This window comes from Amborella trichopoda, chromosome 13 (genome assembly GCF_054954075.1).
Source record: "Amborella trichopoda isolate Santa Cruz 75 chromosome 13, AtrichopodaSantaCruz75HAP2 v2.0, whole genome shotgun sequence".
Classification (NCBI taxonomy): Eukaryota; Viridiplantae; Streptophyta; class Magnoliopsida; order Amborellales; family Amborellaceae; genus Amborella; species Amborella trichopoda.
The window spans coordinates 47,178,983-47,251,071 of NC_142348.1; the positions used below are offsets into that span (position 1 = coordinate 47,178,983).

At 35.7% G+C, this 72,089-nt stretch overlaps 3 protein-coding genes across 10 annotated transcripts; 2 read left to right on the forward strand and 1 right to left on the reverse strand.

Moving 5' to 3' along the window:
• The first annotated feature begins 8,615 nt into the window (after nucleotides 1-8,615).
• On the forward strand, nucleotides 8,616-31,967 carry LOC18438308 (serine/threonine protein phosphatase 2A 55 kDa regulatory subunit B beta isoform). Of its 5 annotated transcripts, none has more exons than XR_016048305.1 (14): nucleotides 8,616-9,327; nucleotides 9,991-10,094; nucleotides 10,367-10,462; nucleotides 10,562-10,681; nucleotides 13,143-13,343; nucleotides 13,729-13,820; nucleotides 14,437-14,555; nucleotides 19,623-19,746; nucleotides 20,109-20,283; nucleotides 27,713-27,781; nucleotides 27,927-28,018; nucleotides 28,328-28,405; nucleotides 29,100-29,167; nucleotides 31,386-31,967. XR_016048305.1 is itself a non-coding variant. In XM_011626683.3 (14 exons), exons 1-14 carry the CDS (start codon nucleotides 9,228-9,230, stop codon nucleotides 31,568-31,570), a joined length of 1,572 nt encoding a protein of 523 aa, XP_011624985.2. In that variant the 5' UTR covers nucleotides 8,616-9,227; the 3' UTR covers nucleotides 31,571-31,967. The 5 variants fall into 5 exon arrangements, 3 of the variants coding, with proteins under 3 accessions (XP_011624985.2, XP_006848557.2, XP_088712813.1); XR_016048306.1 differs by having other exon boundaries at nucleotides 13,143-13,340; XM_011626683.3 differs by having other exon boundaries at nucleotides 20,160-20,283.
• A 2,325-nt stretch (nucleotides 31,968-34,292) lies between these two features.
• Nucleotides 34,293-52,681, forward strand: LOC18438309 (Rrp15p protein). 4 transcript variants are annotated; one of them, XM_088856689.1, is made up of 11 exons: nucleotides 34,293-34,646; nucleotides 35,467-35,607; nucleotides 41,552-41,949; nucleotides 42,058-42,156; nucleotides 47,879-47,972; nucleotides 48,085-48,104; nucleotides 48,225-48,285; nucleotides 51,080-51,174; nucleotides 51,261-51,365; nucleotides 51,450-51,540; nucleotides 52,337-52,681. In XM_088856689.1, the coding sequence occupies exons 2-10, from the start codon at nucleotides 35,574-35,576 to the stop codon at nucleotides 51,510-51,512; spliced, it is 969 nt and encodes a 322-aa protein (XP_088712815.1). In that variant the 5' UTR covers nucleotides 34,293-34,646; nucleotides 35,467-35,573; the 3' UTR covers nucleotides 51,513-51,540; nucleotides 52,337-52,681. The 4 variants fall into 4 exon arrangements, with proteins under 4 accessions (XP_088712815.1, XP_088712817.1, XP_006848558.1 ...); XM_088856691.1 differs by lacking the exon at nucleotides 35,467-35,607 and having other exon boundaries at nucleotides 34,294-34,646; XM_006848495.4 differs by lacking the exons at nucleotides 34,293-34,646; nucleotides 35,467-35,607 and adding an exon at nucleotides 35,784-36,031.
• A 9,643-nt stretch (nucleotides 52,682-62,324) lies between these two features.
• LOC18438310 (uncharacterized) lies at nucleotides 62,325-64,446 on the reverse strand. Its single transcript, XM_006848496.3, has 2 exons — nucleotides 64,194-64,446; nucleotides 62,325-63,734 (listed from the first exon to the last, which is right to left on the reverse strand). The coding sequence occupies exon 2, from the start codon at nucleotides 63,504-63,506 to the stop codon at nucleotides 62,553-62,555; it is 954 nt and encodes a 317-aa protein (XP_006848559.3). The 5' UTR covers nucleotides 63,507-63,734; nucleotides 64,194-64,446; the 3' UTR covers nucleotides 62,325-62,552.
• Between the last annotated feature and the right edge of the window lie 7,643 nt (nucleotides 64,447-72,089).

The following is a 72,089-nucleotide window of genomic DNA, read 5'->3' on the forward strand; positions in this document are numbered from 1 at the left end:
CAAGATTAGATACCTATAGGTCTCAAATACATTACATTATGTGTGTAAATATACATTGACAGATAACCTGTCACACCCCAAGAATTTACAATACTGTTATTCCTGAGATGTGACAGGCAAAACATATATACATCTATTGAGAGGACAAATTTACAGTGGCGAGGTCTTACAAAGTAAATAAAGAAAGCTAGCACAACAACAGTATCTTCCAAGGTTGATCTTGACTAGCACTCAAAATGAATCCGCAGTTATCCTGAAAAATGTTTACCATAGTTTGATGAGTTTGGCTACTCAGTCAGTGATCATCATAATCCCAAAAATAATCATGTTTGAAAGATATCAATATTTTCCAAAATGAGATCTATTAACAGAAATGCATCAACAGTTTCACTTTCAATAAAAGCATAATTAAGTATAATCCGAGTAATTGAAATGCTTATAACACTTTTAACGGCAGTACATAATTCAAAGGATTTCACAAAATACCCTACTGGCGTCCCAAGTAGGTCACCTATATACCCCATCAGCGTCCTGATGGGTCCACTTAATCCCTATCGGCGTCCCAGATAAGTCCACTTAATCCCTGCAGGTCCACTTATACCTCACCGGCATACCGGATGAGTCCACTTAATCCCTACCGGCGTCCCAGATAGGTCCACTTTACCTCACCGGTGAACCGGATGAGTCCACTTGCATACTTAAATTATTTCTAAATCTCTTTAAACATTCGAAAGCAGCAATATCAGGTACTCAACATATCACTGAAATCATTAATATGAATTTCACTTAAACCATTAATAACAGTCACTCTCTATAACATTTCAAAAATAACCAATCAAATATTTTGGGCTCAAATTTAGAAAGGTAGCAGTTTGTAAAGGCATTCTAGCATATTTGCCAATTTAATATGTATAGAAAAACTCTTATAAAAATTCAAAAATACGGAATTATCACAATTCATGGGATATCAATCCACAAATAAACATTTCACAACAATACTATAATCAATTGCAAAAATGTCAATTTTTTTAAATAATAAGGCAATCATTTGCACATGAATTTTACAATGTCTAAATATTCAAAACAGTAGAAAGAAATATCACAATTTTACTAAAAGCAGAAATATCACATTTATTTCTAACAATAAACAAGAAAAATAAATAAATTTATTTTTCTAATTTACAGCATTCAAAATTTCTAACATAGATAAAATATCACAATTTTTATTAAAAAGATTATTTTTCAAGATAATGAGGTCACGTGTGCATAAAATTTATCGCGCCTAAAATTCATGATAATAAGCAGAAATAATTATTTCATTTCATTTTTAAAAAAAATAGATTATTTTTCGAGACAATGGGGTCACTTACACACAAAACTTATAAAATAAAGATCCTGGACGGAAATATCACTATTTATTAAAAACAGACTATTTTTCAGGAAGACGATGTCACTTACCCACAAATATTTGCAAGGGAACTTTGATAAAATTTGGCTAGAGAGAGAGAGATCTCAAAATTTTCTAGGGTAGGAGTGCTCACCTCCCCTATTTAAATTCTTAGAACGTATTATTATAATATTTTATTACGCTCTACCTCATACCTGAGGTGTCGCGTTAAGCGTCTGCTTTTAACATACGAAAACCACGTCCGCTAAAGGACGTTGCCCGCTGCAAGCAGCAAGCAAAAGCAAGCAAGCAAAAGCAGGCAAGCAAAAGTTAAACCAAGTAAAACTTTTTGAAAATAGTGATGGTCCCCAAGGACCATTATACTCAAACAGACCATCACCTATTTAAAAACATCTTTTCTCTTCTTTTTTTTTTTCTTTTTTTTTTTTTGAAATTTTAGGATTGTTACATTCTTCCCCCCTTAAAGAAATTTAGTCCTCTAAATTTGTGTACCTGATTACTGAAAAAGATAGGGGTATTTTTCTCGGATTTCGTCTTCTCGTTCCCAAGTCGACTCTTCTCTTAAATGGTACTGCCATAATACACGGACCAAAAGAATCTCCTTGTTACGCAACACTTGCACCCTTCTATCCAGTATCAAAATTGGCTGCTCAATGAAGGATAAGTCCTTCCTGATCGGTAAAGGTTCATATTTTAAGATATGGGACGGGTCGGGCTGATATTTTCGTAGTGAAGATACATGAAAGACATTATGGACATTTGCCAATTCGGGTGGTAAGGCAAGTCTATAAGCGACACCTCCGATTCTTTCCAGGATTTCAAATGGTCCAATGTAACGTGGGTTCAACTTTCCTTTCTTGCTGAATCTCATAATACCCTTTATTGGTGAGATTTTTAGGAAAACTCGATCACCTTCCTCAAATTCAAGATCTCTCCTTCGGTTATCGGCATAACTCTTTTACCGACACTGAGCTGTCCTGAGCCTTTCACGAATTAATGTTATTTTATCTGTGGTTATCTGGACAATTTCGGGCCCCAAAAGCTTTCTTTCACCAACCTCGTCCCAACATATGGGTGACCTGCATTTCCTTCCATACAGGGCTTCATATGGTGCCATCTGAATACTGGCTTGGCAGCTATTATTATAAGCAAACTCAATCAGGGGTAAATGGTCATCCCAGCTTCCTGTAAGGTCAATAACACAGGCCCTCAGCATATCTTCCAAGGTTTGGATGGTCCTCTCCGATTGTCCATCAGTTTGGGGGTGAAAGGCAGTACTAAAGGTGAGTCTCGTCCTCATGGCTGACTGTAGTCTAGCCCAAAATTTAGAAGTAAACCGAGTATCCCTATCCGATACAATACTGACAGGAACTCCATGCAACCGTACTATTTCCTTAATGTACAACTGAGCCAGTCGATCCAAAGTGTACGTCGTACGAATCGGTAGAAAGTGGGCAACTTTGGTTAACAGGTCCACAATGACCCAAATGCTATCATGTCCTGAATTTGTTCTAGGCAAGCCAGAGACAAAATCCATAGAGATGTGCTCCCACTTCCATTCTGGCACCGGTAAAGGCTGCAACAACCCAGCGGGCCTTTGATGTTCAGCTTTTACTGCTGGCATGTTAGGCATTTAGACACAAATAGTGCTACCTCTTTTTTCATATTATTCCACCAAAAGGTTTTCTTCAGGTCCTGATACATTTTAATACTTCCGGGATGTATTGTATAACGAGAATGATGTGCTTCTTCTTAGATAGCTTTCTTTACACTCTCATCATTTGGGACACAAACCCGACCTTTGAATCTTAGCAAATCCTCACTATATATAGAGAATTCATCTCTCTTTCCTTGCTTCTCCTCTTCTATAATTGTTATAAGCTGAGGGTCTTTCTTTTATGCCAATCGAATCTGTTGGATTAATTGGGGTTCCGCCTTAAAATTGGCAATCATACTTACCACACCATTAATGGACGGAGTTGGATGCCAATCCACTATTTCCTCTAACAATCGCATTTCTTGGATCATTAGATGAGCTAAGACTCCCGTAGATTTTCTACTTAGAGCGTCGGCCACAACGTTAGCTTTTCCTGAACGATATTGGATTGTACAATCATAATCTTTTAAGAAATCCATCCATCTTATCTGCCGCATATTTAAATCCTTATGAGAGAAAAGGTATTTCAAACTCTTATGATCCGTGTATATTACGAATTGCTCACCATATAGATAATGCCTCCATATTTTCAAAGCGAATATTATTGCAGCTAGCTCCAAATCATGAATTGGATATTTTTTCTCATATTCTTTCAACTGTCTGGATGCATATGGCACTACTTTCCCATATTGCATTAATACACAGCCCAAACCTTTACGTGAAGCATCACTATAAATCACAAATCCCCCACTCCCCTCAGGAATAGTTAAAATAGGTGCTGAAGTTAATCGAACTTTTAGTTCTTGAAAACTCTCCTCACATTCACTTGTCCACTCAAATTTGACATTTTTCTGTGTCAATCGAATCAATGGGATTGCGATTCGAGAAAATCCTTCTACAAATTTTCTGTAATATCCTGCCAATCCCAAAAAGCTTCGAACTTCAGTCACATTACTTGGTTGTTTCCAATTAACAACAGCTTCAACCTTTGAAGGATCAACTGATAGACCTTCCTTTGATATGACATGTCCTAAAAATGTCACTTGTTCAAGCCAAAATTCACATTTACTAAGTTTGGCATACAATTTCTTTTCTCTTAATATTTGCAATACCATTCTTACATGCTGCTCATGTTCCTTCTGATTCTTGGAATAAATTAAAATATCATCGATGAATACCACAATAAATTTATCCAAAAAGGGCCTAAAGATTCGATTCATCAAATCCATAAATGCAGCCGGTGCATTAGTTAATCCAAAAGGCATAACTAAAAATTCATAATGGCCATACCTTGTTCTGAAAGCTGTCTTGAGTATATCTTCACTTTTAATCTTAAGCTGATGGTATCCAGATCTAAGATCAATTTTTGAAAACACTTGTGATCCTTGTAATTGATCAAATAAATCATCAATTCTAGGTAATGGATACTTATTTTTCACTGTCACTTGGTTCAACTGTCTATAATCAATACACAATCTCATAGTCCCATCTCTCTTTTTGACAAACAGTACTGGAGCACCCCAAGGTGACACACTGGGCCTGATAAAAGCTTTATTTAATAATTCTTCCAATTGTTGTTTCAGTTCTTTAAGTTTTGCAGGAGCCATTCTGTAAGGTGCCTTAGAAATTGGTGCTACCCCTGGCAATAATTCAATGGAGAATTCAATTTCCCTGTCAGGCGGTAATCCTGGCAATTCTTCAGGAAAAATGTCGGGAAATTCTCGGATAACCGGAGTGGTATCCAAATTTATTTCTTCCTTCCTATCTTCTTTGATATAGGCAAGAAAGCCTTGAAACCCTTTTCGAAGGAGGCGATTAGCTCGAATACAAGAGATTAAATATGATGGGGAGTCTTCTTTGACACCATTGAAGTAAAATACTGGTTAATTCGGAATACTAAAGGTAACAATTTTCTTATAACAATCAATACTTGCATGGTATGCAGAGATCCAATCCATGCCTAAGATTACATCAAAATCTTGAATTTTCAGGAGTATTAAATCAATCAACAGTTCCTTTTCTTCTATCTTTATTACACATGATTTGTACATTATATTGGTGTTAATTGAATCTCCCATTGGTATGGCTACCTCTAGAATGTATTCTAATTGTTCTGGTTCTACTTTTAAGTGGCATGCAAAGTGTTGTGACACAATCAAAACATGAGCTACTTTTTGGAAGATAGTAAAAGTACCTTGGATCACTGATTTTGAGGCCTGAGCGTCTTGCTCGATAATCGTAAATACTCTTTCCTTCATCTGAGGCTTTGGAACTATCTCTTCCTGCTTTGGAAGCTGTTGTGTCTGTAAGCTAGGACATTGTTTAATCTGGTGTCCCAATTTTCCACATTTAAAACAGGCTCTGGTATTCCAATAACAATGGCTTGATCCATGATTTTTCCCACATTTTCTACATGGTTCTATTGGGTTTTGAAATGGTGAGGGCCTTGGCTTCTTGTTTGGCCTTTCAAACTGTTGTCGATTAGATGATGTAGGTCTAACATGACTGTTCTGATTTTTCGTCTTTTGGTAATCTTCAAAATCTTTTTCGACAATTTGGGCTTGATCAACTATTTCAGCATAAGTTCTTAATTTCAAGACTGATATTCTGCTTCTAATAGCTGGCCTGAGACCCCTTTCGAATTTCTTCACCTTTCTTGCCTCATTGTTAATCATATATGATGCAAACCTGGCCAATTCAGTAAACTTGGCCTCGTACTGTGCTACTGTCCTATTTTCTTGGATTAATTCTAGAAATTCCATTTCTTTTTGGTCTCGAATAAAATCTGGGAAATATTTTTCATTAAATGCCTCTAGAAATACTTCCCAAGTCAAGGTTTTATTTTCTTTGACCAATACTCCTTTTGCCATTCGCCACTAGTGTTGTGCCTCACCTTCTAACATAAAAACTGCCAAGGCCACCTTCCTATCATTAGAACATTCCATAACCTCGAATATTTTTTTCAATTGCATAATCCATCCCTCGGCTTCCAATGGGTTTATAACACCCTTAAAAGAAGGTGGGTTTAATTTCTTAAATTGTTCGATATTGCTCCCACCATTTCCTGTAACTGACTGCCTGGGTGGATTGTTATTTTCCATCTGATGTTGCATTAGAGCAACCATATTTTCCAAGGCTTTGTGAATTCCTTCCATATTGGCTTCAGCTATTCTGAATCTTGACTTTATCCCGGTCTGTACACACAATAAATGTGATTTTTAAGTACATTCTTTTTAAATTTCTTAAGGATCTTAAACCTATTGCTCTGATACCATAATTGTCACACCCCCAGAATTTACAATACTGTTATTCCTGAGATGTAACAGGTAAAACATATATACATCTATTGATAGGACAAATTACAGTGGCGATGTCTTACAAAGTAAATAAAGAAAGCTAGCACAACAAAAGTATCTTCCAAGGTTGATTTTGACTAGCACTCAAAATGAATCCGCAGTTATCCTGAAAAATGTTTAACATAGTTTGATGAGTTTGGCTACTCAGTAAGTGATCATCATAATCCTAAAAATAATCATGTTTGAAAGATATCAATATTTTCCAAAATGAGATCTATTAACAGAAATGCATCAACAGTTTCACTTTCAATAAAAGCATAATTAAGTATATCCGAGTAATTGAAATGCTTATAACACTTTTAACGGCAGTACATAATTCAAAGGATTTCACAAAATACCCTACTGGCTTCCCAAGTAGGTCACCTATATATCCCATCAGCGTCCTGATGGATCCACTTAATCCCTATCGGCGTCCCAGATAGGTCCACTTAATCCCTGCAGATCCACTTATACCTCACCGGCATACCGGATGAGTCCACTTAATCCCTATCGGCGTCCCAGATAGGTCCACTTTACCTCACCGGCGAACCGGATGAGTCCACTTGCATACTTAAATTATTTCTAAATCTCTTTAAACATTCGAAAGCAGCAATATCATATACTCAACATATCACTTAAATCATTAATATGAATTTCACTTAAACCATTAATAACAGTCACTCTCTATAACATTTCAAAAATAACCAATCAAATATTTTGGGCTCAAATTTAGAAAGGTAGCAGTTTGTAAAGGCATTCTAGCATATTTGCCAATTTAATATGTATAGAAAAACTCTTATAAAAATTCAAAAAAACGGAATTATCACAATTTATGGGATATCAATCCACAAATAAACATTTCACAACAATACTATAATCAATTGCAAAAATGTCAATTTTTTTAAATAATAAGGCAGTCATTTGCACATGAATTTTACAATGTCTAAATATTCAAAACAGTAGAAAGAAATATCACAATTTTACTAAAAGCAGAAATATCACATTTATTTCTAACAATGAACAAGAAAAATAAATAAATTTATTTTTCTAATTTACAGCATTCAAAATTTCTAACATAGATAAAATATCACAATTTTTATTAAAAAGATTATTTTTCAAGATAATGAGGTCAAGTGCGCATAAAATTTATCGCGCCTAAAATTCATGATAATAAGCAGAAATAATTATTTCATTTTATTTTTAAAAAGAATGGATTATTTTTTGAGACAATGGGGTCACTTACACACAAACTTTATAAAATAAATATCCTGGACGGAAATATCACTATTTATTAAAAACAGATTATTTTTCAGGAAGACGATGTCACTTACCTACAAATATTTGAGAGGGAACTTTGATAAAATTCGGCTAGAGAGAGAGAGATCTCAAAATTTTCTAGGGTAGGAGTGCTCACCTCCCCTATTTAAATTCTTAGAACGTATTATTATAATATTTTATTACGTTCTACCTCATACCTGAGGTGTCGCGTTAAGCGTCTGCTTTTAACATACGAAAACCACGTCCGCTAAAAGACGTTGCCAGCTGCAAGCAGCAAGCAAAAGCAAGCAAGCAAAAGCAGGCAAGCAAAAGTTAAACCAAGTAAAACTTTTTGAAAATAGTGATGATCCCCAAGGACCATTATACTCAAACAGACCATCACCTATTTAAAAGCATCTTTTCTCTTCTTTTTTTTTTTTTTTGAAATTTTAGGATTGTTACATAACCCCATAAACATTTGATCCGTTCAAGATCAGATACCTATAAGTCTCAATACATGATCAAAATTGCCCTCAATTTGGAAGTCCTTGCTCAAGAGTCTTGGACTTTTTTTTTTTGGGTAATTAAGTGGAGATGATGGGCCCCTACCTGTTTTTGTACAAATAGTGCTGACGCCACTGCGACCCTAAATAAGTCAGTGGGGATTTGGGCCCCCCCCTTTGGTGAGAATGTAGTTAAATATTTCTATAATGAGACTCAACAATACTACCGTCAAAGCCCAAGCCATTATTGTTTGGGGCTTCTTCTTATAAAAGTTAAACCCCATAGAGATATGAGCTTTTTAGGAGAATTAGGCATGGAATTGAATACTCAGCCATTAGCACTGCTATGTCTTGAGTTCGATTCCTACTGTTAAATTATGCAAAAAAAAAAAAAAAAACAAAAAGAAATTATGCAAGATGCAATTATCAAACTAATATTAGAAAGAAACACAAATGTTTGGGAATATTTCATGAAATGTAATGGTTAAGCCAAAGTTAGATTAAATTATTACTTCAGGGCATAATAACAATCATAAGCGAAATTTTCTCTACTACTGTTTTCCCAGGAGCTTAATTTTTTCATGGATACATTTTCCCTTTCTTTTAATACTCTAGTAATCATCAATTTCATTTTAAATTTGACTGTAAAATAATCTGCTTTAAGAGGGAGAGAGACAGAACCCTCTAAAAGTTAAAGGTGGGACTTCAATCCAAACGCTCCAAAAATGAGTTTCAGAAGCTTCAAGAGAGAGAGAGAGAAAGAACCCTCTTAAAGTGAAAGGTGGGACTTCAATCCAAACCCTCCAAAAAAGAGTTTCAGAAGCTTCAAGGATTCACCTGCATTTATATCTCTGCATTCTCCTTGTCAATATGACGCTCACTGTAAACGAGCACCTTCTACGATCCCTCAAACCCATGCTCAATCGTTAATGTTTCTCTGCTTCCATTCTATTTAATTATTTGGGTTCTCCCTTTGTTTTTCGCTGTGTCCTTACCTGATGGGTCCTGATATTGGGTTGACGAAGAAGTGATAGAAAAGCTCAGAAGGAGGGAAAAAAGCAAAAAAAATGATACCAGTTGGAGAAGAAGTTGGTGTTCCCCCTTCTCTGGAATGGAGATTCTCTCAGGTATTTGGGGAACGTGCAGCAGGAGAGGAAGTTCAGGAAGGTATACCCCCCCCCCTCCCCCCCCCCCCCTCCTCTCTCTCTCTCTCCCTCTATAATTGTGTATTTCACTCTGTAATTTCTTCACCTTTTATGCTTTTTGGATACTTTTGATTTGGGTTTTTAAGAAGGTGATTTTGGGGAAATTTTCTTGCGTTTGCATGTGTTATGTTAATACTCTGCGGGTAATTTGTTGATCTATAGTGTTTGTCCCAGCTCATTCGTTTAATTATTGCAAATTCTGGGATCGATTGCAAAGGAAAAAGATGTTTTTCCCCCACTAGAGAATTGTCCTTTGCATTCGGTTTCATTTTTGTTTTAAATTTGGTATTTCCTCTTTTCTTTTAATCTGTTTCTTTGGAATCTTGGGTGGTGCAAAAATGTTGTAGGATCATAATTTCCATGTTAATTTAGGATTGTAATCTTTTACAGAAAAGTTGTATGCACATGCTGGTTATTCTGGATGGTGGCGTACTTTAATCCAGTCTTTTTCGACTCAGTTTTCGTTTTGAAATTTATTCCCCTGGTATGTAATTGAAGATTTGAACCCAATGAAGAGCCTGGAATTGAAGTTTTCTTGAGTTTATTTTTAATTTACCTTTATGGCTGCAAGTTGATTTTTTAATTGAGTTGATGCTCCATGTAAGCATTTCTTTTGTATCTGCAGTGGATATTATCTCGGCAATTGAATTTGATAAAACGGGTGAGCATCTTGCAACTGGAGATCGTGGGGGTCGTGTGGTTCTATTTGAAAGGGCAGATGGAAGAGATGTAAGATATATAATTATTCTTCTTTGGATAATCATTTCATGTGCTGTAATTTGGTTCATAATGGGGTTGGACTTAAATTCTTAAAAATGTGAATTTTGATATATGATGGGCCTTAACTTAGTCAACTTTTGTTCAGAAACAAAAAAAACAATGGGGTTTAACTTAAATTGTTAATAAAATGACTTCATACAATGGGCTCTTACTGAAGTTTCTGAAGAAATTGGTAATTTTTTATCATCTCCCTCATTCCTGGGCATTATTGTGCAACATAGCGTACATGTAGGAAGGAGCTCGAGAGATTGGATTATCCCATCACAAAACATCCTGAATTTCGCTACAAGACGGAGTTTCAAAGCCATGAGCCTGAGGTATATTGTTTTGAGTAGCCGTTGTTAGTCTGCACTACAGTTCAACTTACAGGAAATATGGGGTCTATTTCTAGTGAGCTTGTTTGTTTTACCTTGTAGTTTGATTATCTCAAGAGCTTGGAAATAGAGGAGAAAATTAACAAGGTGCAGTGGTGTGAAATGGCAAATGGGACCCTTTTCCTTCTGTCCACAAATGACAAGACAATAAAATATTGGAAGGTGAGAAAGTTCCCATTACTTCTTTTGGAATTCAATGAGTAGTATTAATCCTTTTTTATTTCGTTTCTTTTTCATTTTGAATATTTCAGATGAAGTGATAATGCATGTCTTATATTCGAAGCCTTTCTAGATTAGTGTGAGTGCGTCTGTGTGATGTATTCATTGTCTATTATTTTCTTTCATAGTTGAATATAATGTTTAGTTATGATGATAGTCAGGGCCCTCTAATTTGATTCTTCAGTTTTCTTTGTAGGTATTTGGGACTTGGGATTATATTATTTTTGCTTTGGCTGCTTGTGCTTTGGGATTTTAGGCGCGTGGCTTTCATAATTGATAAAACTTAAGGCAGTTAACAATGTGAGAGTGACAGCCACAAATCATGAAGATTTTCATGTTGACTTATATTGCTTCATGACCGTCTATAGTTAGATCAAACCCCTGCTAAAGTCCCACAGTTGTATGCATGAGGTCAGGCTTTCCTGTTTCTTGGGATGACCATACGAAGCTTCTGTTCGAGTCTTTGCATTCAAATATTCAGGCAAGTGTCCACGTCTTTCTTTGTAGCCAGGGCCTTCCTTCAGAATTTAACCCCCCACCTATGGCTTGTCACTAATTAAGGTCGTGCAAGGGTAGTAATGTTTATGCCATTGTCCCTGGGGAGGTTCATTGCCTTTGGAGCTGTGCTAGGTCTGTGTTGACACTTTTATGTGTTTACTCTTGTGCTTGAGCTCTCTGGGAATCACAGTTGGAGCTTGATGTGGTAAGGGAGGATTGTGAGGACCTGAATTTCTAACAAATCAAGTTTTATCTTGTGATTGATTGTTCTTACATGGGGTGCTACAGCTAGAAATTTTCTAGTCACACAAAATTGTCCCCTGCTTTCTAGCTGAAGCCAAGGGGTCAAAAGGATTTTGGTCTAAAATGTGTATAATTAGAATTGAATTGGAATCAAATGCCGAGAATGACTGCGGTACTTGGATGGAATTTGTTGAGCGTGGTTCTAAAGAGGGAATGCAGAAATTGTTGACCTTCAAGGTGATCCAGGATTATATTTTCTTGGAAATTTTGTGTCCTGATTGACTGAATACTGACATGTTTGCCATTTATGGTTTCATTCGGATTAGTTGAATATTTTTCTCTACATGATTAAGATCTTTAATTGAGGTCGGGTAGCTTTTTTATTCCGTTGGTCATGGTTGGGTGAACCAATCATGTATTAGGTCCATCGGAGTGTATATGGGTGTGGAGAACTCACATGTTATCTGTGGTCACTTGGTCTGCATGGTATAGCCAAGCTGCATGTTTCAAATCTTCACTTCTAAAGGAAAATACCTATGACCCCCCAGAAACTGCAAGCTTGGGGTTCCTTAGGGTTAAAGGTATCAAGTTCTAACACTAGCTTTTGTGATACATCATATTGGAATGATTGAGATAATTGTTAATTTCATTGATTTAGATTGAGGGATTACACACACACACACACACATATATATATTTTAACATGTTAATGGGTATAGTAGGTGGGAATGGAACCTGTGACATCACATTGTGGCTCTGTCACCCTGACCAGCCGGACTTGGGCCCATCCCTAGATTGTATCCCTATATTTACATGTGCATGAATACAAAATAACTAAAATTACCCCCTGTACCTAAATACAAATAAGAAGGTGATAGAATGCCCCATGTCCGATGTACTAATATGTACAAAGCCTTATAAACATAATTTCTCTGTGGAATGTCCTTGAAAGCACATTCTAATTCATTTTTTAGGGCTGATGTTAGATATTGGGAATGTGGTGTTGTGTTTTTTTCAAGTGCACTGATTTTGTCGTTCGCTATAATATATATTGATACGTGCTCGACTCTCCATCAGGCATAACGGTAAAAAGAAGAATTTGTCAATGTTTTTATAGTTTGGCTCATTGACTTCTGTTGCTATTCTTTTCTTAAGGAGCCAGTAACTTATTTTGTCATTTGCTCTATAGATATGTAAATCCATAGTTATTTGTATTGCAGTGAAGAGCATACGGATAATGATAATGAAAAGTATATAATAATCCAACAGAATATGGTATAATTAGGCATCTGCAACCATTTTTGATGATGGATGATGGCGATTAGCTGTACTTGGGTGAACGTTGCAGTGAGCCCATTACATACAATCTCCACTATCTGTTAGGAGGGATGGGCGGTAGATGCCACTGTGGAATACCTTACCATAAACCATTGGGTTATGATACAATATCCCTTAAGATTGTATTTGCAAGTCGTAGACTACTCTGATCACATGGAGTTCTGTATAATGAAATTTCACTGATTTTGTTGATTATTAGACAATTTGTTACTTTTTTGGTACTTAAGTTTCATATGACTTGTTTGGTTAAGTTTGATAAGTATGTGGTTATTAGCACCCCCTGTAACTTCGCGTAACATACATTGCTTGTTAAATAATTAAATAGGTTCAAGAAAAGAAGGTAAAGAAGATTTGTGAGATGAATTTGGAATCAGCACCCGTAAGAAATGGATACGTAGCTGGCACGGCTGGAGCATTGAACCCAAAAATATGTGCAGCCAATGGTGGATCTCCACAAAGGCACCATAATTATCCTGACTTTGTGTTTCCTCCAGGAGGAATCCCATCACTTCATCTACCGGTGGTAGTTGTACTTAGCCTTGACTATTCTTTCTGTCCCAGATTGTTTGAGGCTCTTTTGCTCTTCATTGGCTTATGATATAACTCTGCACGACCTGTGATGATCTACATTTGTGGAGAGTATTCGATAATCTGATGGGCTATGGTGATATGTGGCCCATTGGGGTCATCACCATCTAATGAATTGATGGACAGCAATGGAGAGAGTGGGACCCACCGGAACAAGGCACGACCATAAAGGTCGGTCCCTCTATCTTGTCATCACAGTCCTTATTCATTGGATGCTGATGGGCCTGATAGTCTATGGTTTTCTGTAGTCTATTGAGTTGTATTTGCCATGAGATTTATACACAAGAGCAAAAATGTGACTTGCATGGGTTGTGGTATTGCAGGTAGTTAGCCATGAAAAGAACGTTGTACCGAGGTGTCGGCGAGTATATGCTCATGCTCATGACTATCACATCAACTCCATTTCAAATAACAGGTTTTCAGTTATATCCTCTCTATAACCTTTCACTCTTTTTTTTTCTCCTTTTTCTTTTGCATTGAACTACCGCTTGTTTCCATACTTCGCTATTCCCATGTTCCATTTCTATTAAGGCATAACGTGGTTTATCTATTTGTTGCTGATAAGTCATTTTGTATATTTATTTGTGAACTAAGATTATGAGTAGTTCTTGATTTTGCAGTTTATGATTGCTTTCTGATTTGCCAAAGAACTACAGTCATATTTGTTGTTGCAGTATTTATATTTGTCTTGTTTATGCTAATTCTTGATGAATCAAATCACAATGGCTGAAAGTCAGCTGTATTTTGAGCTTAAACTGCCTGTTACAATGTCATTTAGTGTGAGATTTTATGCTGAAATCATAAAGTTCATTGAATGAGTCCATTGTTTTTCTTTAAAGAATGTCAATATCTAGTTTCATTCTTTTTTGTTGATAGAATTATACCTTGAGAATCATCCTTTGGTCCAAGGCTCGAGTCAGAGCAATGGTGCAACTATGCTCACAACTCAAAATCAAGAGAAAAAAAGTTATATGTGATATTCTGTAAACTGACTGATGTCACTTACAATTTATTTTTCTTGTCATCTTCAGTGATGGGGAGACATTTATATCAGCAGATGATCTGAGAATAAATTTATGGAACTTGGAAATAAGTGATCAAAGTTTCAATATCGTAGATGTGAAGCCTGCAAACATGGAGGACCTCACCGGTACGTTTCTTTTAATTTTTTGTAGGTTTTCACCTTATTGCTGTTATTATACTTGAGAGATCTTGTTGACTGATGATGTTATGGACATTTGTGAACTGTCCCTTGAATTTGTAGAATAGTGTTGTATGTTCGTCAATGATTGTCTGAATATGAAGAAGGTGCACACTGCACAAGTACTTGAGTTGATTATATTTTCTTGGAATGGCGGTATGTTTAGCTAGACATCTATCTGTCAAGGTAGTTATTTATATCTAAAAGAAAAACGCAGTTATTTAGATCAGATATTGCTAATGTGTCTCTTCTTTAGATCAGATATTGCTAATGACTGAGGGGGTTGGTGCAAAACCTGGGGCAGGGACCTAGAAGATCCGAAACGCGTTCAGCAAGAACTTGAACTTGTTGATCACTCAAAGGATTAGCTGGTCAAACATGAGGAGGGAAACCACCTCTACTTCTCAGATCACCATCAAAGAAGGTCAAAGGGGGAAGAAGCTATCTCAGCCTAGTTTGACCACAAACATCATAGGGTCTTTGAGCTTCCTTAATCACTGTGAAGGGAGGGAAAGGAACGAGGGTCTTTCCAGCCCCAACCCGCCACTACTCCAATTAGGGCTGTACCTCTACTCCAACTAGGGGTCTTGTCTACCACACAAATGTAGGAGGGACTTTTGAATTTCATTATTCAAAATATAATCAATAACTACCAAATTGCAGCAAATAAGAGTTTATATGGAGTCCCAAATGTCCAAATCCTAGTTGAGACAAAGATCAAACTGCTCTCTTAATCAAAATAGAAATGACTAGAAGACCCTAGCTCTCCAATTCACACATGCCAACTTACCATGCATGCAGCCTTCATGGAACCAATTCCCATGTTCCAAATCTCCATGCATGCAGCCAGATTCCCATGCATTGGAACCTTCCAACTTTGACCTAGAGTTCCCGCACATTTATCTAATTTGAACTCTACGCCATTATCCCTTTTGACTCATGGGAATTTCACCATATCTTCTCTACCCACTTTATTACATGAAAACACCTAATGAAAATAATCTCAACCAGTGTTTTAAAATGCGGCCGCATCATGCGCTATGCACTGGGCAAGCATAAAAAATCACCGTATATGCGGTTAGGAGAGATGTGCCCTCATATGCGCGGCATCTCTCCGCATCAGAGCCGCATCCCGCATCTCACCGCATTGGGCGCATAATTTTCTGCCATTTTTTTCAAACTTGTACCCCTAGGGCAGGGGTAATAAGGTCATTTTGACCTTCGAAAATTGGGGGAAAGGGTTTGGGAGGGTACCCCAAACAACAATTTTCAGCCACATCCGTGGCTTTTATGTGATCGATTGGATCCAAAATAAAATTTGGGCGGAAATGTTTTTTGTTGAAGTTATTTGATTTGTGTATTTGTTGTTGCTTGATTGTTGATTTATTTCTTTTGAGTGTTGATTTGAGGAAGTTTAGGCGAACTTGGGACGACAAATCGAGAAACGATGATTGTATTAACTCTACTTGAGCTTGACTTTAAAACTCTTTAATCTTCATGGACTTTTAGTTTATAGTATTTTGTAACTTTAAAGTTTGTGGTTGCAGATTTGTGCTTATAGTTGTTGATTGTTGAATGTTTTATGAAGCTAGGGGATAGTGGATACATAATCTCTGACATCTAGTACTTTTGGAGTTAATGAATAAACTAAATGCCTATTATCACATATATCACCTCAAATTTTTTTTTTATGCATTAACCTATTTTTTTAGATTTTTTAATTTTTTTAATATTTATCAACCGCATCTCCCCCCCCCGCCCCACCGCTTTCAGCCTCATCCCGCATTTTAAAACATTGATCTCAACATGTCTAACTTATCGCATAACACAATTCCATGATCCTTAGTTTAAACTCACATGAAATTTGGTCCCTGCATCCTAGTTCGATTTGCATTAATGTCATAATGAATTTGGTGGCAGTTCTTCCTATGATATTACTTTTTCATCCGCTGCTGAGTTTTGTATTGTCTTCAAGACATGGTTACCTATCAAGAAAAAAGAAAAAAAGTCTTGAGACATGTTTGATTCATTGCCAAGAGAGAAATGCAATAGACCTTGATAAAAAATATTCAAAAAATAAAACTAAGTTATCTTTGGACACATTTGTAGGATATCTGAAATGAAAGAAACTTTGAGAGTGGAAAAGGCCTTAAGACTAGATGGTATCCCAAGTCCCAATAGAGGTTTGGAAGTACATGGAAGAGATTGGCATATCATGGTTGACCAAGCTAGCTGTTCAACAAGCTTTTGAGAATAAAGAAAATGCTAGACAAATTGAGAAAAAGTATTGTGGTACAAATTTATAAGAACAAAGGAGACATACATAATTGTGTGAATTATCGAGGGATCAAACTTATGAGCCATACTATGAAGCTGTGGGAGACAGTGATTGAGCTATGACTACGACACGAAACGACTGTATTAGAAAATCAGTTCGGTTTTATGTCAAGGAGGTCAACAACTGATGCTATTTCCCACGTAGGCAATTGATTGAGAAGTTTAGGAAGAAGAGAAATACCATCCAAAATGGTCTTTATTGATCTAGAGAAAGCAAATGATATGCACATAGAGAGCTAATTTGGTAGGTGTTGGAAAAGAAAGGAGTGTCTAGATGATATATAGACATGGTGAGAAATATGTACAAGGGAGAGCGTTAAATAGTATGAGAACAGCTAGTGGAGAGAAAGTTCTTAGTGAAAATAGATCTGCATTAGGGGTCAACGTTGAGCCTATATCTCTTTGTTTTGGTTATAGATGAGTTAAAATAAGCATCTACAGGATGAGATAAAGTAGTGTATATTTTTTCTGGATGATAAAGCTTTGAATGATGAGACTAGAGACGACATCAATGCAAAGTTAGTAATAATAGGACTAGAAACAAGGAATTAGTTGAGATTGATGGCCAAGAAGTGCTTTAAAATAAATTATTTTCGATATCTTGGGTTGGGTCAATATTGCATGAGAATGGAGAGATTGAGGAAGATGTCGCACATAGAATTATAGTGGGTTGACGAAGTGAGATATGCATTCGGAGTCTTATTTGATTGTCCAAAATCCAATGAAATTGAAGGGGAAGTTCTATAGGACGGCTGTAAACTGTAAAGCTAGCTAGGCTTTCTGGGAGAGAATGTTGGGCGGTGAATAAACAACATAATCATAGAACGAGTGTAGGTAAGATGAGGATGTTGAGATGGATGAGTGATGAGACAAGAAATGATAGAATTTGGAATGAGTACATCCGAGAGAATTTAAGGGCGATTAGGTAATGGTAAGTGGACTAGGTGGTTTGGCTATGTATAGCGTTGACCTAGAACAATAGCAGTTAGGAGGGACGATTTGGTTCAAGTGGAGGGCTCTAATAGGCAAGAAGAAGGCCCTAAAGGATATCGATAGAAGTAGTGAGAAGAGATATGGTGACGTATGGTGTGAATGAGGGTATGATGATAGATATATGGCGATGTATGGTATGAATGAGGGTATATATATATATATATATATATATATATATATATATATATAATGTGTGTGCGCGCGCGCTTGCGTGATGTCCGTAAAGAGCCTTGCCATTGCCTAGGCGGTCGCCTCACCCCGCCTAGCGGGCACGAGAGCCCCACCTAGGCATGAACAGGAAAAAAAAAAAAAAAAAACAGACCTCCTTGGGCACTTGAGGTGTCACCTTGTGTCTAAGCCAAGATGTCCTCATGGGGAGTGTTTATTGTGATGCCCCCAAACTTATTTTTAGGGTGTCGAAAGCAAAAAAAATTTAAAATTCAAGTAGATTGAGGGATCATTTCAAACCTAACTTTTTTTTTTTATAAGATTTAAGATATGTCAAATGAGGAATTTTTCGGTGATTTAGACTTAAATCTTTATCTAAAACATTGAGGATTGTAGATCACTAAGTTTAATAAAATATATCCGTATGTAGATATGATCAATTATCATGACCAGAATATAGATATTTGAATTCTGGTTATCCATTATTTCAATTATAAAACTTATAAATGTTGGAGCACCCCGAAACCGTGGCACTCGCCTAGCTCTAAGGCAGCCAAACTCCCCGGGCCACCTAGCTCCTGCACAATGATTTTTGGAACCTTGACTATATATATAAATATTTGTGGCCCAGACTTGGCCCGAGGCCTGCCGGATTCGGCTTTTCGGGCCTGGCCGGAAACCAAAGTTTCAGGTGCAGGCTTATCCAAAACGATATCTGACTGGGCTCAGATCAGGTCTTTTCCAATCCTAGCCCAGCCCATTGGCAGCCCTAATTAACTGTGTCCCATAAAGTTATTAACAAATTTCTGTCTTCAGGACAGAACAAGGCACATTGAAATTTCCTGTCATTTCATTAGAGAAAGAAAAAGATAGAGGGAGAATAGTGGAGTTTGTTCAGAGCAGATGGTAGACATGTTCACAAAATGTCTATTCGGAAACACCATGTGTGTACTGACAAGATTTCAGAGCTCCAGAGGAGAACTTCAGCTTGAAGGGGAATTCTGGAGATATTGTTGAGAGTGAAATAAGCACTTGATCATTGCTGTTAACATGTTTGTTTGCATCATCTGTTGTATTTTACATGAGTAATTCTGTACATACTGATGCATGTACAGTGCAGATCAGTTCAGTTTCTTCCTTGAAAACTTTCATGGGGACCTCACCATCTTGTGGTCAACCCATTCCAACTTAGATTCCTGTAACATAATGGTCACCACTATTTGGCACATGCTCATGCAGGTATTTGTAAGATGAGAACTACTTGATAGTTGATGTGATATTGCTCTTTGCTTCCAATTATCTCCAATTTTGTTTGTTTTGCTGAACCGGCCTTTACATCTGCCTTGTATCATGCTTTTTTATTTTTGTTTTTTTTGATGTATTCTTGCATTTGTTCGTCCTATTGTCAGTTAGAACGAAAAGTTTTCGGGCATACACTTGACTACAAATTCTTGTTAATTTATTTTTTGTTCTTTTTGTTTTTCATAAAAGTTGGTTTAATGCATTTTGCATTTGCAGAGGTGATAACATCTGCGGAGTTCCATCCTACTCACTGTAATACACTCGCATACAGTAGTTCAAAGGGCACAATTCGACTTATTGACTTACGGCAATCAGCTCTTTGTGATACTCATGCAAAACTGTTAGTGTTTTCTTTTTCTTTTCACTCTTGTACAAATTAATTTATCCCAAGATATCTTTTACATAATCAAACATTTTGCAAAACGCAAGGTTAGGGATGAAAATCATTTTAGTGAAAGTGTACTATAGTCCAATGGATTGTGGAAACCATAATAATAAGGCAGCTGCCTGATGAATTGATGGGTGGTGATGGGGAGAGACTGGGAATTGGGGTCATGATCTATTCTGGTAGGTCCCACTCAACGTCACCCTTCACCATTTCAGCAGATGATGATAAACACTATAAGTTTGTTTTTCCGTAGGCCCATTAAGTTATACTCTATCCTTTGTTCAAGTTTGTGCGTTCTGCATTTATCGTTGAAGGTCTCTACTCTTTGATGAATAACCATGGAGACATTCTTCAAATCCATTCAGATTTGAGGAGCAGGAAGCACCAGGGTCAAGGTCATTTTTCACCGACATAATTGCTTCAATATCAGATATTAAGTTTGCAAAAGATGGAAGATATATTCTGAGTCGTGATTACATGACACTTAAGGTTTGTTCCAATACTTACTATATTTATTTCTTTACTTCACAGACTGTTAAGAGTTGCTGTTCCTTAGCATTGGTCTTATAAACTATTGAGGATATGACCTTTAATAGAGCAGAATGGAGAAGCATGGTTCATGTAGCCAACCCCAATTAATTGGGAAAAGGCTAAAATAATGATGATGATGATATTAAAAAGTAACCTGCTACTACTACTTGGCTAGAACTGCACAACATGCCTAAGTTTAATAAACATGGCAACTATACTATAATTTAATGATCCTTGGAATAATCATGGTCCATCAGGTCATCAATGTCCTATGAAGTGGATGGTTACAGAGAGTGGGATCCACCATTGGATTCATGCCCATGCCCTCTCCCATTCTCCATCACCGTCTATGTTTTCAATGGAGGGTGATGATCCCCTGGAATGTAAATTTTCCCTAAATATATTGCGACAGTTTCTGGTACATCATGCATATTTGTAGTCCACCACTCATCATGGAAGACAAATGCTCTTCAAAATTTGAAATTGGACTCCATGTTACCTCAAAAGAGGGAGTAGAAATGTATTTTTAGATTTATAAAATGATATTGGGGTATTTATCAGTTAAAATAATATCATCATCACCGGAGCCATATCCCAACAAGAAGTTTCTTTTAATATCTCACACTTTTATTAGTGTTGTTTTATTATTATGTAACAAACCATGGTGGTCTCTTCTGACATTCCTATTGAGATGAGGTAAAATATATGGAGCTTAATCAGATGCCTTGTCATTATGGAGAAACTTCCTTCAAGTGGGTGCTACACTTGTTGAATAGAGAGATCCTGATATATAAGGGTGATGCATTGTTGTAGTCTTAGAGTTTTTGCTTTGAATGCAGAGCATGGATATTAGACTTAGACGCACATACGTCAGTGAAGAGATCAAGTCTTTATGGGTGCAAAGCCAGAGTCTGTCAGTGAGTATTTAATGAAGAATGTAGCGTGGAGAGGTGAATTAGGATAGTGGAGTTTCATATAAAAATGATCAAAGTGCCTTTGATGAAGAGTGATGAAAATAAGGGCAAATAAGATAATGGAATTTAATTTTTCTCAGGAAGGCTAATCTTGGAACTGGAGAAGCTTCAAATAAATTAATAAATACCTCTTGCTTTTGTTTTGCTCTGTTTGGCCATTTGGAAATTGTTTAAGGTTTCTTGAACAAAGATTACTCTTAAATAGACAAAACTTACGAGAAAATAGTGATTGTCTTCTGATTTTCTTTAGGTGTGATAAGTAGTTTATGCAATTATTTTCAAGGCTTCTTGATAGAAGTTTATTCTTCGTGTTGTGTAATATAATAATGCCCAAGTGAGAAATTTTGGGATCTATTTGTAAAAGAGAGAATGGCTTGAGCTCAGACAAGCCTCACAGCTTCAGAGATGTGGGATTGGATAAGAGTGGAACACATAGGTTGCTTCATAGAGGTTTTGAGGATAAAGACAAGTATGGTAATGGAAAATTATGAGAGAATTGAACATGTTAATTATAGGAAACTTTCCTATAACTCCCCACATATAGGAAATTTATATATGTCCCCAACCTCTCATCAGTCTGTTCTTAATGGATGATTGGGAGGGTTTCCCTGCGAATGTCACAAAAAGTGACTGAGTTTGGGGCAACCAGGCTCTGGCAGTAGCCCATTTAGATTAGAAATGTGAGAAATCCCAAGTCCCTCACCTTTGGAATTCCTTGAACCCCTGAAACTGTTCCGACATCTCTCTCTCTCTCTCTCACACACACATTATAACAGTGCACCTCTGAAATCCCCAAAATCATTCGGGCATCTCTCTCTCTCTCTCTCTCCTTTCCTCTCCCCCCCCCCCCCCCCAAAAACAAAACACACAAAAGAACCCTCAATTCTTATCTTCTTTAGACTAACCACACAAAGAAGCTCCATAAAAGCCCTTATCTTGTTTTTTCGTTTTTCTCTGAGGGACTATTCGACTTATGTTTTGGATGATTCTTCAATTTTTTTGGAATTTTCTCGATTCTCCATACATGCCTTATCATCCTTAATTCCCGTTGTTTTTTCTTCAAAACCCAATTCTCCATTCTGAAAACTCTTATCTAAAAGCCCTAATTTTTCAGTTAAAAGAAAAAACCTAACTCTTCAGTGCCCAATTCATGCTTCTTTCCATGTCATATAACCCCTATTTGCCTACTCCCTCAGTTCTCTGTCTAGAACTATTAGTTATCTCTAGATTCATTGGTTTCATCTACAGGTGAACTTGAAATTTTTGAATTTTGGAGAGAAAATTCCGTATCTTCAAAATTTGGAATATAATCAGAAAGATCAACTGTCTCCACTAATGGATAAACCGCCACGTATGTTCTTTAAGCAATAACCCTCAAGAAACATGGACTGAACTGAAACCTCCATTCCTATACCTTGATTGTGACTAAGGTTTTGATTATCAAACTCCAAGGATTGCAACAACAACGAAGAATTAGAAGATGAAAAGCGCTTTTTCTTTATGGTTTCGTTAGCCTCAAGCTAGTTCTTATCAGGCATAACTCTCCTATTTTTGAAGCCTGGGCTTTGACCTCACACCTATCGGATGAGGTTATAGATGAGCGATGTTCAATAAGTTGGAGGCGGCCACCTAGGCGGTGGGGGGAACTGGGCCGCCTAGGTGCTAAGCGGCCACCTAGGCAGGCACCCAGACCCAAAAAAGCCGATGACTTTTTTTTAAAAAAAATTTGGATCCCCCACACCTCCCCCAATTTTATTATATCTAAATTTGTCTGTTTTATTTTTTAATAAGTAAGTTTTGTATGTATTGGATTCTTATTACGAATAAGAAGTGACATTGACCTTTAATGTATTGGCTTCTTATTAAGCCCAAAAAAAAATCTTGGTAAAAAATACACATCAAAATTGTAATGATATAACACCAAATTGAAAAAGAATATCACACATGCAATTATTTAATAAGCATTAAGCAAATATTAAACTAACTAATAAAATAATTATGCTTTATGAATCATACATCGAGAAAACACATCACACATACAATTATTTAATAAGCAATTAAGAATTAAGCAATTATTAAACTAACTAATTAAATAATAATCCAAATAGACAATATTATATCAAATATATATCACAAAATATCAAAAAACATACAAATAGCAAAAGATAACATCATTAGACAATAGACATTAAAGGAAAAAAATACAAACCTAATGAAAACTATTGAAATATACCAACCTTATTGAAGTGGACTCGATTTTGAGTCAAATAGAAATGTTTGGGATTCCAAATCTCCTCTTTTACAACCCCTATAAGCCTAAAAAAGATTGGCGTTGAATATCTTTCAATATCGTGACCATTCGAGGATTTTGAAAAAAGAATTGATCTCTCAAAAAATCTTCAAATCTAGTTTTTTTCAAGTTGTTTCTCACCTTAATGTTAACAGAAATTGTTTTTGGGGGCAAGAATAACCCCCCAAACCCTTATTCCCTCTTTTAAGGGAGAAAACTGACTTTGTTTGCCCTTCCCGAAATGTTGTTGCGCCATACTCCTACAAGCCGCATAGGTGGGTGCCTTTTACCACCTTTTTGACCGCCTAATTGGCCGCCCGTCCGCCTAGGCGGGCACCTAGTACTGGTGCCTAAGAGTGACCGCCTTAAGAATGCTTAGGCGTTTTCTCCAGAAAGCCACCTAGGCGGTCAGGTGGCCGACTTTTTGAACATTGTAGATGAGTTTAGTAGGCAACTACAAAATGAGGTCCCATCAAAAAGCGCTAGGCAGGTCCTAGGTGGCCTGGTCCAGGCCGCCTAGCATCTAGGCGAGCGCTTAGGCGGCCTTGACCCCCCACGCCGTCGAGGCGCCTGCCTAGTGAAAAAAATGAAAAAATCCCAATATACCATTTTCCAAGTTGAAAAAAAAAAAAAAAAAAAAAGATAGAAGTTGAGAAGCGAATTTTGATAATCTATATTGTTAAAACAGTAAACTGTAAAACCATACAAGTGTAAGATATAAAAGTCAACACTCAACACAACAGAAATTTAGAAAATATACAGTCTAACAAAAGTCAACACTCATGACTCAACACAATAGTCAATAGAATGAACACTTAATACTCAGCAGTCAGCACCAAGAGGCAAGAGTCTTCAGTCGTCATCATCATCAGAAGGAATATCAATAGGGCAAGCCTCATCATATGCATCAGAGTTGAGGCCATCATCATTAGAGTCATCTCCCTCTTCAATATAATGCTCGTCCTCTGTTTCTTCTGAATCTGCTTCTTTCTCCTCCTCCTCTTCGTCTACCTTCCTCTTAATAGTATGTGTAGTCTGTGCAGATGAGGCCCTAGGAGTCTTGGCTGCTTTACCTTTTTTTTTATGCTTCTCTAAATTCAAATATTGTATAATTTCCTCCTTGGTAGCTTCAGGAACTTTTTTACACGGGGCAACATCTCCCGTAATACTGGCAAGGTGTTTTTTAAATCGTTAAATGCCCCCATTAGTATCCTTTCTACAATATTTACATTTAATACGATTTTTATCACTTGGATTCGGGTTATAACCATAGTTCCAATCCGGATCACCACTTCGACTAGAAACTGGAGAGGATACTTCCATAGAACAAGACTTATTTTCATATTTTTTTGGTTCTTCAAAATTTAGAAGATTTCTAGTCCCATCTCGAATTGCTTCAGGAACTTTTGTACAGGAAGCAACATTACCTCTAACACCAGCAAGGTGTTTTTTGAATCGGTTCATACCCCCATTGGTAACTTTTTCACAAAAATTATACCTTATACAATTTTTATTATTTGGTTTTTGGTTGTACCTATACTTTCAACCCGGATCACTTTTTCTAGGAGTAGCAGAAATAGATCTATGACAAGGATTTTGTTCTTGTTTTTGTTTTCCATAACTTAAAAATCGCTTAATCTCCTCCTGGATAGCTTCAGGAATATTTTTACAAGGGGCAACATCCCCTTTAATACCAGCAAGATGTTTTTTAAATCAGTTTATGCCTCATTTTGTATCTTTTTCACAAAAATTGCATCTAACACAATTTTTGTCATTTGGATTCGGGTTGTATCCATATTTCCAATCCGGATCTCCACTCCAACTAACTCCTGAAGAAGACATCTCAAAATAAAACAAGCAAATCTAAAAAATGCACTTACTTTGGTTGCTTGAACTCCAAACTTTGAGAAATACTTCGATGATTCAATCTAATGAAATGTAATTTTTTGGAGGTTTCTGTTACTCTAAAAGCAGTTCTGGTGGGTTTAGGGTTCAAATGAACCTAAAAACCACCATTTTTAACTTTTATATCTTTGAAAAAAATGCAAAAAAAAAAAAGAAAAAAATTTCTGCCTCTAGGCAGGGTGCAGGCCCTGGCGGCCGCCTAGGGTTGGGCGCTAGGCAGCCGCCTATGCGGATTCCGTACCGCCTAGGCAGCCGCCCAGGGAAGATTGCCCAGTTTGACCGCCTAGGTCTGGGCGATGCGCCCAGCCCTTCTGGACCGCCTAGGCGTTGGGCGGTCTGGTTTTTAAACTATGGGTCCTATGGTGTATGTTGTTTGCGCATGATAGTTTTGATTAATGAGACTAGAGGCGGTGTAAACTCAAGGTTAGAGGTTTGAAGAGATGCTTTGGAATATAATGGTTTTAAAATTAGCCCGACTCAGACTCAAGTTTAGTAATAATAGGAGTAGAACAGATTGGTGGCCAATGAGTACTTAAAAGGGATTATTTTCAATATCTTAGGTCGATAGAAAAGAGTGATATAAAAAGATTCTACTCATAGAATTAGAGCTGGGTGGATGAAATGGAGATGTGTGTCTGGACTCTAATGTGATTGTTGCATACTAATGAAATTGAAGGAGAAGTTATGTGGGCCCGGTTGTAAGACCATCCATACTTTATGGGACGAAATGTTGGGCGGTCAAGAAACAACATATCCAAGAATGATTGTAGCTGAGATGGGGATATTGAGATAGATGAGTGACAATACAAAGAAGGATAGAAATTAAAATGAATACATTTGAGGGAACTTATGGGTAGCTCCAGTAGGTGATAAAATGAGGGAAATTAGAGTTAGGTTGGCTGGTCATGTGTAGCATTGACCTAGAACAACACCAGTTAGGAGGGGTCATTTGGTTCAAGTGGAAGATTCTAAAATGGTAATTTGGCAAGGGGAAGGTCTCAAAGGATATAGATGGAAGCAGTGAGAAAAGATACGGTGATTTATGATCTGATTGAGTGTATGACTCTTGATAAATTGAAATGGAGGAACATGATTCGTGCAGCCAACCCCAAATATTTGGGATAAGGCTTGGATGATGATGATGGCTTTAAACGTTGCATGTGCAAAAACCTGGAGATGGTGATAGAGAGGGAGCAAATTTCGTGGGGAAATGTAGTTAAAGAAACCAAGGTATTTGAGGTGTTTAATGGAGAGAGAGGATTTCGAGTTGGGGAGAGATGGGAGAGAGAACAAATTGTGCGAACTATTAAAAGACAAGAAGACCTTATATTTAGTAAGGCAAGTGAAGAAGAGTTGTGTTTCATGTAGGTGGCGAGAATAGCAGGTCATGGTTTCTAAATTTCTCGTAGAAGTTCAATGAGTCGTATTGTCTCCCTAGATAGGGCTGCTCCAAAACAGGATTCTATAGATGTGCTACAGAGTAAGGAAAGAGGTCTTGAGAAAAGTTGTTGCCTTTGTTCTCAATTTCTGTTTTGAGAGAGAGAGAGAGAGGCTCAGTTTCATAGAGATGACAGGGTCCTGAGGATTTTTTTTCAGGTGGGTTTTGGCTCATGGTTGGTAGCTGGTTTCTCTCCCACTTAGCCTGGGGCCAGGAGAGAGGAGATATACATAATTTATATATGGGTAGGGATCTATAGAAAGTGCACCTTCTTAATGTTTGAATTTACTGATCTTCTTTGTATGTTTTCTCTTGATGGGAATTCTATAAATGTACTTGAGAGTAGAAAAGTTGTTGCCTTTGTTCTCAATTGTTGTTTTGAGAGAGAGAGAGAGAGAGAGAGAGAGGGAGAGAGAGAGGATCAGTTTCATTGAGATAACAGAGTCCTGAGATTATAATTATAATTATTTTTAATTCAGGTGGGTTACTGTCTTAGGACCTGTAGCTGGCTTCTTTCCCAGCTGCCCAGGCTGGGGCTGGGAGAGAGGAGATATATATAATGTCTATATGGGTAGGGATCTCTAGAAAGTGCACCCTCTTAATGTTTGAATTCACTGTTATTTGTATATTTTATATCGACAGCTTTAGAGCATTTCCAATTTTCACTTGTGACAACAAAATTTTTATGCTATGTAGATTTTTGGCATTTACGCCTCTAAACTATAAAGATATTTGATTTATTTTCCTTTATATTTATATTACAATCTTACTCTTCTGCAGTTATGGGATTTAAACATGGAAACTGGGCCGATTTCAACTTTCCAGGTCCATGAGTATCTACGACCTAAGGTAATGCTTTTAATTGTGGTCGAAGGATAGCCAATAAATATACTTAATACGTATTCCTGGTGGCAAATATTTTTTCACAAGAGGTAAGTTATGTCACCATCCTTACCTCATGGCAAATTATGTCACTGCCGTTTCTCCTCTGCAGCTCTGTGATTTGTATGACAATGATTCGATGTTTGACAAATTTGAGTGCTGTCTAAGTGGTGATGGCCTTCGGGTTGCAACGGGTTCTTATAGGTTTTGATCCCTGGACCCTTTCTTTTGAATGAGTTTAGTTTAAGGGAAAAATTACTACCATACATATCATGTGTATGGTATGCTGCATATACCAGCTTGCATCCACCGTACATTCCCACCATTGGATGGTGGAGATGAGACGATGATGCACATTCATCGTCTCATCTCCACCATCCGGATGTATGGTTCATCTCCACATCGAGCCGTGAAGAATAGATGGCTACCTTATATATGACATTTATGTGTGGAATTAACTCCGTTTGTTTAGCAATACCTTTTTGCTAAGTGGGAATTATTTTGCCAATGCAGCAACCTGTTCCATGTCTTTGGTTGTGCTGCTGGCAGCCATGAAGCAATGACTTTGGAGGCCAGCAAGAATCCTACAAGGTTTGTATAAAATTCAAATTTTGTATATATCTGCCTGGCATACACATGAACACACATGGACACCTGGAGTCATTTGAATCATAGCACCCTCTAATTTATATGTCAACGCCAGAAGATCCTCTGAACTTAACTCTCAAATGACTGAAAACTGTTCCTGCCTACTTATAGAGTTTTTTGTAGGGATAGTCTTGGTTGCTTAGTGGAACTAGATTGAAATTTGTAAAAACAGAAAACGGGCAGTTCTTAGTTGGTCTTGTGTGAACGTAACCTGATAACTGTTGTTGTCCCTTAATAGAGACCCCTTGCTTCCTATTTGTGAATTTCCATATGCTACTAAACCAGCTCATAAAAAAAATAGCAAATTGGACTCCTTGACCATTGACTTCACCCCATGTGTTGGCCATTTTGTAATTGGATTTGTGCCTGTGAGATTTCTTACTGTAGGCCTTATGAAATGATCAAAATACTTCTGTTAGCCTTTCTTGAAAATATTTTTCAGAAGTTGAAACTTTAGAAGGATTTGAAGGGTGTGTTATGGTTAGATTGGGTGCTACAGGGACGCAGACACCTATGTTATTTCATATTGACATTGAACATTGATTATTTTTTAATTTGTTTTTTTCCCCTTGTTTTTTCATTTTCTCTTGGTGGTAACGTATGCTTTCTTATTTGTATTTCATCGAGTTCTTTTTAGACGACAAGTTCAGACACCTTCTAGGCCTTCAAGATCCTTTGGGAATTCAACACGTGGTCGCAGAAGAGGTTAGTGGTTTAATTAAGCTTCCCTCCATGCATATACTGTATGAGTGTTTGAGCGGGAAATGCAGTTTTATTCTGAGTAGCTTAAACTCTGTTGATAGAGGATTTATATCAGAAGTAGAATATTAGGCACATAATAAGAGCATGAGAGAGAGAGAGAGAGAGAGAGAGAGAGAGAGAGAGAGAGAGAGAGAGAGAGAGATGAAATTCCTTTTTGATTATTTAAATGTAGTATGGACCCATAGGAAAGGATTTCCATTTTGGTTCCTAAATGTTAAGCACTCATGATTCACAGGTGTGGTTTTGTGAACAAGGGTAGAAATACTATCCATTCAGAAAACTCCCTTGTTTTCTTGACTAGCTGCACAACTGTAGAAGATGGGTTTACAAAAGTCTTCAGACTTGAAATCCTAGCTGCACATGCTTTAAGTGTTTGACCCCTCTTACAAGTCTATGTGTTGATATCCATATGCACTAAGTCCAACCTACTTCCACTGGTCTACTGCAAACACACATTGTTCAGGGGAGGTTGAAATTTGAAGATTGTTATCATCATCATCAAATGCTTATCCCAACTATTTGGGGTCGGGTACACGAATCTTGTTCTGCCATTCTGCTCTATCAAGGGTCTTACGCTTAGTAAGACCATATCCCCTTATATTTTTTCAGTACTACTATCCATGCCCTTTTGGGCCTTTCCACTTGCCCTTTTAGAGCATTCCACTTGCCTTTTTAGAGCATTCCACTTGAACCAAATCACACCTCTTTCCATTTTCGCTCATCCCCCATTTTCCATTTTTTGGTTTTAGGTGTACTTGTTTGGTGCCATTTTTTGCGCATACATCCTTATGACCCTAGTGATTGTTCCCATGAAATTCACCCAAATAAAAAGAACACTTAAAAGAAATGGTTTTTGGAAAAGAGTGACTATGGTGCATCATAAGTCATTTACTTTGGTGCATGTTAGATCTACAGTTTAATAAGCTCAAAATGATTTTTTGTTTTGAAATTGTTCATCTAGTGTTTTGGACCATTCCCAAAAAATTACCCTATAAGAATTATACAGAACACCAGAAGGGGAGGTGGTGTTAAACAGTGTTAGCGTATTGCCAACCTAAATGTTTACCTTTGTGTGTGTGTGTGTGTGGACACTAGAATGGAAATCTGTGTGTGAGCCGCCTTGTCTGCGGAATGGTATTGATTCGACATGGACACTAAAAGGGAAATCTGTTTGTGAGCCCCCATCCTGCGGAACAGTTTTGGTTCAACAGCCCAGAGTTGATCGCCAATATATGCACACTGTTTTTTTTTTTTTCAATTCTCTTATGCAAATCTTTTTGACTTGAAATTTGGGGAGAGGGCACCTGACCTATGTGAACAAAAAAGAAAAACATTTACTAAAATGTCGCCATCCCTGTCAGTGAACGATGGCCATCCAGTCGTTGCGCTTACAAATGTTCAGTAAGTCCTCCAATGCACATAATCTTTATCCATAGGAAAATGGTTGTACTACGCCCTAAGGTTTAGCATAACTAAAATTGATCATATTGATTTCGACAATAATGGATTTGAAAGCAAAAGGATATAAAGCCCCAAAAATCTCTTGTAAGATCTGGACTGTCCATTTTCAACTGTTTACAGATCCACCAGTTCTACCTCACTTTAATCATGGGTAAAATAGACTTTTAGGCTATCATAGGGGTATCCGGTGTCGGAACTACTATTTTCTTTGGGGTTTCTGAGCCACGATTTCACTTTCCAATGTAAAGGTTAGGCTTTATGCTTACTGCACCCATATATTATGAGAGAAGGAGATCAACACCGACGCACGTGCATATATACTTGGGGAAACCGATGGTGGTGAGTGCTCATTTACCACCTTCAGATGTTTCAGCCCACTTGTAGTGTTGAATGCTTGACTAGTGCAAGTGGTATCATACTTGTGTATAGCAGCTCTATGCTCACAGTTAACAGCATAAAAAAAAAAACAGCTCCTATGTGCTCATTCATGCATGCCACTGTATATGTGTTGTGTCCCATTGATATATGGAGTTTATAACTTCATACCTCCATTTCGTGCTCCCAAATTTTGAGCGAGGTCATGACATATTTTCCTGCCTTGATTGGGTTTGGAGCTCAGACTTGAACCCAATATGGAGAGCTTCTGAATTGTCTGGATCCTTTTCGGGTTTTACATGATTATGTTTATACAATGTTGCAGGACTGGAAAGTGATGCCAATGGTGGGGCATTTGACTTCACAACAAAGCTGCTTCACCTAGCATGGCACCCTACTGCCAACTCGATTGCCTGTGCTGCTGCAAATAGCCTGTACATGTACCATGCGGATGACCCATCAAAACAAGCCTCACCCCCTCATGTTCTTGAACCTGATACAACGACATGATAGAAGCTGTCATTCTCCAAGTATTTGTGTACTTCTCCATGCATTTGTGTATTCATGTTTATTAGGGACGATATGTAGCATGGTCAATTCTTTGGAGAGAGAGAGAGAGAGAGAGAGAGAGAGAGAGAGAGAAATTCTTTGCTCCTTTTTTGTTCCTTCTTTTTGCATCTGAGCTAGTAAAATATTTAAGTGGAGGTAGGTAAGTGCACCTCTTAAGTGGGATGACAGAAAAGGAAGTTTGTAGCTTGAATGGAACTTGTATTCTAGTCCTTGAGCTCTACTTCTTAATCTTCTGTGGCTGCAAGCCACTGTAATTTAATACCTGGAGGGCCCATTTAATTTGGAACCATTATTGTCAACATATATATAATGTGTTTGTGCATATTGCCCAATTAAATTTGATCCAATTCAACTGAATGTGGATATGGAAATTTCCATTTGTCTCCTCATCTTTGGTTGGCTATGCTCAGAACTGTTGTCTCAAGCTGTCTGTTCTTGCAGACTCCTTATTGATGTGTATATATACAAGGCCCAATGACATTTCCCATGATTACTCATTTGTACCCTGGATATTGACCTCTTAAACCTTGTAGAGCAGCTTGAATATTAATAGATTTTGACTCCTTTGTGGCATCTTAAGTTTGTAATCTTGTGGGTTACTTTGATCTAAAGAAAAGGAGCAACCTGATAAATAAAACGCGTCAAGCTTTCGGTATGGCCATTGCGGTTTGTAGTTATGGCAGTTGTGGAGAATAGGTTCAAGCCCTTAGGTCATTGAGGCGCACTTTGGAGAAGTATACAATGAGATTATTTATTTTTGATATAAGGAGGTCACAATGAATATTGACCGTTGGATTTGAAATATGATGGTTGATGATGTGTCACTGTTTGGATACAAAGTCTAAAATAAAATTTTTAGAATGTTGTGATAAAATTTTTTTTTTATTAAATTTCACATCCAATAGCTAAAAGTGATTATGACTACTTCGTACCAAAAGTAAATAGTCTCATATAATACATTTTGTAATTTTGATTTGTGTTTAACACATCCTAGAAGAGAGAGGGAGAGAGAGGGGGGGTCAAATTTTTTGGATTGTCAAAGTTTTCAAACACAGATTTTTTTTTTGTAACTGAAATTTAAAATGAAAGAGTAATTGGTGTGTCAGGTGACGCAGTTCTATAATAGTATACCATGATGCACTTAACATCCATCTGGTAGATGGATGTCAACTAGTGGTGGTCCCACCGAGATTCAAAATTAAGGGTTTTAAAACTTTATTAAAAAGACTTAATTTTTATTTACTAGAGCTTTTATATATATATATATATATAAATTTCATGCTCATCATAGTTTAGTTTTTCAATCTTTAAAATTTTAGATCCAAAACCTATCTTTAAAATTGAATTCCGGAGGATGAAGTCTATATAAGTCTAAGCTTTATGAAAACAAAATAAAGTCTCACCTCAAATCTTCGTCCAGAAAGTACTGTTGGCAATGAAAATCTTCATGATAAATCTAAAATCAATTTTTAACATCGACAATAAAATTTGAAACACAAAAAATGGCATATATCTTGCAGATCTATGAGCACTTAGTTTTAGGGTGAAATGAACGGTCAAGATGTTTTATTACAATATACACTATTTTTAGAGTTTAAAATCCTAATTTTTTCTCAACCATAATGTTCAAACCAAGATGATTGATGAAAAGGTTGATGAAAAGGTTTTAATGCTTGAATTGTAATTTTCAATGAGTTATAAGGTGATACTTTACTTTTTTTTTTATAGGCTACCGCCTTGTCCAACCATTTTCCCTTTCTAAATTTAATATCAAACAAACCCTCCTACACGGTGTTTTGCCCAAGTAGGAAGAGTACGATTTGCTTTTGGATGAATATGTTTTACACTGAAAAAGAAAAATGCGATCGTCTCTAGGGCTTGGGCTTGAGTTTTCAGCAATTGACGTCCAATAATGCCACATTCCAATTTCCATTAAAAAAAGAAAGAAAAGAAATGAATATCATCTTTAGATGGGGGTGACAGTACAAACATGGCACACGTGCAGAGAATTTAATTAGGAAAAAGTTTATATATGGTGTCAACTGTATATCACAGAAGTAAGGTGCACATCAAAAATCTTAAAAGAATAATGTTTTGATGTTAAAAAACACTCTAATTTGATTGTTTTAGCCTCAAGATGTATAGATATGAAGAAAAAAAAGAATTTTAAGTGTTAAAAATATTAAATATTGTAACAGACTATCTAGACTGTACAATTTTAAAATTTTCAAGTGTTTAATATATTCAATCTGTACTGTTTTTAAAATCTTAAATCTTCTAATTAGGGATAACATTAGAATTTCAGGCCTTCACAAAGTTTCCAATACCGGAACTATGTCTTGAGGCAAAATTTAGAGGTGCAATTTACTTCTACAATACCCTGTTGAGTTATAGTTGGCTCGTAGTGCCGGTGTAAGAGCAGCGGTCGGCTGTGTAGATATGAGGATGCATCCTTAGTGTGAGAGAACACCCAAGTGGATCATACTCCCTTCATGTTTGACTTGCGTTACAACATGAAAGGAAGTGGGGAAAGATTGCACCTCTTCATGAAGGGGTTACGCTCCCATGAATGACATGCACCATGTACCATAAGGGTGCCCATTCGTGAAGAAGTTACTCCCTCATAAATGATAGAGCCATTTCTCTCATTATAAAAAGGGGAGGGGTGGAGGTCTCTACACGTACACCGCAACACACATGAGAAAGTGTGAGAGCTAAATTCTTGAGAGATAGAGAAAGAGTGTATGTGTGTGAGAGAGAGTACAATCCCTCTCCCATTTAAGATCTAAGGGGAGATCCGGTCGTGAGAGAAAGAGTTGTCGAAAGAAAGAGTTGTCGAAAAAGTCAAGCTTGTACTGCTCCTATCGCATTTTGTGAGAGTGAACGTGAGCTTCCACCTTACTTGGGATTTTTAGTGTGGAACAGATTTCGAAAGCTTTAGTAGTTGTCGAACGTGCCTACATGAGTTAATCATTCATCTCCTCATACGTTCATCAAAATTATTGTGAGCACTCAGGTATGATACCGGGTTCCTGATTGTTTTATTTTGCTTCTGCCTTGATCGTTGGACTGTATTTTTTTCAACAGGCTATATAGAATTTAATTATGGAAATTTTTTTTATAAGGTTGCAACCTTAAAATGTAGACTTAAAAATGCACGTCGAAAATGTATCAAAATATGTTTTTTTAATGTTGAAAACTCTCTAATTTATCATCTCAACATCGAGATGTATTAAAAAAAAAAAAAAAAAAGATTTTGAGTTCCATAAATAGTGCATCCTGCAACACATTATTTAGACCGCCTATTTTTAAGATTTTCATATGTTTATAGATCTACTTGATTTTAACTATGAAAAAAGTTTATATAAGGTTGCAACCTTAAAATGTAGAACTACGGATGCACCTAAAAAATCCATCGTAAAAGGTTGTTTTAATGTTGAAAAAACCTGTGATTGATCATCCCGACATCGAGATGTATGACTATGAAAAATAAAAAGCTTTTGAGTCTTAGAAATAATACATCTTACAACATAATATCTACACCGTCAATTTTCAAGATTTTCATATATTTATAGATCTACTTGATTTTAACCATTTTTGAAATTTAAAATTTTATAATTAGATATAAAAATAGATTTTGATATAAACCTACGAACATTTTTTATTAAAATTATATATTGTGATAAAATTTGAAGGTCACCTTAGTTGGATTGTTTAAGATTGCAACTTTATGGAAACCACACCCTTTAATTATTTTTGAAGTTTAAAATTTTATAAGGGATTGTATACCATGAGACTATTTACCCTTGATACAATATGGTTACTATTACTTACAGCCAATGTGAAGTTTGATAGCTTGGATGTATCACAAAGTTCGAAAAAAATTCTTTTGAAATTTCAGCTTAGTCAATGGAATAATTGCTGCCACCCAATTTCACATTCAATGGTCAAGATTAATGTCTCGCTTCATACAAAAGGTAAATTGTCTCATTTTAGATTTTTTTATTTTTATAATTATATATAAAAATAGATTTTCAAATAATTCTAAGAATATTCTTACCAAAACTATATGTTATTATTAATTTGGAGGTGTACCTTAATTGGATTGTTTAAGGTTGCATCCTTATAGTAACCATACCCTTTAATTAATGCTGGTTTGTATTAGTAGTGTAAGAGCCCATTTAGGGCATAAATCGCGCGAAATAAAAATAAGAAAGGGTTTAGCGTGACGGTCGGAACCAAAGCAAAAGAAAAGCAAAACCTCCCTACTCTCTCTCTCGCCCCTGTGTCCTCTCCTTCAACTCTGCCCTTCCCTCTTCCCTATTATCGTACTCTCTTTCTCAAACGAGAATCACGTTCGAAGTCTCATCATTGTCAACATTCTTCATCCTCTTCAACAAGGTAAGGATTTTCTTCTTTTACTTTTTTTTTTTGCTGGTTTTCCTTTTATGTTTTTTGCTGGTTTTTCTTTTAGCTTTTTGTTGGACATAAATAATTGTATATGAGGCATTGAGGCTGTTGATGACTCCATGTGATTGATGGTGTGCTCTATTTGCTCTGCATCTAAGGACAAAAACTAATTTCTCCGAACTTTGATATGGGTTTGCTTACTTGGGGTAAGTAGAACCGGCGTTATAACCATAGCATAAGGATTCTTCATGTTAAATGCACAACATTCCATTCTCTGTAAAAAAAATAAAATCAAAAGGTATAAGTTTTCTTTGTTTTATTTTTTCTGGTTTTTTATTTTTTTACTATTGGTTTTTTTAGTTTTTGCTAGTTTATTTTTAAATGTTTTGTTGGTATAAAAGTTCCATTTTCGATGTAGAAAGGTTATGAGCTTTTTTTTGGTTGTATTTTCTAGTTTGTTCTTGTGTTTTTTGAAGTTTTTTCTTTTAATTTTTCTGCTTTTTTTTTTTTTATATGTATTTTTTGTTGGGTACAGAAGCTCTATTTTAATATGTAAAACAACTTGGGTATGGTTTTTTTCTGTTTTATTTTTCCTTTTAGATTTTGTTGTTTTTTTGTGCTCCCCATGGAAGCAGTTTGTTTTCTTCTAGAATACTTTTAACTTCCTAGTTCCTCTGCAATAACGATTCCAAAAGGTTAAAAAATAAGAGTTATTTGTTTTTTCATTAATCCATTGAAAACCCACTTTGTATTTTGTTTATTTATTTTATTAGTCAATTTATAATGATCAAGTGGAGCTGGCCCTGCAATCTTGGAAAACTCCATGTTCAATGGAGGCTCATAGCTGCTTCAATGAGAGGCCTGATTTTGGATGTGAAGCTCTTCATTGTTTATTCACTTTTTTTATATTATATTGGTCTTTTTTAGCTGCATTTGATCAATTTATCAATTATGTCAATTTTATGAAATTTATGGTTGCTCAATTAGTGAGGATTTGTGTTGGTGAAATTGTTTTCTTTTGAATGCTTATTGCTTGTCTACAGTATTATTATATGATTTTCTTTAGCCCTATACTCACATTAAAAAGTAAAAGAGGAAAACGAAAGATGGGTTATGCCTATTTTTCCATTTGGTATGATTTATCCTTTTTATTAACATATTTTCTATTAAATTTTCAGAAGTATACCCTTCATACTATTATAACTCGTAATTGTATGTATGGATTACAGATTGATTATTCATAGAGTTTGTGTTGCCTCGAAAATGTGATTTGTAATGGCAATGCTATAGCGTAATGCTATAGCAAAATTGAAATTGATGAAAAAGAGAAAACTTCTTAAGAGAAATGCAGCTAGGGTAGGACACCTAACATCCCTTAAAATTGGAGAATTGAAGTGAAATAGTTAACTAGATATATGCAATTCAACAGTTAAAAATAGGTATAAATCCAGATTCTGAGAGATAGTTTACCTATGGGTTACCAAACATAAGAAACTGGGTATATAGGAATTCCAGACATGTGAACCAAACATGGGAAAAAACAGGATTGGAAAACTCTTACACAGGGAACTGTTTACATATGACATGCAAACTGTTACGTATGAACCAAACGAGCCCTTAGGGTTTTGCTACATTCGAGGATATGCGATAATAGGAGAAGTAACTTGAAATTCTAGATACTTTGATGGCAGGTTTATATAAGGTGTCTACCTCAAACAATCAAAATACAGTGTACTTTCTAATTCCGTAAAACGATGCAGTTTTGGTGTTGAAAATTTTATGATAACTTGAATATCTTTTTGTAGCCCAAATTATAAAATTTAAAGATAAAAAAATGATGTTGATCAAGTAAATCTATAAATAGTTGAAAATCTTGAAAATGGATGGCCTAAATAACATATAGTAGAGGAACTAACTTTTAGGTGTTGAAATTCCTTTTTATTTTTTCATATCCATATATCTTAAGGTTGAGATGATGAGGTTTTTCAATACTGAAATAATCCTTTCCAATCAGTTTTTAAAGTGCACCCTACTTTCATAAAAGAGACGAGAGTTTGATAACGGCTTCAAAAAAAAGGTGAGAGTTGGTACTCACGCATGGAATATGTATTGCTAAACCTAGGATGGACTCAAAGGTATAGATAGTCTGGGTGGCGGGTGCCGTAACATGACATCTTAAGTTCCATTTATATTACGGTAGGGGACCCTTTCCCCACTGAACTACTCAAAAAAAAAAAAATTGCGTAGGGTGTGAATAAAGTGAGTAGGCCGCATGTTTTAGTTCTCTATGTAAGTGAAAAGTTAGTAATGAGATTGTATATTATGAGACCATTTATTTTTGGTACAAGGAGGTCACAATCACTTTTAGCCATTGGATGTGAAATCTTAAAGAAGAAATTGTATCACAAGATTCGAGAAACTTTATTGTGGACTTTGTGCTCAGACAATGACACATCCTCAACCATTTGATTTCAAATCCAATGGTTAAGAATGATTGTAACATCCTTATATCAAAAGTAAATAGTCTCATTGTACATATTTTTGTTAAGTAAAATATCCTATGAAGAAAAGGACGTTCTTACTTTTTACATATTTTTGTTAAGTAAAATATCCTATGAAGAAAAGGACGTTCTTACTTTTTTTAGAGCATGTTATATAGAGGATATGTTATCCATGTTCCAATTTTGGATATATTAGGACAAAAAGAAGGGAAGTAACTTAGTATATAAAGGTTTTATGGGATTCAATTGCTGTAGCCCATGCAATAATAGAATATATATGTAGAAAATGTTTATATGAAGTGCCAATCATATGCTATGGAAATGGCATATATCTGAAATTGAAAACCCTTCAATTGATTGTTTCAAGATGTCTCATCCTTAAGGTGTCAGATACTGAAAAGCATGGCTTCTATAACTTATCACTGTTTTAAAATTAGAAAATTTATCAAAATATCCATAGGAGATAAACTATTTAACATTTTACCCTTATTCAACTATTCAATGTCGTGGTCATGTGTTGATGGGCATTTTGAAATTCAATGGAAAGAAATAGGAAAAATGTTAAATAACTAATTTATATTTATAGTTATGGGTGTCGTTTGGATAAGGTTGCAGCATTAAACAATCAAAGTAAGGCGCACCTCTAAATTTTATCATAAGATGTGATTTTAGTGTTAAAAATTCCAACACTAATTATAAAATTTTGAATTACAAAAATAGTTCAAATCAAATAGATCTATAAACTTATGAAAATCTTGAAAATAGATGGTCAAGATAATGTGCTACAAGATGCACTATTTTTGGGATTCGAAATCTTTTCTCTTTTTCCTTTCCATACATCTCGATGCCGAGATAAGCAATTAGAGGGTTTTCTAACATGAAAACAACCTTTTTCGATGGATTTTTAAGGTGCACCTTAATTCTATAGATGGTCAAGATAATGTGCTACAAGATGCACTATTTTTGGGACTCGAAATCTTTTCTCTTTTTCCTTTCCATACATCTCGATGCCGAGATAAGCAATTAGAGGGTTTTCCAACATGAAAGCAGCCTTTTTCGATGGATTTTTAAGGTGCACCTTAATTCTATAGTTTAATGCTGCAACCTTATATAAACTTTTTCCTATAGTTATTTTGATAAGAAAAAATTTATCTAAGATTGCAACTTAACTTGTAAAAGTATATTTGCAGTAATTTTCTGTTCATTTTAGTTGAACAGTGAATATTAAACGATGTATTATTTTTGACAATATCTTAAACCAGTGTTTTAAAAAACGTCGAGTCGAACCGGACTCGCCCGGTTCGACTCGGAAATCGTGAAAAGGGGACCGGATCGCCTAAAAAATCGGAAATCGTCCGGTTCTAGAGAGAACCGGACGATTCTGTACAGTGAATCGCCGATTCACTGTACGGAATCGGCGAGTCCGAACAGTGAATCGGCGAGTCCCGTACGGATTTTTTTTTTTTTTTTTGTTGTAATCCATGATAGATTTTTTTGTAATACTTGATCGATTTTTTTGTAATCCATGATCGAATTGTTTTTGTTTTTTTGTAATCCATGATCGAATTTTTTGGTTTTTTGTAACCCATAATAGAATTTTTTGTAATCCATGATCGAAATGTTTGTTTTCTTTTCTTGTAATCCATGATCGATTTTTTTGTTTTTTTGTTTTTTTTTTGTAACCCATGATAGAATTTTTTGTAATCCATGATCGAATGTTTTGTAATACATGATCGAAATGTTTGTTTTTTTTTTGTAATCCATGATCGAAATGTTTGTTTTTTTTTTTGTAATCCATGATTGAATTTTTTGTTTTTTGCTTTTTTTGTAACCCATGATAGAGTCTTTTGTAATCCATGATTGAATTTTTTGTAATCCATGATCGAACTGTTTTTTTTTCTTTTTTTGTAATCCACGATTGAATTTTTTGTTTTTTTTTGTTTGTTTTTTTTTGTAATCCATGATCGAATTTTATGTAATCCATGATCGAATTTTATGTAATCCATGATCGAATTTTATGTAATCCATGATTGAATTTTTTGAAAATTTGTGATTTTTTTTTTTTAATCCATGATCGAATTTTTTTTTGTAATCCATGATAGAATTTTTTGAAAATTTGTGATTTTTTTTTTAATCCATGATCGATTTTTTTGAAAATTTGTTATTTTTTTTTTTTTAATCCATATTATTCAAAGAGAAAATGAGAGAGATGATGATTCTGAAGCCACCCTATCCCAGCCATATTATTCACATATCGAGTCCCAACAGCAACAGTGTAGGGATGAGCACGAAATACTGTAAATTAAATGCTGAATGGCGGTTCATGCAGGGAAAGAACATATCAATATTCGCATATTCATTCAAAAACATGAAAATTCTTAATGGAGTACCCTCATTTTTTATTGAATTCCTAAAAAACAATATTTATAATGAATTTTAATAATTTTTTCGAATTTTTTTTAAGCTTTATTCTGACCAATTCACCCGATTCCCGATCCGGATCGCCGATTCGCCGATCCGGATCGGTTTTTTGGAAGCCCGATCCGTGTCACCGATCCGTTTTTTAAACCATTGTCTTAAACTATATTATCAAATCTACACAGTTAAACTAAAATATATGGTATAGAATATTGCAGCCTTATTTCTACAGATAAGATGGCAACCTTACATAAACCATAACCTGTGGTAAATTTATTTTTAAAGTTTAAGAAAGTCTATCAAAATAACAAGATAAACTATTTAACAGTTTACCTATGTTATTTTATTTAACTCAAAATACTCATTAGAAGACTTCTTGGAACAGCGGCAATACGTATAAAATGTTCAATAATGTATGTCTAAAGGTTATTTTGATAAATTTCCTTAAAAGTTAACCTCAAATAACTCAGGGTTCTTCTCATCTCTGGGCTCTAGGGTTTAGCAGAGGCCATTGCCCTAACTGACTGTACAACCAGAGGTTTTGCCTGCGATTCATTCTAGCGCCATTACTAAGATTTTGGTTTTCCTATAGCCAAAGCAGTCATGGACGAGCTGCAGCTACAGGACACTTCAAATCACTCAAAGAAACGAAAGCTCGAGCACAACAAGAAGAAGAAGAACAAGGCAAAACTATCAGAAACCCCAAAGAAGCAAAAAACCAGCAAGAAAATGCAGAAGCTTTATCAAAAGCGTGTTGCTGAGTACAATTCAGACAATGATGAAGATGTTCAATCAGAAGGATCTTCTGGCCATGTAAGCGAAGAAGAAGAAATAGGAAAGTTTTCGGATACTGATGAAGAGGGGAAGAAAGAAACAGGAAGTCAGAAGCCAGATACTAGTGTTGGAGTGATCAAGTTTTCAGAAGGTTCGAAGGCCTTTCGAATGGCTTTCATGAAAATCATGAAGAAGAAAGTGACTGAAGATTTTTTGGTTTGTCTGTTACACTTCAGGAACTAGTTTGGGGGTTATAATGGTTCTAGTGTTGAAGCAGGTGCAATATTATTTGGACTTTAGTGATGGTTTTGGTTTTGATTGCAGGGGCCTATTTTATCCGGTGATAAGAAGCTCATTGCAAAGAAACTTACTGCTGAGGAAGATGAAAATGCTCAGAAGGCTTCAAGGAAGGAGAAGCTATTGGTAAGCTACTATGCTGTTCCCTCTGAATTTAACCTGCAATTAGTAATCTTATTCAAAGTAGAATTGTTAGTCTGTTATTATATTTAAATTTTCCTGGTTTATTTCGTTTTCATTTTTTTTCTTTTATGAGAAAATATTTTATCTTTTTCTATACACAATTTTAGAATTGAGGGTGTCCATCTGATTTAAACAGTAGAATTATAGAAGTCAGGATTTTAGTACATACATGTGTTTTCATTGGTGAATAAGTGGAAAACTAGGCAATGTTTTTGAATGACAAATTGATAATTGTCAACAGTGTGCTGGGACTCGCCTTGGCCGAGATGAGTTACTCCACTGAGTCCTGCAACCTTCGCCGAGTCATGCACGGAGCAAAAAAAGCCCAAAAAAAGAAAAAGGAAAAATAAGAAAAATAAAAAAAAATAAAAAATGTTCGTAAAAGTAAAACAAAACCAAAATGAAACTTGAAGAGTTAAAATAAGCTTAAAAAGTAGAGAAAAAATGGATTTTTTTTAAAAAAACTCATTTTACATATTGGGACATTTTAAAAAATTCTAAAGAAAAGTAAAACTATAAAGATAGAGATTGTGACAAAAAGAATTCATTTATCTTTGACAAAAACATCTAAATCATGCCCCAAAAAAAAAATATAAATCCGTCTCACATTGTTTACAATCATGTACCAAAAAAATTTATAAATCCGTCTCACATTTTTTACAATTTTTTTGGATTTTTGAATTGTTTAATGTCCCCAAGTTGTACACACAACTCGATAAAAGTCAGCCTCACCCATAGGGTGAGGCCGAGTTTCTTGCTGGAGTCCAAGTGGACTTGGGCGAGTCATGTCTTCCTGATTGTCAAAAATAGACCCAGGATTTCTGTTTTTAGTATTACCTGAAACAAGAGTTTAAAGTGATTTTAGTTCGGGCAAAGTTTTTGATGAGACTGTAGTTTAAATATATGTGCCAAAATGGTGAACTTTTATTTTCTTTGTAAGCTTGTGATAAGATAAACACTTTTGTGTTGGAAATGATTTTGGGGCTAAATGATGCTGACATTTAATGGTGTGGTTTGTGGACCTCTGTGTGCCCTCTAGGAAGAACCTACAGTCCTGTGCCCATAGAGTCTGATAAAGGTTCTCTTGGAAATGAAATCCAGCTTAAACTATGTTTTGTTGGGTCAATCATAGGAAAAAACGAAAATATCTGTGTTTATTGGAACTAGGATTATCTACATTTGCTAGGTGCTTTTTACAAGTTAATTGTTGCAATATTTGAGAAAGGTATGCTTGGAATTTCCTCTTCAAACTCAAGCCCAAAAATTGTGGAACCGCCTATGTTTTGTTATATGTTAATTCATGTACTTTATTGGTTATACATCTCACTCTCTAGATAGTATTTTGTTTTTCTCCTTCACTTTTTTGAACGATGTCTTCCATATTCTTGACTTGTACTAATCATAGGTCTTAGAAACTCGTAAGGTTACATGCAGCTCTACTCCTATATTTTACATACTTGTACATACCATATGCTTTTCCACCTTTTTTTATGGTTAAAAACTGAATAGAGGATTCCTCCATATTTTGGGTAATAATGAGATTCCAAAAAAAAAAAAGGGAAATAATATTACCCTGTATCTAGCCATCTAGATGCTGTTTGGTCATTTATTCACCAATGGAATATCTTTTTTATTTTTATTTTTTATTTTAAATTAGGGTGCTACCCTCATCCTCGTGAGATGTTTCTCTGATCACCTCCCACTCATGCAATTCTTTGTCGTTCCAGTGCTAATTGCTAGGCAAGACCATTGCTCAAAAGAGATTCCATGAATCTAAGAGAAGTAGAATTTAACAATGCATCCATGAAGTTCTTAAATGAGAGACATCCTAAGCGCGAATATTTTCGTCATTTGGGGTATGTGTTAAGCACCAGTCTAGTGGCTCTATTTTTGGCACAAGGAGCAATTTATTGCTGAATTGCATGTGCGGATATCGACTGTTTTATCTGCCATGAAAGCTTGCAGCTTATTTTGACTGTTTCAGATGATTCTCTACTCATCTTGAATGGATATATCTCCAAATGTCAATTATGGAATGTGAATCATGTGAATATCAACTAATGGAAATGCTCTATGGGATTAAACTATTTGTAGTGTCGCATGGTAATATTCTCCAGCTATGAGGGAAGCTTGCTAAAAAAATTAGGGAAATTTACAGAAAAATTCTATATTATTTTTAAGAATTTAAAAATCCCATATCTATTAAAGTTTACATTCAGTCCTACTTTTTGAGAGCTTAAAGTGCACTTCAATTTTATCTCTTTCTATACATTGGATTAAGCTCAAATTTGGTATGCCCATACTTGTCACCAGTACACATTTATGAAAAGCAGTTAAAAAATAATTCAAGAATAATAAATAACCAAAACAATATTCGGTAGTATTTTAGTATCTTTATTTCTTTTTAATTATTTTTAAATATTTTTATATTAAGGAATATTTGGTATTTTTATTTATTTTAAATTATTTGTAAATATTTTTTATAGGTTTGTGATAGAATAGGATTTTTATATAAATTTTCAAAAAATAGATGATGACGCTTCTTTATTAATTTTTTGGATAACTTTCCTTTTTTTAATAGCGCCTAGGCGGAAAATTTTTCAAAACGCCTAGGCGCAGTCTGGGTGGGTGCATAAGGCGTTTTGCTTTTGGGCGCCCGCCTAGGCGCTATTGTCGGGGTGGCCGCCTAGGAGCCGCCTCGTGACAATTTTCGAGTGACGGAAAAAAACCCTCAGGTGAGGTAAAATACATAATTTCCCCCCCCTAAAAAGGGGGGAAAGGGGTTTTAGGGGTATTCTAAACCCCCAATATAAAATCCGTGGCCTTTAGGGTGAGAAAAACCCCTCAAAAACCACTATTTTGTGATTTATCGGAATTCGTTAAATTTTATATTTTTCCGATTTCTTCCCAAAACGAAGACTTCATGGGTGGATTTGGAGCTTCTAATAGTTGATTTTGAGAACTTTTGGTGACGTAATAGACGAGGTTTGCACCAACACTGATTTGATTTTGATATTTTTTAAGTATTATCATATTTGAAAGAGGGTTTTGATTTTATTTTACTACAACACATTATGTTATGAATCATGTGTTTTTTCTATTACTTTTTTTTTTTCTTTTACGATATATTTACTTGTTTGTAGTTAAAAGATTGATTTTTTTCTCACATGGATGATGAAATTAAGCATATATCGTATTCTTTTTTTGCTTTTTTTCGTCTATTTCATGATCACGAGGAGTTTGGAGCTATAAAATTGCCCTAAAAACTCCCTAAGGCTATAAACCAGCCCTAATAACTCCCCTATTTTTTATTTTTGGGGTGGGAGGGGCTTGATATTGTTGAGGGCTTCCCATCCCTGGGCGCCGGCCTAAGCGGGTGCCTGACCGCCCAGGCGGCCAGGCACCCAAACTGCCTAGGCGCCCGAATCTGTTTTTTTGAACCTTGGTGAGAGTTTAGGTTGATGCTTTGGAATCTATTTATGCAGACATGCATAACATAATTTCTTTCCTTTGCATGGAAGTGAACTCTTCGGTAGCTTCTCTTATGGCACGTAACCTCAAAGAACCAAGTTGACAAGGGGATTGGCAGATCCTTGCATAAATTTGACACTTTGTGGAGCTGATTTCATGTTAGTATCTTCCTTAATCACATATATGTCATGTTGGTCTGTACTTAGGGAATTTTGTGAAAAAATAGAACTTGTTAGAAAGCAAGTTATTTCCATTTGGATGACTTGAGTGAGTCAACTCAGTTTTTAGGCTGAGTTTGTAAATTCATAAATTAAAAATGTTGGTCTGTACTTAGGGAATTTTATTTTACTACAACACATTATGTTATGAATCATGTGTTTTTTCTATTACTTTTTTTTTTTCTTTTACGATATATTTACTTGTTTGTAGTTAAAAGATTGATTTTTTTCTCACATGGATGATGAAATTAAGCATATATCGTATTCTTTTTTTGCTTTTTTTCGTCTATTTCATGATCACGAGGAGTTTGGAGCTATAAAATTGCCCTAAAAACTCCCTAAGGCTATAAACCAGCCCTAATAACTCCCCTATTTTTTATTTTTGGGGTGGGAGGGGCTTGATATTGTTGAGGGCTTCCCATCCCTGGGCGCCGGCCTAAGCGGGTGCCTGACCGCCCAGGCGGCCAGGCACCCAAACTGCCTAGGCGCCCGAATCTGTTTTTTTGAACCTTGGTGAGAGTTTAGGTTGATGCTTTGGAATCTATTTATGCAGACATGCATAACATAATTTCTTTCCTTTGCATGGAAGTGAACTCTTCGGTAGCTTCTCTTATGGCACGTAACCTCAAAGAACCAAGTTGACAAGGGGATTGGCAGATCCTTGCATAAATTTGACACTTTGTGGAGCTGATTTCATGTTAGTATCTTCCTTAATCACATATATGTCATGTTGGTCTGTACTTAGGGAATTTTGTGAAAAAATAGAACTTGTTAGAAAGCAAGTTATTTCCATTTGGATGACTTGAGTGAGTCAACTCAGTTTTTAGGCTGAGTTTGTAAATTCATAAATTAAAAATTTCTACTTAGTACTGAAATCAAATGTGGGTTTTGTGGTAGTATGCATTTCCTCTATAAATTTGGTCTCAAGTTTGAATCATGCTGCTAATATCTAATTGCTTTTGCCAAAATAAAAAAAATTATCTGAGCTTTTCTGAGTTGACTATTTGACTCGACGAGTTGACTTGGTTTTGGCTTTGTCCAAGTTGGGGATGAGGTTCTAAACACTCGTAGCAATCTACCTATTAATTTACATCGTGATATAAGTCATTGCTTAAAATAGTTATTATGCAATTTTGTGCATGTGAACACACACAACAGACACACCCTTACAAGCTAATGACAACTGCATTCCACAGATATGTACTAACAAAGTTTGCTATTAGGAGGCATGATAAGTTACCTAATTTATTGCGAACAGGGATGTTACTCAATTTAATAGGAAATCTATGGCTTGGTCTTTTGGATTTGAGAATGTGGATGTGATTTGGTGAGCTTACCTAATTTTAATTGAGAATTTGAAGGTTTAGGTTTTCTATAGGTAAGGTTTTGATTTTGTAAGAATTTCTACAGATTGCTGGGGAATACAAAGATTTACACCTGTGGGGAATGGGAGTTTTAGTCAAACTTATTCTGGGAATTTATATAGGGAAATTATTAAAATGCACCTAAGAGATGAACTATATAATGTCTTACCCATATCTTTTGATTTAATTAAAAAAAGCCCATTAAAATACATGCGATCATGAGCTGGAATTGTTGAAAATGGCTAAAATGTTAAAGAATCAATAAGTTAGGTGTATTTTGATATATTTTCTAATTCATATATGACACATTCACGCTCACAAACACACCCACAAAAACACCTACACCACAAAGACCCACACTTGCAGACACCACACATACACAAGTGCGAGAGGAATGGTTTTAATTTGGTTTTAATTTTTAAATTTACAGTTTTACTAGGCAAGCCGCTTTGGAAATTTGAGACAGTTCTTAGATTGGGCGTAAGGCATGATTGCAAATCTTATAATGCAGGATGGTAGCATTGTTGTCTTTAGTTTTTTGGAAATTCGGTTTGAGTCACTTGACCATGTAAAATATGGATTCAGTTGTAGCTAACTTGTTTCTCATTGCAGAAATTGAATCAGGTGAAGGAGAAGGGCCATGTAAGGCCTGCAAATTTCTTGGATACGAAGGAGAAGTTACTCATAAGTTTGGCAACAAAAGGAGGTAATTTTCTAATTAAAAATTACGTATGTCTTTAATCTAAAAGTGTGCGAAGCCTTTGTATCTGATTTGATCTAATGGTTGCCCTTCTTGCATGTAAAACGACACATTTCAGTGGTGAAGTTATTTAATGCGGTGAGTTAGCTCCTAAGTATGATCTTTTTTGTATATCTTTCTAGTATGTTCTTCACAGTAACGTTCATTGGTCAAATATCTCAATCAATTAATTACAGTTGTATGGTGTGAATTGCACAGGTTAATAAAGCACAACTTGTTCAAAAAGGTGTGAGGGTTTCAAAATCAAAAGATGCAAAGGGTACGTGTGGACCACTTTTTATTACTTCTATATTTCCATTGTTTCATTTTTTTTTATTGCGCATATTCATATGAAAATAATGGAAAATTTTAAGTGAACAAATTAAATTTCATAGGTTCCAGTTCACATGGCTTCCAATATTCTTCATAGATTTTTGTTCTGGTACAATTTCACTTTGCTGCCTTTAGCTTCAATACTTTAGTAAGAAAGGCCTGATACCAAATGAAATTTCTTATACCCTTCTAGTAGTTCTAAATTTGTAAAATTAGAATTAGAACTTTGGACCGAGTCGATACTCTTCAAACTTGGCGTTTCATTAGGTTATCTATCCCTTGACTGCCGTGGGTTGAAGGCCAACAATTTGTTGCTTGCTAGAAATGTGCAGGATATCATCTTTGAACATTGGAAAGATATCTCCAAATGATCTAGCAATGAGTAGGATATCATCATTGATGAATGGAAATTGTTTTGACTGCTTACTTTTCTCTTTGAAGGCTCCTCTAGAAGTAGAGCAACAATAACTGCATGCTATGGTTCCTATTCATGACCCTGCATGAAAGTGATTTTTCAATGGTCTCTGGTCTCCGGTCTCTGCATGCCTTGGTTTCTATTCAAGAATCTTTCCAAGGAGTTGATTTTGCAATATCTTCTTATTTTTTGAGGCTCAGTGGATTACAATTTTCTTTAAAATAATTTTCTAGCCGTTTCACAGGAAATGGTTCGAGGTTTTTGGAAATTGTCTTCCACATAATAATCTTGATAACTTCAATAAATGGTCAGCTTTAGGTTATGTGTGCCATTGAAGTGTTTCATTGTGACCCGATGAACAAAATTTCATTTACACCAAAAGGCAAAGGAAATAACATGGATTATTAGGGCCAAATTGGAGCAAACTAAACATAAAATTAATGAAGAATGCTAATTTGGAAGAGCTCTATTGGAAGATATTTTTTTTTTTTTTTTCTTTTTTCTTTGTTTTATTTATTTTTATTATTATTTTTTTCTTTTTATTATGTTATTATTTTCTTTACAACTATTGTTGATCCATTGAACTCTCATAATGATATCTGAATAACTGGGTGTTACGCTTTTCTTGTCTTGGTAGTTAACTTTGGTAGTTGGGCAAGTAAAGTGTGCAAGAGGCGCATTACAATAGATGTTACAAAATGGACATGGAGTTAATCAATTTAAACCATAGAGCGGTTATCTATCTGGGTTCTAAATTGTTTAGAGTTATATCAGTCTTTATAATTATAGCCCAAAAAGTCAACAAAGGCGTCAGATCTTAAAATTTTCCAAAATGTTGACTTATTTATGTCTTCTAATGCTGCTTGTGGATGAAGGCCAATTAGAGAAGCACATACTTAGAAAAGAATAAAGAAAGAAATAATTAGGAAGGCCAGGACAAGTCTCTAATCTATTAGCTAAACACCACTAGTTTGAGCAACTGCCACCTGAACCCATTTTATGACACTACCGGAATAGCCTTACCATCAAAAGTGCAATAGGAGTTTTTCATCACTGGGTATTTTTAGTCAAGCATAAGGACAAATCAGGTGGTCTTCACCATTGGACACACTTCTCTAGCGTTGCATGTGCTAGCCTACCTGCCTCTACATTGGCCTCTCCATGTGTCTCTGTAATTCCTTCAATACATGGACTTATTTCTAATTTTCTATGGAAGTGTACCTTCTCTAATGACTCAATGGAGGACATTAAAGGTCATAGTACCTTTCACATCTAGAGATTGACACACTTGTTAGGGTATTGCGTTTGCTTTAAACAGTTGATTGTGGCTTGTTCCATCCTTGGCTTTGATAGCAATAGCTTTGTGTTAGTTATGTATTAATAAGTGAAGTGATGCCTTTATAAAGTAAAATTTCTAGTCGCTGATACTTACAGATGATTTGGCTGTTCCCACGTACTCAGTTCGTTTGGTCCACAGCTCATATGCATCTATCTGAATTATCCACAATTTGGGACTATTTGTATTATCTTTTGCTGGATCTTTACTTGCAGCTCATGTTCCTCTGGAGGCCTCTCTCTTAAGTGATCCTGGCCTAGACAGTTGAATTTGAGTTATTTTCTATGAGCTCGTTGAGCATGCTTTTCTATTGATATTGTTTAAGGGTTTTCGATCTTCCTAAGTTCTACGTAAAAAATGACTTAGGGCTTCTGCTCTGGGAACTTATTTATTTGTTCTCTATGTTTCTTTCTTTTTCTTTAGTAATATCTCATTAAAGGAAAGAATGTATGTAAAAACTTATCCCAGCATATCAATCCTTGTGATGATCCCCCTCCGAGTCTCAACCCTCAGTATATCATATATGGATAGGGGTTTATGCTTTCTCCTTCCAAATCCTTTACTCTCCTCTGGTAACCTTTCTGTTCCTCTAATCATTGAAAGCATTTTTATTATTCAACAAATCCTTCTGTAGAGATTCCAACACCTTGGCTTGGTCATTATTGTTGAAAAAGGAAAAGAGAAAGAAGAAGAAAAAATGACGCTTGATTCGCCATCTGTAGAGTCCAACACTTTGGGCTTGAAAGCGAAAAAGAGAGAGAAGAAGAAATTGACTCTTGATTTGATTTTCGGGTTCGAGGTTTGGTTGTTCCTTGAGTTTCCTGTCGAAGTGGTTAAGGATTTGAATGCCTGAGCTGAAACTTATGCAAGATTTGGATTTTCCTCTATCTTATGATTCCCGTACTTGTTCGTTCAATACTCTTTTAAAGACTAAGCCTCTGTTTGCATCATTGCTTCTAACTGTTATGGATGCTTTTCATATACTTGCAGAATTAGGAAAGAAAAGCAAAGAGGCTTTCCTTGCAGAGCTACGCAAGGAATCGTTGCCAACCCGTTTTAATCCTATGACATCAAGCGTTAACAAGGTCTCTCTGTCATGATTTGTTTGAAGCTAAATAGGATATTTTCTGTGAACGGAAAGCTTTTACATGATGACGGTTTATTTAAGCAGGCTACTAAAACGGAAGAAGGGAAGAACAATGATCCGGGGTGGGCTCTTTTACGTGACAATTACATGCTCACTAGTTCAAAATTAAAGGACTGGGATAAGATGCCGGTAAGTGCTGATACCTGTCGATTATTTATTTTTAGAATTTTGCTTGTGTAGGTTTGATCATCTTCTTTCATCCTTGCTTTTCAGGGTGGAGCTGCCACTGCTGTTTCAGCTGAAACACTTGTTGATAGTTCATCTGATGAGGAATGATCTCATTAAGTTATGAAAGAGAAATCAGGTAATAATAGGAAAAGCTATGAAAATTTTGAAAGTTCCAATATAAGGTACTGAAAATGCCTTTTGTCTCAAACTAGTTTCAATAGTGCCACTGGTTTATTAGCCAACAATAGAACAAAAAATGCATTGGTTCGAGGAACAATTTTGTAGCTGATGCCTTGCTTTTCAAGGGAGTCAACAAATGTAACTTGCATCCCTCTTACTGGCAATTGGCACACCATCTCTCTCCTCTCTCTCACACACACATTGTATACGAGATGAACAGGCGACTGCTGGAAAATTTCCTTGTAGGCTTTCCTTTTCATTGCACATTCCTTGTAGCCTTTCCCATCCCTTACACATTGGAACCGTTTCCATCTGGTGTTTCCCCTTGGCTATAGGATGTTTTCTTGGTCACGCCTGTGTGTGTGTGAAGGGGAGAGAGAGAGAGAGAGAGAGAGAGAGAGAGAGAGGTTACGACAGTTTTCTGTCCTCAACAGTATGCCTGGGATTGTGGGAGAGAATAAATTTACTATTCCATTGAAAGATAAGGATGCTTTCTTGTAATTGTATGAGTGGTTATTCAAAGTTGAAATAAATGACATTTTTCTTCATGTTTTTTGGAAGTGGTTGTGTGCCCTCAGGTTTGCCTCTAAAATCTACCTGAGGCTTCTTTTATGCCATATGGCTTTGTAGAAATGTACTTTTGCCTGGATAATGTTGTTTGGATGACTAATTTACCAAAATAATCGAAGCCCACTATGTGTTCTCTGATTTTGATTTTATGGGTTATCTGCTCTTGGATATCATGGTTTCAGGGAACATCATCATATGTTTTACTCCAAGAACCAAAGGCTGCCCATTAATTGCCTGCTGCTTTCCACAGGGTTGAAGTTAAAACACCATGTGTGTGTAATGATTTCCTAATGCATGTATGGGATGGCTTTTTGTATAATCCCAAGTTGCATTATTTGTGAATGTATTTGATGCCATCTATTTCTTTATTTCAGTTGAATTAGTATCTATCAACCTGTTCTCATTTATGCTCCAATTTTGTCTGAGATTCATGTGTTTTTCATTGGTAAGCCTCAGCCGTGTGTCCTGTAAACAATTTATTATTATTTTTGTCGAAGCATAAAGTTATTAGAAAAGAAAAAACAAAAGGTAGAAGAAAGTAATTATCCTATTTTTATCTCTTTGGTTGTTTTCCATCATGTTTATTGACTGAGGTTACTGGAATTTTATCAGTCACTCACCATATGGGCTGTGTTTATGGTAGTGCGACAAATTCGGAATTGGCCTTGATTCGCCAGGGGTTTGATTCCAATTTGCCAGGCCCATCTCAGGCAATTCCTGAGATGGATCAAGATTTGTTTAATGAAAAAAAAAAGAAAAAGAAAAACGATAAAAGAAACTGAATTGGGTGATTAGGGGGTTTTTGGATCAGACTCAGTTAGCTCTTAATCTCTATCTAACATAGCGATTTTGAGTTGGCCCAACAATTTTAAAAATCTTTGGTTTATGGTTGAGATGGTACACATGTTAGATAGAGCGAAGGATGCAGTCATATAATCAATGGAATATGGATCTAGGTGTGGTTTTAATCTTTCTAACCACTGAAGAGATCTGGAAATTGTTTGGCATTAGGATTGGGGTTGTCAATGAATCTTGGCAACAAATTAGCATCTGTTTTATGGGTAAGAATCCCATACAAAATCAACCAGGCCATACCTTATTAATTGAGTAATCTCACGGACTATATGGATAAGCAGCTATATTTGTGGGTACACAATAAATGTGTTTTCCCTTGGTTTTTGAATTCTTAACCTCAATAGTGATGCCTTATGCAGAGTTTAGGTTCAAACAAATTCCTCTCTGGTCCCTAACACAATTGTCTTTCCTAAAATGGATTGTGAACATTCAAGGTATTTTCTCTCTCCTCAATGGAAAATATTTTCTATTTTTTTTTGTCAATTTTCTAATGAGCTATTTTAGTGGGATGAATACGAGTCATCTACAAAAATTGGCGCCAATTATTTTTATCACAGCCAAAAAAAATCTAAAAAAAAAAAGGAAAAAAGGAAAAAAAGAAAAAAATCTCCCGTGAGGTTTTTTAGGAGTTTTGGGTGTGAGCTCGCAGGTATTAAATCTTTTCCTCACACCCACAAGTACATATAATGTGTTGAACGCGCTAACACTTAATCCACTGAACAAAATGCCTAATTAAGAGTATTTTCTTGATCAAAGGGATCCACCGAAGGTCATTACACTCTTCTTTAAAAACAAAGGTTTTGGTTTCCTAAACACTTCATTCGAATTGAATGATTCTTGTTTGATTCTAGGAAGTTATAATTCAGGGAAAAGTTTATATAGGTGGCAATCTTTTGAAGTAAGGTGTGTAAATCCTCTGGAAGATGTGTTTTTTATATTAGAAAATCCTCCAATTGATCATTTCGACCTTGGCATGTGTGAATATAACGAAAAAAAGAATTTAAAGTCTGGTACATCTTGTGACAAGTTATCTGGACCGCCTATTTTCAAGTTTTCTTAGTGTTTATAAATCGTTCTATATGTATTTTTTTTTTAACTCTTAAATTTTATAATTAGAGATGAAAATACATTTTCAAGCCATGAAAAGCTTCCGACACTGAAACTACATCTTCAGGCAAACTTTTAAGTTTTTGTCCCAAATTATGTACCTCTTGTTAGAAGTTTACCTCCTACTATGCTATTTTTGACAGCTGATTCCAAATAGTTGGGACAAGGCTTTAATGATGACTGTAACATCTTTGACCTCCCACTATGTGAACACCTCATTTACTTGAACCGGTATGGAAACTTTACTGCATGGTTTTTATTTTTAATTTTTTTATTTTTTATGACAAGAGACGATAAAATTCATTCATATAACGTAGCCATTACAATCAAAAGAAGGTTAAAACATAGTACGAGAAATTAAATAAAGAATCAAAGGCTGCTCCTTTCTTGGCCAAATAGTCCATCAAATAATTAACCTCCCTGTAACATGACTGAACGTGAAAACATTGTCCGCCATACATAAACTCCATAATTTGGAACCACATAGATCTTAAACACCAAGGAGGTCTCGAATGTCGATTGTACCAGTTGATGATATTTTCGAAGTCCCTTTCTATGCTTAATGAATTCCCCCAATTCTTCTCCCTCCAAATAATAAGTAGCACTGCCATTTCAGTGGTTAGACATGGGGCAGTGTTTCAAAAAATAATGCTACCATCACTATCTCTGCAAACCTCCTCACCCCTCCCAAATTTCCAAAAGAGGAATTGCATGGTTCATTCATTACCCGACCCCATACATGCGTCTTGTGTATGCTAGTAGGGACTGTGAATTGGGGGTGTTTTATCACCTAGGCATAACATTAAGTTTCTGAACTAGAAAGAATATCGTAGATTCAAGACTTACATGGTAGGAGTGACAATGGACCCAGACCGGGATCCGGACCCGACCTGGGTCCGGTGTGGCTCCAAAAATTAGACCCGGCAGTTCGGGTATGGGTCCAAATCTTGAAACCGAACGCTATTTCGGGTCCAGGTCTGGTTTGATCGGGCCCAGTCAGGTCTAGGTCCCACATTTCCCAATTTATGAAAGTAGGTTAAAATATATTTAAATACCTAGATATCTTAATTTTTAGGTCAGGTCCAATCGGGCCAGGCCCGATCCGTTGCCGCCTCTATTGCATTGGTGAGTTGCTTACCTTACACCTGAAATAATCAACCTAAAGCTCATGCATAGTGTTGAAATGACAAATATTCATTTTGTTGTCGGTGACCGATCACTATTAAGGCTGGCAACGGGCTATGCCCACTGGGCTAGGCCTGGGCTGGCGGGCCCAGCCTGGGTGGACGAACCCTAGCCCAGCTAGCCCTGGTAGGCTAACGGAACCCTGGCTCGTTCACGACTAAGTGGGGCCTAATAAGAAACGAAAAAATTAAAAGAGCAAAGAAAAATTTAGAGCCAAGCCTGGCGAGCCTCCCGTGGCCCTGGCCTAGGCCTAGCCCTTGGCCACATTATGTGGCCCAGGCCCTAGATTTTTAGGATTGGGCCAATTGCTAACCCCAATGTTAGTATAGAATCATGTCATAAATAGTTTATAATCGATCACCATAGTTCTTAGGGAGTTGATTTGATTAAATCATCACATTCCAAAGACAGTTTTAGTATCCAATGTTAACCAACCTTTGACCATGGAGGATAGGGCGGCCCAGTCGCCGGCCCTAAGCAGCATGGGCCTGGGCCACTAATGTTGGCTTGAAGCTGGGCCTAAGGTTTCAGGCCGGGCATGATAGGGCCGGGGCAAGGGGTAAAGATAAGGATCAAAAGGGTCGACCTTTTTTTTTGTTTTGGATGAATTAGAAAAAAATATCTACTGGTCTTGCCTGACCCACCAAGCCCAAGAGTAAGGCTAGACATGGGCTGGGCCTCTAGGTTCCTAGGTTAAGCATGGGCCAGCCTTAGGCTCTTTTAACAACCTTACATTCACTATATCATTAGTATATCATTAGTTGAGATATGGACTAGGGCAATGTTTTAAAAAACAGATCAGTGACCTAGATCACCTATTTGAAAAATCGGGTGGGATCAGCAGATTGGCGCTCTATGGATCGGAGAATTGGACAGGTCAGCCCGATCTAGCATTAAATTTTTTTTTCAAAAAAACCACTAAATTTCTTAAAAATCTATTTTTTAAGCTTTTCAAAAAAGTAATAGTATTGCATAATGGTTTATTAGTATTTTACGAAAGTATAGAAATACTGAAAACTTGTTGTGTGATTGTTGTCCATTAAATTCAATTCATAGTTAACAATTTATCTTTGCTATCTCAATTATCTAGATAGATAAAAACATATATTCCCGCAAAAATCCAATTCGACAATGAAAGTATTTCTTGTGCCATTTGAATCAATTCAAATTTTTTAAAATATAAAAAGAATACATTCTTGTGACATTTTAAATTTAAAAGTGATATTGTAAGAAGGTTCATCATATTTTCTGAAAATAAATGGGACCAATATCATTAAAGGGATACGAATGGTTTGATTTTGTAAGAAGTTTTATTTAAATAGTTTTGTACGAAGTTTGATTTTGATCCCATTTAAAAATCAAACCTATTTCTTTCTCTTACATTACTTATTTTCTCTCTTGTATTACCCATCTCTCTCTCTTAATTCATAGACATTTTTTTCTCTCTTAATCCATAGACATTTTTTTCACCCTTTTCTCTCTCTCTCTCTTGTTAGCCCTCTCTCTCCCACTCTCTCTCTTATTGCATTGGGCAATAGTATGAGTCCCACATTACCAAAGGGTCACGGGGGACTACTATTTATATAAGGGGGTGAGGGAAATGACGAATTGTGAAATTGAGCCACCAAAGGGCACGTAGTCGAGTTGCTTCTCACTCATAAGAGAGGGGTGTGGGCCATCTTATTAAAAGAAAGCCTTTAAATTATAAAATATAAATTATGAAATTTGAAAAATAAAAAATAATGAATTAAAAAGGATGGGCTTTGTGCCACCCTTCTTATTAAATAAAAATAAAAATAGAGAAATATTATAAGAGTAATGACACTGATACTCTTCCACCCCTTTTATTAAATAAAAATAAAAATAGAGAAATATTATAAGAGTAATGACACTATGATACCCTCCCACACCAATGTGAGTAGTGGCTATTATTTGGGGATCCTTTCTAGAGATTTGTGTCAAAATTTAATGGTTATCATTTGGAGTCCTACTCATATGGGTACGGCGGGGTCTCATAAATATTATTATTCATATTATAAATAGCAGCGGGGATTGGCAATTTTTAAAACCTTGTATTGGAGTATTACACACATATTTCTTATAGATTTCTACAATTCAAGGACCATGTAACTTGGTTGCTTACTTTTTGACACAATGTCACTGAGATTTGCTTCTGTGTTTGTGACCCTCATGAAAAAAAAGGGGCAATGGGGTTTTAAGAGGGATTCTTCTAACTATTTATCTAACAAAAACCTTGTGGTATCCCCTCTTTTCCAACACAAATTCTACTATGTCAAAGGAATAAGGGTTTGCGGTGATCAATCTCACTCCAGCCTTTGCAAACTCAAACTTTGCAAACTCAAACTTGGGTTATGTGTAAGGATCTTTGTTATATTTTCGCCAGATTTGTTTCACAGCACTTTCTGAAGTTGCAGCGGAACTCCCAGCACCTCCACCACCATTTTGCAATCAAAGTTTGACATGTGAGTCTAGCGATAATATTTTTGGGCGTTACCATGATCATTTAAGCTATGTACTTTCCTTAATCTAACATCGATAAGCATTCTTTCTGTGAACTTCAGACACTGCAACTTGTCAAAAGAGGACTTATTATCCCAAAGGAACATATTTAAGTAGGACCTGGCTTCTATAAAACTAAACTGGGCAGACTTACTTCCCAAATAATCCTATTTGGGTAGGAACTGGCATCCCATGGGTGGCATGAGGGTTGTTTGCATTTCTAAATCCCAACTTAATTGCAAGTGGTGAATTTATGAATTACAATAATTTTGGATGTTTCAAAGGACAACTAGACATGTATTTGACATTCTAGGTTTTATAATTTGAAATTCAAACTCACTTTTTTTGGTCTGGGGCTATTGAATAGGGTCTTATGAATAACTCTTGTTTTTAAGAATCAAACTTGAGATGTAAGGTTGCTAGTGTCAACTGCGAACCACTCAAGCTCAAGCTTGATCCCTATTGTCATGGGAACTTTGGTTTATAGAACAATTTCCGAAGGGTAATGGTTCTTCAACATGATCAGTCAACAGTTTGTAAAGTGAGTTTTATATAGACTACATAATGTTATAAATTTCTTTTCAAAGGAATAACTTTCATGCAAGATCCTTTAGGTGAAGATATGAATGCACATGAAATGGGCCAATACATTACATTGTTGAACATTCAAACTAGCGACATAAACTTCTTAGGGAAGTCAATTGTTGGTGCTAAAAAATTTGAATTCAAACAATACTACCAACCAATAAAAAATGAAAAAACTACAATTAGATATAGAATATCTCACATATTACCTTCTGAGAATGACCCTTAACTATGAAAGAAGACATGATTCTAGAGACAAGAAAACCAAAAAAACATAAGAGAGAAACTAATTCCCCCAAACGAAAATCACCTCCTCATCGTTTATGCCTTTATGAACTCTCTAATGGGGTGGGAGTTCATGGGAGGCTTCTAGTTTTGAAGGGCTATTTTTCTTTTCGATGGTGACCAAACTAAACAAAAAGCTAAGGGCATGTTCGGTGCATGTGATGAAAAAACTTCTCCATATGTTTAAGTGCGGTAGTTTTTTCATACTAATTGGTCCCAAAGTATTTTTACAAACCAATTAGCAGTCAATTGGTGGGAAAAAACTCCCACACCTAATTATATAAAAGAGCTCTTTCATGTGAAAATACTTTCACGAAAGTATTTTTATACGTACCAAATGTGCCCTAAGGATGTATATGCAATTAGGAGAGGGAGAAAAAGGTAGGATGGGCATTGGGTTATATTTTTGAAACTTATGGAAGGGTTCTACGGGCTTCTCCTAGACCTAAAATCTACCTTTGAAATTTTTTTTTGGCGGAAGGGGGTGAGCGCCGTTTTCCCAAAAGAATTATAGGACTTAAGGTTTGAAGCTTTTTGTTGAGACTTGGAAGAAATGGTATGGAGGAGCGGCCCATCTGAAAAACTAGGGCCGGTGGCCCAAACCAGCCTTAGAAAAAGTATGGTTGGGGTCAGAAGATGCGGCTTGAGCCAGTGTCGGGCTTGGCTCGACCCTCTTCTTTTGTTTTTTTTTGCTTCTATTTTTCTTCATTTATTTTTGGCATGGTCCGATCCAGCCCTACTCTATGGGGACAAAGACCGGGTGAGGGCCGGGGCTGGCTGGGCATAGAGTTGGCCCATTACCCTTATGAGGAATATCGAAATTATATTTTGGAGTGCATAAGAACATAAACCTCTCATCTTCAAATCTCTTAAGATTAGCGCATATCTTTTTACACATGTATTTAAATGCATTAATAACTATTAAACGTAAAAAGTTTTTTAGTTTTGAAATGAAAACATTAAATATATATGCAGATTAGGCACAACAATATCAGTTGATTTATTGAAAATAGGGATCTCTTTATCTCGTATATAACTAATTATAAAAACATCCCGTATCATTTTCAATCTATTTTGAATACCATGTCGTTCTTTCTCCTTAATAATGATTAGAATATACAAATTTCCTACTTAAATAATGACAAAATAAAATAAGAGATAGATTGGGATGGAGAGAGATTCAAGTGCTCTACTCTACCCTAAACATTACAAACTTCCCCACCCTAAACTCTGGCTCTAAGTCACCTACCCTAAGCCTTCTCTTACAATATAGATCTATTTTCATTGATCAACATATGTTATACCTTGAGTTGTATTATAATAAAAGAAAATTACGTACCGACATGAGAAGAACTAATATATTCCTCCATGCTCCATATTTTCCCATTATATTAAGCCGAGGTCCACCCCTCACTTTACGTAAACCTTTTTCAATTTTGCCTCTCTGTTCAATGTTGCCCATATTGGACTGATTGGAATTTTTTAATGTGTTAAGCATCAAAAAAAAAAAAAAAAAAATGCTAATCATAATAAAGTGAGAATATTGCATTTTAATGCCAATAAATAGAAATATTAGTTAGATGAAGCATGATAATCGTTCCACCGAAAATATTAGGAAGAAAATAATCTAAAAATGTAGAAAGCACCTTAATCTATCAATCTAAGTCCCGAATATATCCTAAATGAAGCCATTACAATAATAAAGTGTATTAGAACTTTAAAAAAAGAAAAAGAAAAAAAGAAGAGGCTATACACTTAATATATTCATTGAAATAATTTCTATGCTTATATTGGTTGTTTTGGCATTCTAGTGATGAAGGTATGGCTCAAAGGGAAGAAATGGTGATTTCAAAACTTTGGTAACTTTGCCTTCTGCAAACATAACTTCAAAGGACAGAAATGGTGGTTTCATAATGTTGGCTCCACCAATTTGTAGAAGTATTGATCCTCAAGAAGGCAATTCTTGATAGTAGAAAGGAATCTGTAACCCTTCCATTGCCAATTCACAGTCACACCACCAATTTGCTTAATCTAGGTTTCTCTAGATATTCTCTCTCTATAAAAGCCCATTTGAGATGAATTTTCTAGTTTTAAACCTCTTTTCTAGTCTAGAGATTCATTTTTTCTCCACATTCCAAAGTTGAACTATTAATTTTTTAAATCTCTTCACTAATGTATGATAATTTCATTCCATAACTTAATCACTATGGGAGAGAATTATGACATTTTTAACATCAGAGTTTCTCTTTTCTAATTTTGAAGGCTCACCCTTGACGCCTAGAATCTTGTTTATACATCAGAATGCAAAATTAAGCCCAAATAAGGAAGATTATGAAAGGATCTATTGCAATGTATAGGATAGACACCTAATCTAAATGGGGCTTCTTGCTTTGGAATGCTTAGAACATATGTGCCAATATTGTGGATTGGTGCAAGTGCATTAGTTTGGGAACATTGGCCAACGAGTATCGAGAGAAAGCCCGTGGGGGAGTGTCAAGTTTTTGGAAAATTGTTTCAACCCTATTAAAATAAGTAAGTTCTTATCTCAAAACTCGTCAAAAATTATAATTATAGTGTTGAAAAACCTTCAAATTGACTATCTCAACCTTGATCATTATGGTTGTGAAAAAAAACATGGAGATTTCAAGTCGTAAGAATAGTATATATATTGTAACATCCATTTCACTTTAAAACAAGTGTTCGCAAATCCACAAGATGATCTGTACCATATTTTAAAGCTTTAAATTTCACAATCGGCATTGAAAATTGATTTTAAAGCCACATTGGAGATTTCCGATGCCCAAAGTGCCAGACAAGGCAAGGCTTTACTTTGTTTTCATGAATACTAAACCCTATAAAAAGTGCATCTTGTAAATCATTTATTCTCTCAATTAATGCAGCTGTCAATGAAGCTCTAAAGGAAAGAAGAATGTGGGTTTAGAAAGACTAAGTTAGCTGCTTGATCCATGAGTGAAAGAGGTATATATAGAGAGAGAGACACAAGGAATAAGTCTTTTACACAGCATATATCAACTTTGGATTTAGGCTCCGATTCTCTCTCTTCGAAGCCCGTGCTCAATGACATGCACACTTTCTCGAAACATGGCCCCAAAAATGCGTGCGCATACATCTGATCTGTGTATGTGTTTCAGTAAGAGAGAGAGAGAGAGAAAGAGAAAGAGAGAGACAGCATGTCTACAAGTTTCAAGGAAACATGCAAGTCTCAGAGTACTAACATAAGAGCAGCAAGACAGTCTAGAGAGAGAGAGAGATATATATACTATAAATACTATGGAATCTCCTTGTCCCATCTTCCCTTTTCCTACAAAAACCCCAACAGAAGCTGTGTTTTTCTTTTTCCATTGGGAAGAAGCCCATGTGAAAACCCTAAACCACTGTTACTGATTTTATGGTAGCTTGTTACGATTCGCTGTGATTTTTTTATCCATGGGTTGGTCAGTTTGATTCAGACCAGTTGTTAAAGACCAACCAAAGATTTCAGCACTGCCAAGAATCACTGAGAGTATTTTAAAGGTTAGAGAATCAATCCATAACACTTTTGGCAGTACAAAAATAGGGGTATTTTATGTGCAAAAGGATGAAATAGAATCCAAACAACACACAAAACACACATTTTCTCACATAAACATTCTCTCTTCATTCCTTCGTGAAATATTCTCACAAGCTACAGTTAGAAAGACAAAAAACACCAAAAAGAAGAAAGAAAAAACACAAGGGAGGGAAAAGAAGCAAAAGATCAAGACAACCCAATACTCCTACATGATTCACAACTCATGACCCACAACAAAGTAAAACAAGCAGCACAGGGTTAATAAAATTAACACCCCAAAAAGAACCTTTTCAAGGAAATGCACCATTGGTAGTTGCAGGTAGATCTGACCACGAGAGAGCTGAGTTCCAGTATCCAATATCACCTCCCCCCATCTCCATGGGCGAACCTCCAAGTCCTAGGGCCACTTGTTGTTGATCAGTGTAGTAATTCATAGAGGCTCTAAGTTTATTATACATCTCCTGCTTCACAATTTGGCTCTCACTTCCACCCATGAACACATGTTGCCCATTGCTACTAGTACTAGGAGTGGTAGTTGAACAGCTAGTGCTGGTAACATTGAGACTGGTGGTGGTGCCATTGTTTGCGCTGTTGGTCCTCCAATATGGACTAAGGTTAAGGTTGGTTTGATTTATGATTGGGTCTAGAGTGTGGGTATTTAAAGCAAAAGCTGAAGGCCCTGACCCAATAATCATGGGGGACTCTTCTTTTACAACAAAGCCATTAGGGCTTGGGCTAGGGTTAGGGTTTGGTCTCAAAAAGGCCCAATCCAAACCCAACCCACCACTGGGGGAGCTGGTTGTGGGGACATGTAGATCTAAAAGTGGGTGTGAAATTTGGGGGAGCCAAATGGGCTCATGATCAAAGTGGGGGTGATCTAAGTTTTGTTTGACCACATCTGAGGGCTCAGATGAGAGAGGTCTTGGCTTTGTGAATTTTGTGGTGGGGGTGGTGGTGGTGTTGGTGTTGGTGTTGGTGGTGGTTGTTGTTTTCGTTTTTCTGCATCCACCACCTATTGGGACATTACGGAGGGCACCGCCCTTGGTCCAGTAGCGACGGCATGTCTTGCAGAAGTGGCGGGGCTGGGTGAGGTTGTAGTTGTTGTAGTAGCAGAATTTGGTGTTCATTGAGTCGCATCGTGGGCACTTTAAGGGCGGGTGGTCGGCGGCTGAGCCCTTCTCCTGTGAGCTTGGGTTTGGCTTGCCACACCGGTCGGTGGCACCCCCAAGTAACCCTTGTATCATCTTCTCTCTCACTCAAACTATTTCTTTCTTCTTCCTCTCTCCCTCTTCCCTCTCCCTCTTATTCTCTCCTTCTTCCTCTCTCTGCCTTCCTTCCTCCCACTCTCTCTTTCCCCCTCCCTCTCTTTGTGTCCCCTTCCTTTCTTCTTTCTCTCCTTATCCCTCTCTTTCTATGTACATGGAAAGAATCACAACAACAAGAGAGATGTCATCCTCATCTATTTCTTCCCCCTACATGAGAAAGATAAGAACCAAAGATCAGAAAAGGTAGCTACCAATTCACTAAAAAAAAAACCAAAAAAAAAAAGAAAAAAAGAAGAAAAAAACAAAAGAAAAAGAAAAAGTAGCTAGAAATTTCTTCCAGTTCTTCTATCCATAAGAGAAATATCACAAAAAAGAGAGATAAAGATATCAGTCTCCTTTAGATAATCAAGAGGAGAAAGATATCACAGTCTCCTTTCCACACTCCAAATAAGAAAGATCAGAAAAGAAACTAGTAAGACTACATCTTTATGATCTCCATCTTCCATTTGTAATAAAACCCACATCAAAATCAACAGAAAAAGTTCACAAAAACAAAGAATTCTAAGTGATTCAAATCATTTGAGCATGGAGAATTAGATAAATATCATACATAAACTTTGACTCAATTGAAATGAGGTGAGGAGGAGAGAGAAGAACCAGACTTGCCTTGCTTTAATGGAGATTTTGATTTGGGGAGAGGGGTGGTGAAGAATTATGGAGAGATCTAAGTAACTTTGGGTGTAGAGAGAGAGTAAGAGTATATTATAGAGAGATAAAAACCAGTGGTTTTATGGGCGGTTTTTTGGGGAAATGGGTGGTTTTGGATGAGAGGAGCTGATTAGTTGAGTGCTGAGTTAGGGTTGTGCACTGTGCGATTACACGTGTGGAGTCCCCCTTCTTTTTTGCCTTGCCGTGATATACGCATTCTCTAGCCTCAAGACATTTATATATCCCCCACCATACACATTTGGATATATATACGGACAAAGATTTTGTGAGCTTGCCCCATCAAATAGCTTGAACAATTGGTTTTAGCTAAGGGCCGATGGTCATATAATTTTTTTTATTTTTTATGTACCTAGTTCAGGTATTGTATCCTTAAAAGTCTAAGTCAATCCATAAAGAACAATTAAAAATCAATTAGACACTTACCGTTGAATCTGTTAAGATTAGCAGATGCAATCTAAATCATTCGATTTGTACTATTATGCAGGACAAAAAATATGGGAAAATTGTTTCACGCGGCGGGGATCGATTGTGATCCCCGAGATATAAAGTATCTATCTTAAAGATGGATGCAAATAGGTGGTCCATCTAAAACCAATTTATACTAGTGTTTTCTTAATAGAATTAGTATTTCTAATTTTCAAAATTTATGTATTTTTTTATATTCATGATCTCTATGTTAGAGATTACATGCCTTTAAAAATTGGGAAAAGTTTATATAGAGCGGAGGCTCTAAACAATCAAATTTGAGCCTACTACAAAGATTTCACTAGAAAAGTTTGTTTTGATACCCAAATATCTTCAAATTGATCATCTAGACATCAAGATGTATGCACATGAGAAAAAAATAGATTTTAAGTTTTGAAAATAGTGTATTTTGTAATGCATTTTTGGATCGTCAATTTTCAATATTTTCAAGTTTTCATAAATCTGTAGATCTACACTATTTCTGAAGCTTTAAATTCCATAAATAAATATAGAATTATATTTTAAGTCTATCACAAAAGATTTCCAATATTGAAACCACATTTCTCGACACTATTTGAAGGTAGGCTCAAATTTGATTGTTTAGAGCCTAGGCTCTATACAAACTGCACCCTTAAAAATTACGTCCAAAAATCCTTCTCAATATATTTGTTTTAAGAGGTGGCTCATTTCTACATGGACTCATAAAAACCGTATCAAAAAATATAAGTATATTAATTGTAGAAGTAGAAGGCACCACCATAAAAAGTTGGTTCCCAAATATAAATTTATTGAAATCTTTTTTTGGGTATGTCAGTGGGGGAGAAAGCCCCCCTACCCATTTTTCATTAACATAAAGAATGGCAAAATATAGCTCATAGTTTAACAGCTCTACAATAGGGGACTTGTGCGACATCAAGAAGTAAAGGAAGACTAAGAAAATCTGGAGGTATTGCATGCCAAATGATGGCATAAAAAAAACCGTGGCTCTTTTGGCAAGAGTGTAGGTAACCATATTGACCTCGTGAAAGATGTGTCAAAGGGACCACAGTTAGTGAGCTTATGTCGGTAGTTGGCAGCTAACATGTGGAGCAACCACAACGCCTTACGATAGTCATGAATAACATCAACCAACAAAGATGAGTCACTCTCAATCTGTAGTACGAAACAATCAAAAGTATTATTTACCGGTTGATCCCTGGAAAAGTTTGGGGCTGTGTATTATATGCAAGTCCTCTATACATTGGCCATGTACTATCTTTGTCTATCCATTGTCATTACTAAACTGTGGAACCCGTTCAAGGGTGGTATCAGAACTGGCCTAATCTCCCTATAAAACCTCCTTTCATATATATATATATATATATATATATATATATATATATATATATATATATAATTTTTATAAGTTTATCTAATATTTTTTTAGGCTCACCAATAAACTATTATTTTTATGTTTAAATATTTATATAGATTGCCAATTGGACACCATCCAAATCAACTATCCAACATGAATTTGTCGGTTGGACAATCGTCGACATCAATCCGAATTTTGAACATTGAGCAGCTCTCTTATTGAGGGACTTAAAAAGGGACTATAGTTGCTTGACTTCACCATATATTTCCAGAACCAACGGTGATGACTAATATGTTGACCCTATATTATAGAGGCAACTTATACGGTATAATTGTTCACTCTACTTTTAAAAGACAAACATTCCTTTTATGGATAGAAAACTGGTTTCCTACACGTGTTATGAATGATCCTTCGCTGAGAAGCAATGCAATGGACCCACCTCGCATTTCCATTTAATTAAGGTTTACTATAAAATAACGGTTTTGATTGAAGGGGCACTTGCCTATATAAATATATATGGACATGAATATGGCCACTGAAGCGGGAGGATATATATTTATATATATATATAGAGAGTGTTATTACCATGTTGATTTGGAATGCAGCATTTGAGCGTATAATGCTTATGATAGACAGAGTGAATCAGGCCCACCATTCGATCTTCATATATATGTAATTTATAGCAATGATTTCATGCAACTGTTATATAGTAATATGATGCAACTATCTTAAAAAACCATCTTACGACCATTCGTTTAATCCAAATTTTGAAAGATACACTCTTTTTATTGTAACGAACAATTCCAAATAACGAAATTTTGAAAACACAACCTAGAAAGTATTTTTTTAACCCAATTAACATAGGCCGTTCATTTTGGTGTGATGTTTAGATCTAGGCCTTAGAAGGATTTTTTTCATTTTTAAATTTTTTGGATGGCTTTATTATCATTAGATGAACAATGTTAAAAAAGAAAAAAATGATTTTGAGTTTATAAAGGCTAAGATCTTGAAATTCACAAAATGAATGGTCTAGATTCGTTTTTGAAGGGGACTCATTTTGACCATATCTAGGGTTCAAATTGGACTTTTTTTTTTTTTTTTTTGATATTGATTATTAAGATGAAGAGTGAGCGTGTGCAAAATTTAGGGTCATGCAAGTAATACAAACATGGTTTTCTAAAAGTGTCATTGCATTATACTATGAATCAATCATTGCATTAGATCATTGCTTTATTAGTTATAAGGATTGTATATAATGAGACTATTTACTTTTGGTACAGGCTCTATTAGTTATAGGGATTGTATATAATGAGACTATTTACTTTTGGTACAGGGAGGCCACAACTACTTACAACCATTTAATGTGAAATATAATAGCCTATGTGTGTCACAAAGTTCGAGAAAATTTCTTTTGAACTTTGAACTTGATCAATGAAATAAATGCAGCCACCTAATTTTACATTTAATGGTCAAAATTAATTGTGACTACATTGTATCAAAGGTAAATGGTTTCATTCTATACTTTTCCTTAGTTATATTCGTCAAGAGATATCGTTATTTATACACTTTTAGCCATTTGAACAGGATTGGGAAGACACACATTTCCTGATACACAAATATTTTATGTATGAGGGCATATGAGAAATCTCTTATATTTCGTAGCTAAGAAATCACAGGAGCACCTATGGTATTGTGGTCACAAGTGCATGGTATGATTTGAACCGGCTTATTCAAGAATTAGCATTAATGTCGACCATTGCAAAACTATAAAAGGCAATTCTCAAGGGGTTGGGTCGTGGTGGAAGCACCCCTATACTTAGTTATTACACTGTGGTTTCTAATCCTGTTGAAACCACTCACTGACATATTCAAAAAGCTAACTCTCTAATCTATATGAAAAAAAAAGAAGCTAACTCCCTAATCGATATGAAAAACGGGTAGGGGTCTATCTTCCCCAAAAAAAAAAAAAAAAAATCAATTATGTTTTTCTTTTTTGGTGTCCTTTTCTTGTATCCTTTTCACATTCTCAATGAAAATCTTGTTTTGAAAAGAAAAAGGGTGTACTTGGCATACGGATACTGGAGGTAAGGTGCACCTTCAAATTTTATCATGGTATATAATTTTGAGGTAAAATATTTTTAGGATTATCTCAAAATCTATTTTTATAACTAATTATAAAATTTTAAATTTAAAAAATAGTTAAAATCAAGTAGATCTATAAACATATGAAAATCTTGAAAATGGACGGTGTAGATAATATGTTGTAAAATACACTATTTTTGAGACTTAAAATATTTGTATTTTTCATGGTCATACATCTCGATGTCGAGATAATCAATCAAAGGGCTTTTCAACATTAAAACTATCATTTCCGATGGATTTTTAATGTGCATCCATAGTTCTACATTATAAGGTTGCATCCTTACATAAATTTTTTCCAAAGAAAAAATAAAAGGTAATTGTGTGATATTTGGGGAAATAGAAGGGCAGACTCGCAAAAGTGGGAAAAAAGTAAGGGCATTATAGATGGAGAAGGAGGTGGGAGTCGTTCAGTGCAGTGTCCGTCCGAATTAAGTAAGGCGGTATTGTTGGGTTTGAAAGGAAGATTCTCATTCAAAGACAATGATTACCACCTCAAGTACCCACCCTCTCAAATCCAACTACGTGTAAAGTCATGTGTCTCACTTCAACCGAAACTTAAGCCATCAATCTACATTTTCTGCTCCCCAACCATGCATTGCATTACATTACATTACACATTCTCTCTCTCTCTCTCTATCTCTATCTCTAAATATGCATTGCTCTCTCTCTCTCTAAACATGCATCTCTCTCTCTCTCTTTTGAATTGTCATGTAACCTCTCTCTCTCTTCATATATATATTGGAAAAAGTCTCGATACGATTCACTTCTAAGGGACAATAATTTAGGTTATGCTCTTGATAGTTAAAAATATATTTTATTATTTGAGTTTTAATATTTTTTTATATAACTTTGATCAAGATGAAATTTTGGATGTGTATACTGTAGCACAAATAAAAATATATAAAAAATTAAAATAACCAAACTATTCTTGTAAGAAAAAAAAAAACCAAACTATCATTTGAATATGAAGGGGTGTTGGTTATTCTAAATTTTGAAAATATTTTTTATATATTTTTATAGTGTGGGATGATGTCAAGTATATATAACCAAAATTTCAGCTTAATTTGATTTGTAAAAAAAACAAAAAAATTTAAAGAATAACATGCACTTTCAATCATCCGATTAAGATTTGATGGCTGGGAGTATAAACTGACATACTATTCAATTTAAGTGACAAACTATATTAATTGGGCTAGAAAAATGCTTTGTGGGATATGTTTTTAAGTTTTTCCTTTTTGTTATTGTTCATTAGAATGAAAAGAGTGTATATTTAAAAATTTGGGTCAAATAAATGACCCTAATATGGTTTTTAAAGATTATTTCATTATGTTACAATACAACCATTGCATGAAATCACTTCCTGGGGAATGATATCATGTCACCATGTCATTGTGATAATGAAACCATACTTCTAAAAAGCTTTGTATCATTTGTATGATCCCATATTTTACACACACACTTTCTTTATCTCAATAATCAATCCAAAAATAAAATAAAATTCATTTTACACCCTATATATAGTCAAATAAGCCTCCTCAAGCAATGAATGTAGACTATCCATTTGGTGAATTTCAATATCTTAGCATTTATGATTTCAAAATGTTTTTTTTTTCTTTTTTAACATTGTTAATCTAATGATAATAAAGCTACTCAAAAAATTTAGGACCTAGATCTAAGCAGCATATTAAAACAAACGGCCTATATTAATTGGGCTAGAAAAACACTTGGCGGGATGTGTTTGTAAATTTTGCTTTATTGTTATTATCCATTAGAATGAAAATAGTGTATATTTGGAAAAAATTTATATAGAGCTGAGGCTCTAAACAATCAAATTAGGACATACCTCAAAAATTTCACTAGGAGAGGTTGTTTTGATGCCCAAATATCCTCAAATTGATCGTCTCGACATCAAGATGCATGGACATGAGAAAAAAAATAGATTTTAATTTTTGAAAATAGTGCATTTTGTAATGTATTTTTGGATCATCAATTTTAAAGATTTTCAAGTTTTCATAGATTTGCTCTATCTGCACTATTTTTTAAGCTTTAAATTTTATAATTAAAGATAAAAATATATTTTAAGGCCATCACAAAGATTTCTAGTACTAAAACCACATTTCTCGATACTATTTAAAGAGGTGCGCTTTACTTTGAAGGCTCTATACAAACTGTACCCACACACACATATATAAATATATATATATATATATACACCAAGCCCTCATATGTGGAAGTGTAGGCCCATTAATAAATTTATTTTTGAGGTGGATGTTTTGATTTAATTTTTAAGGACATGTAATCTCTAATATGGAGATCATGAATACGAAAAAGCAAATAAATTTTAAAAATTAGAAATAATAATTATAGTAAAAAAAATATTTGGACCGTTAGTTTTTATTGGTTTAAAATAATACACTTACTTGCATGTATATTTAAGATGGTTGGTTTATACGTTTTTGGACCGCGTATGTAGTCATGCAGTCCACATTCCTGATAATCAATCTGTCAATCGTGGCCCGTGAATATGATTTGATTATTTATGGTGATTTGTAAATGTAAGACCAGTCCACTATAGGATAGGAAAGGAAAGGAAGGCAGGAAAGCAATTAATAAACAAATGTTTTACATCTTAAAAGAAAGAGGGGGTTTAGTGACCGAAGATGTCGAGATTGAGTGCCGCACGCGTGGAGTTTCATCTCCAAAGTGGAGTGGAGGGGTGTTGTGTGATGTGACTCTCATGGCCAAGGAATTCTTATGACCCACGTATCGCATCTTTGCCCTTTCTCTCGCTTTCAACCATTACCCACTATTTATCTTTGAAAAATAGTTTGATAAGATTGCATCCTCAATAACTACATCCCCTCACTTCATAACTCATCCAAAATTACAAGCCCAGCATTAAAAAACAAACTTTATATTAATCATCTCGACTTGAACAATATAGTTGTAAAAAAAAGAAAAAAAAATTTCAAACTCTAAAATTAGTGTTTATTGTAACAAATGATTAATTGCCCATTTTGCTTTAAAAATAAGTATTTATTGATTTGAAATGTCTGTACCATTTTTTTTGTGTCAAATTTTGTTCTCGTTATTGAAAATCGATTTTAGAGCTGTCATATAAATATTTATATGGCCGAAAGTATTTTTTGGACAAAGATTTGGTGTGAGGTATTTTGTTTTCATAAAGCCTAAGTCTTATAGAAACCTCATCCTTTATCTTTTGGCTTTTCATAATGAGAGGGAGAGAGGAGGGAGATCAACCGTGCAAAGAGAGAGAAAGAGTTGGAGAGAGAGAGAAGAGGAGATGAACCATGTAAAGAGAGAGAGAGAGAAGAGGAGATGAACCATGTAAAGAGAGAGAGAGCCTATGATGACACATGAGATGGTACAATATGGAGAGATAGAGAGAGAGAGGCCATGATAAAACACATATTATGGTACAGTACGTATTGAGAATAAAAAGAGCAGAGATAAAAGTCATTTTGTAGTGGGCATCTATGTCTTTCTCTCCGGTCTCCATTGACCCCAAATGGAGTTTCTTCTCTCTCTCTTCAACTCCTATTTGCGGAGAACCATCTTCTCTGTCTGATTTTTTATTCATATTTTTTAGATTACTCATGTTTTTTTCGATGATCAGTTTCCTCATGTTTAATCGAACGTATATGCCTATAGATTACATGCATTTAAGCATAAACCTAAAACAAATTGTTGAGATGAACGGCAAAATAATTCCAAAAACCATTCACAAAAAGATTTAAAGGAGAAGAATAAATTAAAATCAAGTGGAAACATGATAAAATCCATCGGAAGGAACAAGGGTCTCGGGTCTGGGCCTAGTAAGTCGGCCTCTGTCCATGGCTGAGGCCTCGAGC

Bases quoted from the DNA above. Each gene is read 5' to 3' on its own strand.
- LOC18438310 (XM_006848496.3), bottom strand. From the start codon at position 63,506: ATGATACAAGGGTTACTTGGGGGTGCCACCGACCGGTGTGGCAAGCCA.
- LOC18438308 (XM_011626683.3), top strand. From the start codon at position 9,228: ATGATACCAGTTGGAGAAGAAGTTGGTGTTCCCCCTTCTCTGGAATGG. The intron at 14,556-19,622 runs GTACGTTTCTTT...TTGCATTTGCAG, and splicing joins AAACATGGAGGACCTCACCG to AGGTGATAACATCTGCGGAG. The intron at 19,747-20,159 runs GTTAGTGTTTTC...AAATCCATTCAG, and splicing joins TGTGATACTCATGCAAAACT to ATTTGAGGAGCAGGAAGCAC.
- LOC18438309 (XM_088856689.1), top strand. From the start codon at position 35,574: ATGGTCAAGATTAATGTCTCGCTTCATACAAAAG. The intron at 47,973-48,084 runs GTAATTTTCTAA...GACACATTTCAG, and splicing joins AAGTTTGGCAACAAAAGGAG to TGGTGAAGTTATTTAATGCG. The intron at 48,105-48,224 runs GTGAGTTAGCTC...TGAATTGCACAG, and splicing joins TGGTGAAGTTATTTAATGCG to GTTAATAAAGCACAACTTGT.